At 43.1% G+C, this 72,089-nt stretch overlaps 1 protein-coding gene across 1 annotated transcript; it reads left to right on the top strand.

Moving 5' to 3' along the window:
• Window positions 1-11,624: 11,624 nt before the first annotated feature.
• LOC310770609 (semaphorin-7A-like) lies at window positions 11,625-44,132 on the top strand. Its single transcript, XM_083663359.1, has 13 exons — window positions 11,625-11,735; window positions 14,199-14,329; window positions 14,686-14,733; window positions 14,951-15,052; window positions 15,354-15,453; window positions 16,099-16,209; window positions 20,367-20,506; window positions 21,199-21,378; window positions 27,492-27,684; window positions 36,425-36,540; window positions 38,520-38,665; window positions 41,147-41,211; window positions 41,985-44,132. Exons 1-13 carry the CDS (start codon window positions 11,636-11,638, stop codon window positions 42,338-42,340), a joined length of 1,788 nt encoding a protein of 595 aa, XP_083519485.1. The 5' UTR covers window positions 11,625-11,635; the 3' UTR covers window positions 42,341-44,132.
• Window positions 44,133-72,089: the final 27,957 nt, after the last annotated feature.

The following is a 72,089-nucleotide window of genomic DNA, read 5'->3' on the forward strand; positions in this document are numbered from 1 at the left end:
AGAGAGCCCCGGTTTCAATGAAAAAGAAGCGCCCTGAATGTCCGCAAGACCTGATGTTCATCAGGTGGAGGTTCACGCGGGGGGCTTCAGAGTTCAACTTAAGGAGGTGGATGGTTTTACTAGAGAGGCACAGCCGGTAAACACCTGTGAGCTTTTTAGTGTGACCCAGTCCCTTCCGTTTCACATTCACCTGCCACACCTCCTTAATCACAGTACGGGGGGTGAGCGTACGTGTACCATAGCCATCATCTAAATCATCAGAATCCAGGTGGCCTTTTTTCCCCTCACGTATCAACTGACCGACAGCTACGTACCAGTCCTCTTGCTCCTGCTGGTTTTCAGCCCCAATAGCAAAGGATTGGTCCTTAGTAAAGAGGGCAATGAGGTGTTTGTTTTTACAATCCTCCCTTTTGTTGACCATGAAGCACTGGTGGAGGTAAATAACCCGTTTCCGGGGAGGCGGGGCAGCAGAGCTCCTGAACTTCTTCTCGCTGTCGTAGTACTCCAGACGGCTCGGGCCGAGGTGGCTGGCCGCGCGCAGCACGAAGAACCTCTTGCGTTTCTGCTTTCTCAGATAGCCACATTTGCGAATATCGTCCATGACGTCTGAGGTGCTGTTGACAGAGGCGTATACATGGCTGCTGTTGGCGGCGGGGGAAGCGTCAGGGTCCTCCTCGGCATGCGTTACCTATAAGATATAAATATAGCACATGAGATTATCAATGAGCCCAGACATGTCCTTTGTGACTGCTTTAACCTAATGCCATCAGGAATGTGTTTTTAAACTGCCTGCATGTCAAACAAACAGAAGCAACTTTGCTTTGATTCCAGGAAACATTAGACTTGTGAACAGCCACAGTACAAGAGGAAATGTTCACTTTGTGTTCAGTGTTCAGTGTGTGAACACATCAATTCATGCAGTTGCACTTTGACTCTTGTGCCTTTGAGCTGTTGGATATTGTTGGCCAACTATAGACGGCCCGGTGCCATTAATCCTTGTTATGATATTACCATATTTAAATGTGTTATAAATGTGTATGAATGAACTGTCACAGGCTTGAGCGGTATCTATTTTTTCATACCTTCCTGACATTAGACTTTGAAAACTGAGATGTGCTACCCTTTCATCTTGTTTGCAGTATATATACATGGCTGTTCTATGTATGTGTGTATGACATGTACTGTATGTGAACTTTGGTCTATGAAATTAATGCTATTTTCATGTTAGAGACTCAGCTTACCTGATTGGATCGTAGCCCAATTTTGACAGAGGTGCCACCCATGTTGAGGATGGACCGGGCAGCAGTACTCTGGGTGCTTCAGACCTGATCCTCTTCCCACAGAACTCTGGCTTAATGACCTTAGGGAGAAACAACACAGCACTTTTAGTAAATAGATAGTGCGCCGAAAGCGGGAAACACACAGTGTTCAGCGAAACCTGGGGAACACACTGAGCAGTGGCGTAGGTTTAGACATATGGATTCGCAATCTATAACAAAATTCAACATAAAATCAACATTAAACATGTCAGTGGTCATTTCAGAACCACAGTGAAATATACAGCTCCTCTGCTCTCAGGTGCTGCTTCAATACTTTGACTGTGACTGTTACCAGGAGTCAGAGCGCTGTCCATGGTTCTGATACTGTAGCTTTTTCTTACAGGGGGAGACTCGCAGAGCAATGCTCAGAACTCTTTTCGGGAGTGCCCAGTTCACATTCACACACACATTCATACCTGGAAGCTGACCAGTACAACCAGTCTGATCTGCTGGCCACTGATCAGCTCCACTGGAGCAGTTTGCAGCTTGCTCTATGACCTTTCTATTTCCCCCCCATACAACAGCCTAAGTAGCTCACCTGTCAAATCCAACACATTGTTGCATAATTTATATATAGCCTAGTATGACGTGTGTGTGTGTGTGTGTGTGTGTGTGTGTGTGTGTGTGTGTGTGAGAGAGAGTGTGTGAGATTGTCGCAAAATTCAGCATCATGTTATGGTCATTGACTTGTAATTTTTCTCAGATCATGATCACCATTTAAAAAATGTAATTACATTGATCATAGTAATGTTGAATCGCTGCATGAGTGACACTGCAGCCCCCAATATACTACAATACTACTAGAGATGATTACTTTTAAAAATGAAGACAAACCAATGTTAATATCTGTTTTAATACTTAAATAATGTCATATTATGCATAATAAAGTGATTATATACCCCTATAATGTCTCATATTATGCTTAAACACACACACAGACAGGGACACACGGTGTGGACGTTTCATAGACCCTTCTCACGGGGGCCATTTTGTGTCGAAAAGGCAGAATAAACAGGTGCGAGCAAAACGCTAATGAGGGTTTCCACATTCCAATCATGGACGTTTGAAACCATCATTAGTGTTTTGCTCGCACCTGTGTTTATTCTGCCTTTTCGACACAAATGACCCCGTTAAAAGGGTTTATTGATGGGGCTCAAACCATGCCCTGTGCCAAGCAAGATTAACATTGTGTGTCCAAAGCATAGGTCTAAAGTCTGCATTGATTTAGCTAAATGACAGTTCCAAACGGGGCTAGATGTAACATTAATGTTAAAATCTGAGTCTCAGACCTGAAACAAATCCTAAATTCATGTTGCATCATATGATTTAACTGTTAGCTCGAATTAATTACGGTTTAGCTAACGTTAGTTTAGCTAAGGGTCGTTGTTTTTTTTTTTTTTTTTTTTTTTTTTTTAGTTATCATAATTCATAACGTTAGCTTAACGGTAGCTAGCTTACTAAGCTAACGTTTTAAGCTAAGCTAACGTTAGCTAAGAACACAAACAAAACAAAAAAGTTAATGTAGCTAATTCAAGTTTTAACGTACCTTCTTTGATGTAAGAGAGGGTGTTGCTTGGAATTTGTCGTCTTGTCGATTGCTTGACGTCTGTTCAAATTCGGCGGCCTGCATTCGAGACTTCCGGGAGAGACTTTAGACGCCCAGGAACACAGCGCCCCCGGGCGGTGAAGTAAAATTGTGGCCAAGCTCGGTATTGCAAGTCACTTGACGTGAAGTCACGGCTACTACTGCATGCTGTATGCATTTGAATGAAAGCTGCATCTGTATTTGTTTTTATTTAGCCGGAGCTGGGCACAGACCATCAGTGTGCAGTGCACTGTGCAAGAACATGACCATCACAAAGCCCAAACAGACGGGGTTGACTCCGGTGAGAAACAGCTTTCTGTGTTGACACTACTAGCTACTGTAACTTCACTTGGTTTGTCGTATTCAGTGTTTTCAGGATATTTGATATTGTTCGTAAACTAGTCTGAGGCTAACGTTAGCTATTGGGCTAGCTAATGGGGCAACGGGGTCAGTCTCCATTCATAGCTCAATCTGAACACTTAATGCGGCTTGTAAAACGTGATTTTGTGCTTTTCTGAAGTAACGTTATATAGCCTATCTAACTGATCTGAAACAGCTGTGATGTGTGATGCACTGTCTGTAGCTCTCCTAGCTCAAACAAACAGGAATGACAGCTATCCTTTTCCTGGTGCAATCATACCAGCGTGCTATGCTCTGCTTGGGCCCAGACTTTGATGGAGATATGCCTCCACCAGATCAGATGAAAATACACATTTCAGACTGAAATAGGCTACTGACAGATTTTCCCTAATGTGTGCATGTGTTTATTTGCTGTTATAGTGCTGCACAATAATACATCGTATTTTAATCATCATTGTGACCATGTGCAATGAACAGAACACATCGCAAAGACAGCCTGAAATGAATGAATAACCAAAACCATTTTATTTACATGTGCTATGCCTTCACACTCATTCACACACCTTTCCCTTGCAGCGGTGCACTGACTCCGCCAAAGCCCAAACACACTGTGCATAGTTTAATCTAAGAGTCGCTACCAGAGAGTCATGCTTGTGCATAGGCTATTCAATGTTTGGGGTCTATGTTAGCAGTATTAAAGCAGAAAGACATAGGAACTGTATAGCTAATATGCATACTTTAATATTTGTTTATTGCAGGCCTATAACCTGATGCTGCCAGATGGGGGCAGTCTTACCCAGCAGCCAATTTGGCAGCTACCCATGAGCCATTATGGAAGACATGCTCAGATGTGGTCAGCTTCTCTCTCCCACTGTGTCCAGCTGTTCCTTCTTGGCTCTCATCCCTGATAATGTCTGTGTTCCCCACAGTCCATTCCCTTTGCTGGGACCATCCTGGGCGCTCAGCAGCCGGGGGAGATGGTTCTGATCCAGGGCTCCGTCCTGAGTGACGCTGACAGGTACAGGGTCCGAGCGGACAGGACAGGCCAAGGGGGCTTATAACACTAAACTTGTGAGTTACAGTCTGCTTTATATATACAGTATATATATATATATATATATATATATATATATATATATATATATATATATATATATATATATATATATATATATATATATATATATGCTTTAAGGCTATAATATTGATTTCTTGATGTGTGTTTTTTGAGGGGCTCCTTTCCAAATGTACCTGTTACAGGCATTGAGGGATTTGTAGGTGAGGAGCAGGATTTTGTACATGTAGGTGATGCAGGACTTGACCGGGAGCCAGTGGAGATGGATGAGGGTGGGGGTGATGTGCTGCCAGGGCTTAGTGGCAGGATCTTGTTACCCTGTAGTTACAGGCTAAATTCACTTCTTGTACCCTGTAATTACCCTGTAAGTACAGGTGTGGTACCCCGTAATTACCCTGTAAGTACAGGTGGGGTACCCCGTAATTACCCTGTAAGTACACATCTTGTTACCCTGGAGTTACAGGGTTATTTGCAGGCTGTATTCTAAAGCGTTACCGAGGAGGTAAAAGTAATCAATCCGGGATCAGAATCAGAATCAGAATCAGAATCACTTTTATTGCCACAGTATGCAAGTTACATAAGAGGAATTTGTCTTAGTGTCTGTATGCAGCGTAGCGGTCACATCAATATACAGAGATAAGAATAGGAGTGGGCTATACAGAGGTCAAAAACACTTTTTTGGTCATTTCTATTAGGTCTCAGTTTTTTTTTATTCCATTCGACCTATCTCAACATGAAATGACAAAAATTTTGGCCTGGGGTCCAAGAAAAAAGTGTGCAGGGCACAAATCCTAGACGACCACCGTTTTCCCTGAAAAATCACATTTTTAGCCATAACTTTGTCATTTTTGGGTCTTTTTACTTGGTTTTGGTGTCTAACCCTATGTTTTTGGGGTCAAGCAATCTATTTATGCATCTAGAAATAGTTACAAACCATCAGATATTGAGTTAATACCTTTTTTGACCAAATTTACCTATTTTTTCACCTTAATTAGCATATTTCACTAAACATATGTTCAATTTCAGGGGCATTGCTTAAAACATAACAGTTTTCTCCTATAAAGTCCCAGGCTCTTGAAACTGCCACAGGCACAATCTGCTGCCCGATAGTGTCCTGGATGTCATCAGTGCCAGGTGGTCGCTGCCAAATTTAATCTCCGGTACCAACGCGCATCAGGTGATCCACACGGAAGGTTCCATCCCCATTATCATCCAGGTAAAACCCAATATACCCTCATCCCAAATGACAGCAAGTAATTGGTTGGGCTGGAGCATAGGTTCTTCCTGAGAGATCCCCTCTGCCTTTCTGGCTCCTCCTCCTCACAAGGAAAACCACCTCAGCTTGGTAATCATCCCCGAGGAGCACAATTAGGTTCTCAATCATCTCTTTCTCTGATAACTCTCTGGTATTGGATCTCTTGCCTCAAGTAAGCCTTCAGCTCAGGTGACTAAATAAGGACAAGTGCCTTCACTTCATTGAGTAGTGACAGATGTAATAGGGCCTATTACATCTATTAAATAGGCCCTCCATGTTCTTTGCACTTCACAAGAAGTTTTCAACAAAATCATTGGCCCTCACTTTCTTTTGCAGGTTCTCTCTCAACCTGTTTCTTCTTCTCTTTCTGTTTGTTACTCCATGTCACCTCCATTGCATCTAGGTGTTTAAGGACAGCTGTGGTTGACTGCTCAACTTCACTGCCATGTCTATCTGTTAGCATAAAGGTCATCTTTGATCCCCTTTGCCTTGAACATCCTATTTGAGTGTTGGGCTGACTGGGCAGCAAGATATCCACACTTGGCCAAGTACCTCTCTGCATTCAGGTTGTTTGTGGGCAGGTTTTTCCATTGGTCTGCAGTCAGTGTATAGAGAGGAGTTGCTCATGCAGCATCAGGATCAACATCCTAATACTCATGTTTGCGCTGCAATTCTACTCCTTTCGCGGCCTGGACACACATCTCTCCAAGAAGAAGGTGATCGAGATCACTTTGTGGAGCATTATCTTCCATTTTTACATTTTTAGGCTCTCAGCTGTCAGCAAGCTCACTGCAGAGCTTGGGAAGCATGTCAACCAGCAAATCCTGGCTTGCTATCTCAACGCAGTTGTGGAAGGGCATTGTCACCCTGTACGTAAAATTAGCAAGTGCTTTGAATCCTGCTATTATGAAGTCATTCTCAAGGTAAATGTTGCATGCTCGAACAAGAAGATTATTTAGCAGTGTCTCAAGTAGCTGTTTGATGTAGGGAATGCAATCATAGACTGCACCTGCCTGGTATCCAAGTCTAGTAAAGCATCTCTCTTTGTAGAGGCTAAATGACTTCTGTACCCCAGCTTCCTCTAGAATCAAGTCAAACTGTTGTGCTAGGGTTGTGCTGTTGTCTTCCCATCTCCCTCATGTGATTACAGTAATGTTGACTTATGACAGCGGATGGCCTATTTCACAATAAAATTCACCATACAGTATTTTGTAGTGAAATAAGTTAAATGTTGTGAAATGTTGGTAATAATTAGCAGTGTAGGGTTGCTATTAATATTATTATGGTATGTCAAATTTAATCTGTTTTTTCTATAATTTACCAATAAATATTAGGTCTACGGGCATGGTTCAAAATTGAGGTAAAGAAGGGTAAATTTGGTCAAAAGTATGTATTAACTCAATATATGATGGTTTGTGACTACTTCTAGATGCATAAATAGATTGCTTGACCCCCAAAACATAGGGTTAGACACCAAAACCAAGTAAAAAGACCCAAAAATGACAAAGTTATGGCTAGAAATGTGATTTTTCAGGGAAAACGGTGGTCATCTTGGATTTGTGCTCTGCACACTTTTTTCTTGGACCTGAAGCCAAAAATTTTGTCATTTCATGTTGAGATAGGGCAAATGGAATACAAAAAAACTGAGACCTAAGCAAAACAAAAAATGACCCATTTATAGCCCACTCCTAATAAGAAGTAGGAAGATAACTAAAGACCATCACAAAGTTGCAAGTGCAATCAAATCGAGTAAATATATACAATATGTACATGAGTGGTGAAGTGTTCTCTGGATCATAAATATGAATTTATGTTGAATTTACATGAGATTTACAGAATGAGTTAAATAGGCAGTGGATTTACATGAATTTACAGTCAGAGTTAAATAGAGTTTACATTGAATGTACATGAAATGTACAGGCTAAGTTAAATAGGCATTCAATGTGCAGGGAATTTACATGAATTTACAGTCCCAGTTAAACAGGCATTCAATTAGATATGATTTACAGTTTTATGGGGGGGGGGGGTTCAGTTGAGTTTTGGAGGAGGTACAGTAGTGAGTTTGTGATGTAGGCGTGGATGAGGACTTCAGTGCTGTGTTGGGACGGGTGGGATGGGCGGAGTCTGGAGATGTTGCGGATGTGGAAGAAAGCAGACCGGGTGATGTTTTTTTATGTGGGGTTCAAAGGAAAGGGTGCTGTCCAGAATGACACAGAGGCTCTTGCTTGGGTGGAGATGGGAACAGGGAAGCCGTCGTCGATGATGATGTTTGGGGCAGTGATGTTTTGTGCTTTGGAGAGGCTGTTTTTGGAGCTGATGAGCTGGTCTTACTGCCATTTAACTTCATTACCAGGACCTGCCTTAATGCAAGTGAAAAGCAGGAGGCCATGGTGTTTATAACTAGCCAGGACATGTGTGCACCTGATCAACAACATGTGACTCCCCATCACAAGCTACTGTGAGTTTCCTGCATCATTGTTCACTAGATTATGTAGATGCATGTAGCTGGACAGCATTTGTGGGGCTGCAGGACCTACACTCTGTTTTATTTTGGGCATGCAGGCTTAATGTCTGCTTCCACCAAATCACCATTAAGTTAAAGGCACTCTGTTATGAAATCTGGACTTTTAAATCTGATGAGAAATATTGCATGGTCTGGTCTAGCTTGCGTGCCTTGCGTGCACTAAGCGTAACCCATTATTAGGAGATAAGAGATGAACCTAGCTTCATCAACAAACTAGGTTCTAGCTAGATTTAATATGTTTACTAGCTCACTAGTAGTACTAACTAGCTACTAGCTCTCCATAACCACGTTTTTACCCTGTAGTAGAATTGTGTCCTGTTACATGTCTGTATTGTGATGTAGTGTGGTGTGTTGCTGAGTTAGCTTCTTACCTTGTTTTTGGGAGGTTGAATACCCAGCAAAATACACAGTTGGCATCAGTGAAGGGGTTGAACTTTGGACTGAGGTATTTAGTACATGAACAAAAAACTCATATTTTATAATGGCAGCAGTGCTGCCACTAATTTGCATAGTAGCATGCCACAGATACATGTGGCCACTTCAGGAATAGTTTTATTATGATCCTTGACCCTCAAAACATGGGTCTAGACACCTTATTTGTTCAGTTATCTGCAATATTGGCTGAGATATAGTGAAAATATACTTTTTGGTGATGGCGGCACTAATTTGCATAAAAATGATATGTGGGACATTTTCACAACTTTTTAACATAGCTCATCATATTTTACACAATTTTTCCAATCTAGAAATGCTGATTAGAAGTATATTTCCGGGGGGTGCATGATACCCCCTCCTTCCTACTAGACTAGATGTATTGTATTTCTTAGCAAGAGCTCAGTGCCAAACCAAAAGGAGTTCATGATGAGGTTTGGAAACTCATGGAAAATGAGGACATCATGGAATTAAGGAACTCATACACAGATTACAGGAGTTGTATTTTTATTTTTGTAGAATTTTAAATGAAAAATGTTGTAACAATTGGAAGGTGTGTTTGTTTAACTTTACCTAATAAACATACTGTAAAGTTTGGAAAACATATTGTATTCTCTTTGCTGTGGTCAAAATGAAAATTTGGTTACTGTCTGTTACTAACTGAAGAGTTACCGTAACTGTCAGCACTGATGCACTGTCTCTAGCTCTCCTAGCTCCTCCTAGCTCCTCCTAGCTCAAACAAACAGGAATGACAGCTATCCTTTTCCTGGTGCAATCATACCAGCGTTCTATGCTCTGCTTGGGGCCAGACTTTGAGGGAGATATGCCTCCTCCACCAGATCAGATGAAAATACACATTTCAGACTGAAATAGGCTACTGACAGATTTTTCCTAATGTGTGCATGTGTTTATTTGCTGTTATAGGGCTGCACAATAATAAATCGTATTATGTGCATAGGCTATTCAATGTTTGGGGTCTATGTTACCAGTATTAAAGCAGAAAGACATAGGAACTGTATAGCTAATATGCATACTTTAATATTTGTTTATTGCAGGCCTATAACCTGATGCTGCCAGATGGGGGCAGTCTTACCTAGCAGCCACTTTGGCAGCTACCCATGAGCCATTATGGAAGACATGCTCAGGTGTGGTGGTCTGAGTCAGCTTCTCTCTCCCACTGTGTCCAGCTGTTCCTTCTTGGCTCTCATCCCTGATAATGTCTGTGTTCCCCACAGTCCATTCCCTTTGCTGGGACCATCCTGGGCGCTCAGCAGCCGGGGGAGATGGTTCTGATCCAGGGCTCCGTCCTGAGTGACGCTGACAGGTACAGGGTCCGAGCGGAGGGCGGGACAGGACAGGACAGGACAGGACAGGACAGGACAGGACAGGACAGGACAGGACAGGACAGGACAGGACAAGGGGGCTTATAACACTAAACTTGTGAGTTACAGTCTGCTTTAAGGTGATGACACAGCAAGACATCCTCATCACGAGAAACTGGTCCATTACAGTGTTGGTGGAAGTTACTTTTAGAGGACTTTTAAGTATATTAGAGGGGTATATTTTCTATCATGTAAGGGGTCCTTGGCTGAAAAACATTTGAGAACCTCTGCCTTAATGCATGTAAAAAGCAGTAGGCCATGGTGTTAACTAGCCAGCACACGCGCCTGATCAACATGTGACTCCAGATCACAAGCTACAGTGGGTTATGTTCCAGCAACATTGTTTACTTGATGTTACTGCATTTCTTAGCAAGACTTCATTGACAAACTGATATATCAATTCAAGAGAGAAAAATCATCACCGTTCATCATTCAATATCTCTAAAATTGAGGATCCAAAAATGTTCTCATTTTGTCAGGCAGGGACTTAAGTTACTTACACTGCTAACACTATGCTTTAAAAAAAAACATTTCATTGTTTGCTATCAATAATGTCTCAAATAATGTTGTTAGAATAGATGTCACATATTTCAAATGGAAATATCTTGTTTTGAAATAGTTCAGTTGCAGGGTGAGGATAGTGACACACTGGGAAACTGTTGAAACAATGTACAGAGTAGATGAGCACTGAAACACACAGCCAACATCTATTCAAATGATCTCTCTGCAACAAGCTGTTTGCATGTGATTCACCACAGTCAACCAGACAGGCACAAGACTACTTTCAACCTAGCCTACACAAGAACCTCTTATCATAGAGGCATGTTGAATTTTGGATTTCTTACAAGGACAATTTTAAGGCTACAAGTAGCCTATGTATTAATAACCTACAAGTATAAGCCAAGTTAGGGTTTCATGTCTCTACATCCACATTGTTTCGTTGTTTCCGTTTCTGTTTTTAAAAATGCAAAAAAAAGAAGAAAAAGAATGACGTCATAGGCTGTGTATCTGATCACGTCTTGCAGCAGGATGACTCACAAGAAATACGTAGACTGACTTTTGAAATGCTTTTGAAATAGGATGTTGCTTTAGACATGAGTCAGTGCATCACTGGTGTTTTGTTCACACTCAATCTTATTTAAACAGTCTATTTGGCTTTGGAGGAATGATCTATTAACAGGCTAAACTGGTTGACATTCATTATAATTAAAACTGCTGTAGGCTATTAAGCAATATTTGATGTTAAAATAAGTAGCCTATATTCTGAGTGATGAGCATGGGCACGGGCACCCCTCAACAAAAAGATGTTCCTGTGTGACTGACTAAATTCTACCCACTGGTCTCTCATGATTGGTCTCGACCTAGTTTCAAGATGAAGAAGAGAGAGGTCAGTGAAGAGACAGGGCCAGAGAGTGTTCCTGGGGAAGAGAGGTATAGAGTGTGAAGAGATTCAGAGGTGGGGAGGGGGCAGAGGGAGAGAGAGAGAGAGAGAGGGGGGGGGTGTTTGTTTTTTAACAGGAGCAGCAGGATGCCAACAGAGCTGTGATGAAACAACTGCCCAACCCCCCACACACACACACACACATGTGCGACGCCCCCATTCACAGCGGAGGAACTGAGCCTGAGGAACTCGCTATAAGAGTTGGAATTTGTTGAGAGATGACATGATGAGTGTGCTATCGGATCTGACAACATACAGGAGAATGTTATATTTATTAATACACATGTATTTCTTATTGTCATGCCTCGTCAATTTGTCAGGGGCGAACTCGCATTTACCAAGGATGACATTTACAGACAGAGGTAAGATACCCGCCTCCCTATCTCTCTCTCTCTCTCTCTCTCTCTCTCTCTCTCCTCTCTCTCTCTCTCTCTCTCTCTCTCGTCTCAGACAAATAAATTGAAACATTAAATAGCCTACAATTAACATGTCATGTAGCCTAGAGAAGCGATCATTTTTAAATGTTTTCTGATGTTTGAGGAAAGTTCAGCGTTTTGGTAAACAAACCGCGTTTATGGAGCCAGCCTTGATCTGTCTCACTCTAGCCTTGTTTATAATGTTTACATCATTAAAAAAAACGTGACAGTTCACACAACTTTAATAGGACATACATAGAGGCCTACATCAGACTCTTGAGCTATCTGCTCTCACTCAGAATGTCAAAAAACCGATGTCATGTAGGCTATAGTTTTTGAACGTTTGTTTGGCACACGACTCATAGGCTACTAGTTAACTGCCTGCTTTTGCTGTGTCCAACCGACATCACTGATAAAAAAAAATAGAAAGAAATTGGCTCGAGCCAGAGAAACTCTGGCATAACAGTTAATTTATTATATTGAAGTCTGTAGTGATGCCATATCAGAATCAGAAAAAACGTTATTGATCCCTGAGGGGAAATTGGGACATGCTACAGTTGCTCGTAGGCCTACTCATGCAGGCATGGAAAAATATCAACATAAGCATCAAACATAAGAGACATAGGACTGTTCCATAACAATAAAATGGAATAAAATAGAATAGCCTACAATAGAAGTTACGTAGCCTATGTACAGTAAAGTGTCACAAAAATGTGCCTTCTCCATCAGTCATTATAATGACTGATGGAGAAGGCACATTTTTACTAAATGGTAGCCTACTATAGTAGGCTACCATTTAGTAAAGTGAAATATCGAGGTAGGCTACCTACTATTTCCTTATACATATCGCAGAGGGGTATAGTAATAATAATAACAATAATACAACAGTGATAATATAATAATAATAAACTAAAATAACGATAATAACGAGGAAGGTGCATCCAGTCAGTAAGTGAACAGTATCAGTGTGGCTTTTTGATTATTGCACAATTTGTTGTAATTTGCAGTTATTGCACATTGAGTGTTATTGCACATCAGGTATAGCCTACATTATCCAAGGAGGTTTGAGTTGTGGACGGGTGGAGTGAGTCTGACTCAGAGTGACTGGTGCTCTGAGGGAGGAGTTAAAGAGTTTGATGACTCAGAGTGACTGGTGCTCTGAGGGAGGAGTTAAAGAGTTTGATGACTCAGAGTGACTGGTGCTCTGAGGGAGGAGTTAAAGAGTTTGATGGCCACAGCGCACTGATGAACATGAACGTGCTCCTGTGTTCGACCAGCACGTCATGGAGTGGGTGGGAGACGTTGACCATGATGGAACTATAACTTGGATAGAGAGCCTGGCCTTGCGGATCAGTTTGTTGAGTCTGTTGGCGTGATTCACTGTATCAGTTAATTAGCCTATTCACCTTATTTGGTCTCTTAAAACAAACTGTCTCATCTACATCCGGCGAATGCAGCTATACACAATGTATGGCGGAAGCATTTGAAAATTGCGGAAGCCAACTCGTCTAGTGGTTCTTAACTATCTATGGTTCTTAAGAGACTACCTATTCCTGGAACTACGTTTCCCATGATTCTCAGCCGTTGCCGGTTGTCGACTTCCTGTTTACATTTTTTTCACTAGCAAGGACGTGCACGCCGCTGTCAGAGTGGGAACGTTTGGCTTATTTATCCGAAATGGCTAAAAATAGTAACGTTGTGTGGTTGCATAGCGGCGATATTTTATAAAAACGAGGTGAATGTCAATTCACTCGTACTTCACGCGTCCGCTTTTGTTTTAAAGGGTAAACGTCCAAACCGGAACTCTTATTATTTGGTCATTGAAGGTAGCTTTAGCGGACTCTCTCTTTCAAGATTCAAGATATTGTCACTCCGTTGTACAAATATATGCGTGTGAAATTATTATGCAGGGGGGCTCCATTACAAGACATAGGTAGGTACAAAGCCACAACAATTATTATGATTGTTTTCAGTCTCTTTCGCTATGAACGGTGCTGGGCGGAAACAGGCGTGAATACATTGTTGAGATCACTAAACTAACTATAGAGCGCCACAGACACATTCAAGATCCCTAAAGACTATGAATATCAGTGTGTGTTTTCTTGTTATGGAGGGGTCAGAGCAGAAGCAGACCTGGGGTCAGCTGTAAGATCTCCCTTATAATCAGTAAAAATCATTTAGTTATAGCTTTCACTATTCACGTCTCAGTATTTGTATCACCTGCTTGTTTTACTTAAACATACCCCCTTAAGGTTCAGGATATAGTGCAGATCTCAAGGTTGAACTTGCCATCCCTTGAAATAAAATTGGTCAAAAACCATCGCCTTTGTTTTGTAGTGTCCCACCAACAGTTTTGTATTTGTGTCTTGCACAGGCAAAATGTATCATTCACATGTCTTTCTATTTCAGATAAAGTGTTCAAAAGGTTAGCTTTACCAGGAGATGGAACACCCATGCAGATTCTCCAAGACGCACACCCGGACACTGTCATAGCTGCAGCACAAAGAAACCTGCACTCAGTCAACTTTCAAAAGCACAAGGTATGTTCATACTGTATGTACTCAGGGATGTTGTGTTATTGAATGCTGAAGCTAAGTACATTTTGTAGATTGCACTGTATGTGAGGTGTTCTGTGTACTATGTACTACTGTGTAACTTGCAATATGTGTCTGCACACATTCCTGTTGTACTCTGAGAAAAAAGTGTTTGCTATTCTGATCCATATGCCGGATATGGAAGTTCCAATTTGCTGAACAATAATTCTAACAGTTTTTGGAAATCATTAGGAGTTGATTAGTTCATTGCTGGGAGGCAAACGTGTTTTCAATCAAACTACACGTTGTTAATCCATAATTAAATGGAGAAAAGTGACAGACTTTAATTTTTTTGTTTACAGCCTGTTGAGGAAAGGACTGTGCTGTGGAAGGAATGCACCAGTGACCAAGTGAGTATCTCACAAGGTGATGTAATAGAGACGAGCATAGCACAGTAGGATCTGTCTGTGAGTGATGGTTATTCTCCTGTTCCACTCACTGTGACGTGGAACCCTGGATCTATTCTCCTGTTCCACTCACTGACGTGGAACCCTGGATCTGAGCTTCAGCTCAATACATAACATCATGTCACTCACCTCAATGTTTGCTTATGCTCGTGTCCGTCAGGCTAGTTGCCATGACAACATCACTGTGCTTCACAAGAGGAGCGAGACCAACCAGCTGTTCCTGTGTGCAACTGATGGCAAGGGAACCATCTGCTGTGATATGGTAACTTAAGAGACAGCAGAACCACAACTATTTCTCTTTTGATTAGAAATAATGGATCTCATTGTACTCTGCTCTAGAATTACATCTAGCAACAGCAGTGAATACAAATTGTAATGACCTGTCAATCCAACAGTGTGTCCAGTAGCTATGAGTGTGTCCAGTATATGGACTTTCTATTGATGTAGTTTGTTCTAAATGTTGTATAGGGCAGGCTAAATAATAATTAGAGGACTTGTGTGCTCTGTCAATACAATGTTGGCTGTTGCTGGTCATTTGTATTAACAGACTTATTCCCTTGCAGAATATAACAGAGCTGTCATCTCCTGAGCAGCCATCTTGCACTCCACACATGAGAAAAATAATGACAAGGGTGAAGGAAGGTGAACCATCTGTCCTTATTGGTGAGTGCCTCTACATATATATACATATATATATATATACACACGTATATATATCTATATCTATATACTGTATGTTTCTTTTGTGTTTCACCAGAGTACTGCCATCCTGTCTAGAAGGCAGCTTATATCTGCATTTAAAGGGATAGTTGTGGTTTTTTCATGTGGGGTTGTAGGAGGTCCTTGCCGACACGACAGTCAGTGCTATGAGGTAGGATGCAGCCGTCGCGGTCCCAGTTTGGAGAAATGGAGAGCGGCCGCGTCACGTCACGTAGAGCTGTCTGCCAGTGGCGTGGAGGACAGACATTTTGGAGGGCAGGTGCTCAAGTGGAAAAAAGGGCACCCCTCTCATAATACAGATGGATTAATACAGAGTGTGGTGCCTCTGGGTGAGCACACTTAAAGTGCCCACCTCCTTCCAATTTACATGTCAACAAAAAACAAAAAAAACTATGGCACTTAAAGACCACAGGTTTGCATGAACTTATTGAGTCAGTCACATCATCAAACCCACTAACGGGTGCTCCTTCAGAGAAAATGTGACATGTCTCTGACTGAACACTCTGAACCTCAGTTTGTTGACTGAACTGCTCTTGTCTGCAAACAAAAGCAAACGATCACAGCTAATTGTTAGTCTTGTCTTTCCAGAGAGCGCAGGACGTGCAGACCTCTACATCACTCACTCGAGTCCCTCTACAGACTTGGTTGGCATCTACAAGTTTGGAGAGAAAGGAGTCGGACCAGCGAACCACGGAAAGGGTATTCATACTGTGATACATATATGTTCTCTGTAAAAGCTGCTAGGGGTTACTTGGAATTACAATTAGCCCGTCACATGGTGGGTTAGCCCACATTTACCTGAAGGTATTCCCCGGCTTGTATTTGCAAGTGGTGCATAATCATCCTGAAAAAACAAGGCTGAAGTTTCATTGCTCCCAAAATGTCTTAAAATATTTACTCTCAAAGGCCTCACAAAGTATGACAGTACACGGTCTTCAACACAGTTATTGTCATTTTCTTCGCACTGCTGTGACAGGTTTCTTTACACTGTTCCATTGATACATAACAGGGTTAGAGTGTGCATACTGCAGTTTTCCATCATACATGTATCTGCTTCATGTCAACAATTAATACCCTGGCCTGTTCTTTCTTATACAGTGGAATGCGCTTAAGTTAAGTTAAGTTATCCTTTATTTATCCCCTTGGGGAAATTCATCCTCTGCATTTGACCCATCCTCTACTAGGAACCTTCCTAGAACTAGGAGCAGTGGGCAGCCACTGTGCAGCGCCCGGGGACCAACTCCAGTTATTTTTGCCAGTACCTTGGCCAGGGGCAGTGACAGGAGTATTAACCCTAAACATACATGTCTTTCTTTGATGGTGGGAGGAAACCGGAGCACCCGGAGAAAACCCACACGGACACGGGGAGAACATGAAACTCCACACAGAAAGGACCTGGGACGGACCGGGGTTCAAACCCGGGACCTTCTTGCTGTGAGGCAACAGTGTTAACCACTGAGCCACCGTGCCGTCCAATTATAGTAATCATAGTTAAAGTGATCAACCGCTTATAGTAATCATGGTTATAGTGATCAACCACTTATAGTGATCAAAAAGCTTGGTCCTGAATCATTCCTATACACAAGCTGTTTAAATAATCTGCTTATAGTGATCAATACTCCGCGTACAGTGATCATTTTGGGCCTTGACCCACCTGAGAACAATGGAAAAATGTTTAAAACTGCAGTAATTTTATAATTTTTTTACTTAACACATTCACTGCCAGACGTTTTTTTTTTTACTGTAGTTAGCTTCTGCCAGAGGGGTTTTTTGAGGATTCTGGCTCATCTTTCAAGACCCGAGGATTCTTTTCTGCTAAGATTTTGTGAACACACAATATCTCAAAAGAACTAATAGAATGTGTGCTTTCTCTGTCTAAAAGAGTTAGTTTGTAGAGTTAGTAGTTATGTAAGCATTAGCAGTTGAATACAGCATGGTTTCAGCGTCAGAAAAAATATTCAGAGATAAACGGCTTTTTGTGAAATTCGATAGAACAGTCACTTTAACCATTCATTTTTGGCTCTCTCTCTCTCTCTCTCCCTCCCCCTCTCGCTCTCTCTCTCTCTCTCCCTCCCTCTCGCTCTCCCTCCCTCTCTCTCTCTCTCTCTCTCTCCCTCCCTCTCGCTCTCCCTCCCTCTCTCTCTCTCTCCCTCCCTCTCGGGAGGGAGACGCACTAGGTTTAATCCTAGTGAGAGGGGGAGAGGGAGAGAGAGAGAGAGAGAGAGGGAGGGAGGGAGGGAGAGAGAGAGAGGGAGAGAGCGAGAGGGAGAGTTGCTTCCAACTCCGCCCTCCGTGGGCGTTCTTCTTGGCTGCAGCGGCCGTCACAAGCTTGTCACCAGTCTCACTGCTTTGCTGCTGTCCTGTGCCTGTCTGCGCGGCCGCTGTTTGAGGAAGTCTGGATGGACTCGCTCGCTTCTTGGAGTTTTGGTTGAGAGAAGCTTTTGCGATTCTGGTCATATTTATGCTGCGTGTTTCAAAGTGTGTTCCACCTGTAATCTATTATGCAAATTTGCAATCAGCGCGAAAACGAAAGCGTTTTCCCCCATCCATTTTCATGAGAATGGCTGGGGTGAGAATGGCGTGACAAGTTAAAAAAATGCTTGCCTTCCTCTAGTCAGGAGAGCACTGTTGCCACTTAGTGGGTCGGTGGAATGGGTTGTAAACGTTCGGTGGCTCCAATAATTATATAAGAGATGTAAAAGGGTTAGATGCACATCCCACGGTCAAAAAAAAAAAAATCTTTTTTTGACGTATTAATACGTCAGTGGCAGTCAACCGTTGGATTATTTTTGACGTATTAATACGTCAATGGCAGTGAACGTGTTAAAAACTGCCAAGATTGAGCAAACGAGATACAGCAGTGATACTCAGTGCAGGTCTGTCTATTCTGTATATGGAGAGATCGCGGCATCTCTGTCTGTGGAGATATGATCGCATGTCTGTCTACGCGAGACCGCTGTGTTTGAAACAGCTGGAAGCCTAACTTACTGTATGGATTTTTAAAGTCAACTTTACTTTATATGTGCTGTATTCATGTAATACATATACAAATGTCAATTAGATGGTAATCTGCATGAGAAATAAAGAAAAAGAAAATAAATTGTTATAATGATAATCCGCTTATAGTGACTCGTCCAAAGGTGATCACTAAAAGAGGAGTGCACTGTACTGCCTATTTATACAGTAGTTTCTATAGTTCTATTAGTTGTGTTCAATCAGAAATAGACCAACTTTGCTTCTTTATTTTGGTTTTTAATGGTCTTTAAATTCAATTTCAGGCAGTGTTAAAAAGCTCTTCAAAGTCTTACGTTTTTTTTTAATTAAACCTACAGATACCCTGCCTCATAAGACAGATTTATTGTTGCCACAACCTTGCCAGTGTTATGGCACCAGATTTTTTTTTTTTACCTTTATTTATACAGGGCGAGTCTAGATTTCACTGAGAGCAATGCTCTCTTTTTCAGGAGCGCCCTGTTCACATTCACACACACATTCACACCTGGAAGCTGACCAGTACAACCACAGTCTGATCTGCTGGCCACTGATCAGCTCCACTGGAGTAGTTGGGGTTAAGGGCCTTGCTCAAGGGCACCTCAGTGGTGGTAATGAGGGAAGGGCAAGCGCTGCCTTTTCACTTTCCCCACCCAGATTTATCCTGCCGGTCCCGGGGATTGAACCCGAAGACCTTCCGGTCACAAGCTCGCTTCTCTAACTTTTAGGCCACCACTGCCCATGCTTGATTAATGACAATAACCATCAAAGAGTTGCCTCTGTTTTGCAGTTGTGTTGAATGTGTCTACCTCCTCAGGCTATAGAAACAAATAGTCCCTGTGTTGTCCCTGTGTGTGTCTACCTCCTCAGGCTATAGAAACAAATAGTCCCTGTGTTGTCCCTGTGTGTATCTACCTCCTCAGGCTATAGAAACAAATAGTCCCTGTGTTGTCCCTGTGTGTATCTACCTCCTCAGGCTATAGAAACAAATAGTCCCTGTGTTGTCCCTGTGTGTATCTACCTCCTCAGGCTATAGAAACAAATAGTCCCTGTGTTGTGCCTGTGTGTGTCTACCTCCTCAGGCTATAGAAACAAATAGTCCCTGTGTTGTGCCTGTGTGTGTCTACCTCCTCAGGCTATAGAAACAAATAGTCCCTGTGTTGTCCCTGTGTGTGTCTACCTCCTCAGGCTATAGAAACAAATAGTCCCTGTGTTGTCCCTGTGTGTATCTACCTCCTCAGGCTATAGAAACAAATAGTCCCTGTGTTGTCCCTGTGTGTATCTACCTCCTCAGGCTATAGAAACAAATAGTCCCTGTGTTGTGCCTGTGTGTGTCTACCTCCTCAGGCTATAGAAACAAATAGTCCCTGTGTTGTGCCTGTGTGTGTCTACCTCCTCAGGCTATAGAAACAAATAGTCCCTGTGTTGTCCCTGTGTGTGTCTACCTCCTCAGGCTATAGAAACAAATAGTCCCTGTGTTGTCCCTGTGTGTATCTACCTCCTCAGGCTATAGAAACAAATAGTCCCTGTGTTGTCCCTGTGTGTATCTACCTCCTCAGGCTATAGAAACAAATAGTCCCTGTGTTGTGCCTGTGTGTGTCTACCTCCTCAGGCTATAGAAACAAATAGTCCCTGTGTTGTGCCTGTGTGTGTCTACCTCCTCAGGCTATAGAAACAAATAGTCCCTGTGTTGTCCCTGTGTGTGTCTACCTCCTCAGGCTATAGAAACAAATAGTCCCTGTGTTGTCCCTGTGTGTATCTACCTCCTCAGGCTATAGAAACAAATAGTCCCTGTGTTGTGCCTGTGTGTGTCTACCTCCTCAGGCTATAGAAACAAATAGTCCCTGTGTTGTGCCTGTGTGCAGAGCAGCAGTATGTGGGTCTGGTGGTCAGCAGCAGAGAGGATACACTGCAGGACAAAGTGTTTGCCTTCTATAAGGAGAAAAACACTGATTCAGCCAGGGACAGTACTAGGTGGCTGCCTTTTGTTGCCCAGGTTTGCATGGTAAGTGCCATACAAACAATCACTGATTATTCCACTGTATATTTCTACCCTGTAGCCGCGACGCACAACTATAACGGACGTTTATGTCCTTTATATAAAGGGGAAACAATCTATAACTGCCGTAACCGGTTTATTCTCGCCTATCAGCCCATCTGATTTAACATCACGTCTGAGTTTTGAGCAAAGATAAGATGAAAGTTTACTGATCTCTGTGGGGGAATTGAGTTGTTGCATCAGAAAAAAAAGAAAGAAAAAAAAGAAAATGGACATAGAAACCCTAAAAAACCTAGAAACAAGAATATAGCAATGTGGATTATTCAAATATGCACCAACAATTGCCACACGAGACCATTTTAGAATGTATGAATGATCATCCAAAGACTCTTGCAGACCTGAGAAGTCTTGTGGAAGGTGCGTAGGTGCAGTAGATGCACTTAGAAGAGGAAGGGACACCCGCACACTGTCTTCACTTGCTCAAACAGGAATTTATTATACGTTTCGGTACAAGGCCTTTTTCAAGTATATGCTGACAGGAGGAATAGTAAACTATATAAAGGCTGGGTTCACAGTGACCAATCATTACAGACAAAAAGTATGAATGTATGAATGAAAGTGATGGATAGTGTACGCAGTATAACAGCTGTAGACAGAATGAAGCCAACTCTAACCTGCCGATGTTCCTCGGCTTCCAGGCAGATCATGGTGGGCCTAAGAACTACCTGCAGGACGTGTGGACGTCCCGGCTGAACGCCAGGCTCTTCTGTGGAGACCATGACAGCAGACAGCACTACTGCACTACTGGTGGATGTGGCTGCCGTACACGCACACCACTGGCAGGACACCAGGGTCTACGCACTCTTCAGAAACGAATGGTAGGATTCCATTATCAATGTCTTATGTTTTACTCAGGTACAAAGCGTTTTTTGGAAGTTCTTGGAAATGATTTGATGAGCAGAATTATCAGCCAAAGGTTTTGGGATGCTCCCTTTTGACCAGGTGAGTCAGACTAGTTTGAGCAGGTAGAACAGCCGGTGTTTTTAACAGGAAGTCGAGACACAGTGCGTCAAGTGGGCGGGGCTACATAAGGTGAGTGGGCATGTGGTACGGAGGTGGGGGTGTGTTAAGGTGCGTTCACACCGACCTATTAAAGTTTTTCACTGGCATCGAGTTTACATACAAAGTCAATGCAAACGAGCGATTGAGCGTATATTCGCCTGGGAGAAAAATCGCTGGGCGTCCGAGCGGCAGAGACAGAGCGATAGGGAGAAAATACGCTCGTCGCTCGAGATGAAATATCCCAAGTCGAGCGAAAATACGCTGGCATCAGTCGCTCGCCGCTCAACGCTGATTGGCTGCCGTGTGAGAGCGAGTCAAGGTTCACACTGGCTTGGAACAAATCGCTGGTTTATTGTGTGGCAACAAACCACATTGACAGCCTGACAGCTTGACATGAAGTGAAGTCTGTCCTACCGGTATGGAGCTCGCATTAGGAGCACGCTGATAGGCTTTAGCTTGTAAACAATGACGGTGGCTCGTAGTGGACAAACAGCATGACATTGCGTAACGTTATATCCCCCACATGTCCGTCATTTTGTGTGCCTGTTGATGAGCGATTTAAACAGAGCGACAGAGCGATTCCAAAGGGTTGACTTGAGCGACAGAGCGAAAAATAAATATCTCTGTGTGAACGCACCTTTAACACATTCACTGCTAGCCGTTTTTTTTTTACTGTAGGTAGGTTCTGCCAGAGGGTTTTTTTGAGGATTCTGGCTCATCTTTCAAGACCCGAGGATTCTTTTCTGCTAAGATTTTGTGAACACACAATATCTCAAAAGAACTAATAGAATGTGTGCTTTCTCTGTCTAAAAGAGTTAGTTTGTAGAGTTAGTAGTTATGTAAGCATTAGCAGTTGAATACAGCATGGTTTCAGCGTCTGAAAAATTATTCAGAGATAAACGGCTTTTTGTGAAATTCGATAGAACAGTCACTTTAACCATTCATTTTTGGCATCAGTAAGACATCAGACATCTAAACAATAGTTTTGAACAGTAATTTCCTCCATAACAGCAGGAAACCCCCCTCTGCTTCCAACTCCTCCCTCCGTGTGTGTCTTCTTGGCTGCAGCGGCCGTGTCACCAGTCTCACTGCTTTGCTGCTGCTGTGCCTGTCTGCGCGGCCGCTCTTTGAGGAAGTCTGGATGGACTCGCTCGTTTCTTGGAGTTTTGGTTGAGAGCTTTGATGAAGCTTTTGCGATTCTGGTCATATTTATGCGGCGTGTTTCAAAGTGTGTTCCACCCGTAATCTATTATGCAAATTTGCAATCCCGCACCGCCAGCAATCAGCGCGAAAACGAAAGCGTTTTCGCCAATCCATTTTCATGAGAATGGCTTCGAGGAAGCCATTCTCATGAAAATGCTTGCCTTCCTCTAGTCAGGAGAGCACTGTCGCCACTTAGTGGGTCGGTGGAATGGGTTGTAAACGTTCGGTGGTTCCAATAATTATATAAGAGATGTAAAAGGGTTAGATGCACATCCCACGGTCAAAAAAAAAAAAATCATTTTTTTGACGGAGTAATACGTCATTGGCAGTGAACCGTTGGATTTTTTTTGACGGAGTAATACGTCGTTGGCAGTGAACGTGTTAAGGAGGTGGGGGGGTGGTAGGGAGGAGGGGTGTGCTAGGGAGGTGTGGGTGTGGTATAGCTAATTAGCTAATTACACGAAAAGCACAAAATCAAGCAGGTTATCCAAAAGGGTGAACAAAAACTGTGGTAGGCAAAAGGCAAAAACAGAACAGAATGGCAGTTTAAACTAAAAGCAAAAACAAACAAACAGGCTTGTAAATAAATACAAAACAGGACCAAACCAAACCTGCGGACAAAATCTCAACATCTCATTTTTAATAGTAGATTAGCAGGAAAAGTACAAACTCAGTCATCGTTGATGATTGATTGTATTTTGGACATTTCCTTTCACTTCAACTCTTTAGGGTGTCTTGTTTGAACAGATGAGTGTTTTGAGGCTGTAGAGTCGGCAGCTTCTGCTTCCTCTCGTCAACCTCAGTTCCACTTTCTCAGCTCTCAGAGAGTGGTTCTGCTATCTTTCTGCCAACATGGCCACAATCTTTGCTGGGTTTCCTGCTGTCTCTGCTGCAGACGGCTACAAGAAGTTGTGAAACAGCACTGTATATATATAGAGTAGCTGAGCCTAAAGCCGTTTTCCCACATGCGTACCGGAAAATTACCTGTAAGTCAATATCGGACATTTCCCTTCACACTTCGGCTCGCGCATGTGGGAATCTATCAGCGAATTTGCCTGTATGTTGGGGGGCGGGGCGGCACTGCAGAGCGGGTGGGGAGTGACGTGTCGGCAAAACTCCGAATGGTGAAATAAGTTTGCTTGTTTATCCGTTCACCTACATCGCGTTGAAGCACTTTTTACAGACTGGCTTCGTTTGATGTGTCCGGGCTTGCCTTCGCTGTCGGCAACGTAAGCAAAATACTTCCACATTTCGCTTCGTGCATCTGCTTCGTCTGTGTCCCTGTCGGGCTGTGCCTGTGAGGCTGTGACTGAAGGAGGAGGACTGTGGCCACAGAGAGCGAGCAGGCAGGAGAGAGGGGAAAATCAGCACGCCCACACATTATTATCACAAGATCATTTCGCCAGTTTGCTTTAATGTGCGCGAATGATTAGATTATGCCCGCTGGAACATTAAGCAACGTGTGTAGGCTACACTTCGCCCATGATTGAAGGACCGCTGTCGCGGAAAATGACTGGACCCGTTTCCACTTGCGTCCCCTTAAGAGCATACCGCTCTTCTGACTGGCTCGAAACTGGTGAAATGTCGGGGACGACGGGGTCGCGCTTATAACGGCACAACGACCTCCCCACATGCAGGCATTACACCACGTTCCGGTCATTTTGCGGTACAAAGCGCATGTGGGAAAAGGGCTTAAGTGTCTCTACAGGGGGATGAGTGCTGTGTGCATCTATACAATAAAGGATATTGACAACATCTTCACGCAATCCATGTTCAAGGGGCTCAGCACGAGCATCCCAAATAACCCAAGGCCTGGGACGGTACGTGTCATAGTAATGAGTCCAAAACTATATATATATATATACAGTGAATATTACTGGGATTATTGTCTATCAAATCAACATTTTAGAGGAAGTAAGACTTAATACAGTTCTCAAATGACAGCATTTTCATGACCCTCAGCTGTTTTAAAGACATGGCTGCTGTCATGAAAACACCACATTACCACAATTATTGGACTTATTTGAATGGCAATGTCATGTGCTGATAGCCTGCTAAAACCATCCTGATCACATGACCTTACATTCTGTGTCATGTGCTGATAGCCTGCTAAAACCATCCTGATCACATGACCTTACATTCTGTGTCATGTGCTGATAGCCTGCTAAAACCATCCTGATCACATGACCTTACATTCTGTGTCATGTGCTGATAGCCTGCTAAAACCACCCTGATCACATGACCTCACATTCTGTTTGGCTCCATGGAGCAGTCTGGACTTCCACTCTATCCGAGCCATTTACACAAGTTACGGCAAAATTGCCACCAATCAGGGCCCTGCCCAGAGTTGAGGACATAACCGACCAATCAAGGCTGCTGGCAAAACAGTAAGAGCATCTCTCAAAGCAACGAGCGGTAATGTTCATGCTAATGAGCAGTAAGTAAACACAGCCATAAGTGCAGTTATCAGTATATAAATGGGAGCTGGGGCTCTGTTTGTTTCTCTGTCCCACTGTGATGTCATAAATGTCATAAATGGGGGGTACGGTGGTGCAGTGGGAAGCGCTGTCGCCTCACAGCTCGAAGGTCCTGGGTTCAATTCCCACCTGGGACGCTGTGAACGCTGAAGGAATGCGTGCCCGTCCGCATGTCCTCGAGTGCCCACCGCCCTGGTGGGGTCGTCAAAAGGGCCTTTCTGTGTGGAGTTTGCATGTTCTCCCCGTGCCTCCTGGGGGCTTCCTTCATATAGGAACCCCCTTCACCAAAACATGCAATATCTTGGCTGCTGATGTGGTTCCTCCTCTGGTCGTTAAGGGCGCCTGTTCAGAGGGAGGGGAACTGGTTGGAATAGCGTGAACCTCCCACGTGCTATGTCCTACCGGTGAAGCTTTCCCTGTCAGGTGAAAAGAAGTGGCTGGCTAACTGCCCATGTCTCGGAGGAAGCATGGAGCCAGTTTTCGGCTCTCCCCAGATCGGCAGAGGGTGGAGCAGCAACCAGGATAAATAAATTAAAATGAGCACTAATGGGGGATAAAAATGGGATAAAAAATCGATAAAAAAATAAAAATAAATGTCATAAATCCCACTGTGACATCATCAGTGATGTCATACATCCTACTGTGACATCATCCGAGATGTCATAAATCCCACTGTGACATCATCAGTGATGTCATAAATCCCACTGATGACATCATCAGTGATGTCATAAATCTGACATCATCAGTGGTCTCATTGGCCACACAGCAGCCGAGTTGCGGGCAAGGCTGCGCAGCGGCCGAGCTGTGAATGCGAGCTGCAGGGCCAGCTTAGCGAGCTGCAGGGGCAGCTCAGCGAGCTGCAGGATGGGCGAGCAGGACGGGTGAGCATTCCTAGTTGTAGAAATAGACACAATCACAACAATTAAATTAAATTCAATGACAAAGGAGGAGCGCGGCCGGGAGAAACCCACAGGGCCTGAGCCTCCATGCACCGAAGGGTCTTTCAATACTGCGGTGTAGCACTAGCTCTATTGCAGCGGATTGGGCGTGATCAACCCTTCCGCGGGCAACGTTGCAGACAGAGTAGGAAGGCTGATCCGTGAGCGGCTGCTTCTGGGACGCGGGTCGGGGTCTTAATCGGCCTCGGCTGGGTCTACTGGGCGAGGGTGTATGATGTTGACAGACCCGAAACACCTTACGACCCCAGTTAACATCACTGATGACGCGTCCCAGCGCATGCTGTAGTATGTATTTTGAACGTAGAATCCTGGCTCCCCCTGGCCAGTGACACTTAGGAATAGACTAGGTGACAACCAAGTATAGTTTGGTGACAAGCTGGAGAGACAGTTGACGGTCGGAGAGACGGCACCCGGTACGGGATGGGTTTAGCACTCCAGCCTGGCTCTCTCGTGAGGGAGAAATCCACAAACGCTATGGATTAGCCTCCTGAAAATCTGTGTAAAGATCGGCGCGGCCTGGGGTCCTTCAGGCTAGAGCGAGGTGCTCGGCGCAGGCGAATGACGTGCAGCGCACAGGCCTTCTTGAGGGATCCTCTCTGCCCATGGTACGCCATTATGGTACGGCATGGTAGGATTGCCTTTTCCCCAGGGAGGGTCTGGTGAGACGAAGGAGGAGCGCGGCCGGGAGAAACCCACAGAGCCTGAGCCTCCATGCACCGAAGGGTCTTTCAATGCTGCGGTGTAGCACTGGCTCTATTGCAGCGGATAGGGCGTGATCAGCCCTTCCGCGGGCAACGTTGCAGACAGAATAGGAAGGCTGATCTGTGAGCGGCTGCTTCCGGGACGCGGGTCGGGGTCTTAATCAGCCTCGGCTGGGTCTACTGGGCGAGGGTGTATGATGTTGAGAGACACGAAACACCTTACGACCCCAGCTAACATCACTGATGACGCGTCCCAGCGCATGCTGTAGTATGTATTTTGAACAATCAATCAAACAATCAATCAGTCAATCAACCTACATTTATTTAATTCTCGGAACACACACTGAGGGTTGGGACCCTCTTTTCCAGTGGTGCTGAGATTAAGTTAAGAAAATCACAAACATGAAAGTGGAAATGAAATGCCTAAATAAACAAAAAGGATACAATTCAAAAGAGGATCACACCGAATAGTTGATCATCCACACAATTACATCATTTAAAACAGGTGCAATTAAAGTTGATTTTTCTTTTTCTTTTTTTTTGGGGGGGGGGGGGTACTGGTGTGTCTGACCTTCCCTTCTTTCTTCAGTGTGTGGTGGACAGCACAAAGCTTCCTCATGAAGTCCTGAAGATAGTAAACAAGAACTCAGAGATGGAGGACAGAGTCCTGCCTCTGGACGACTCCGGTCCACTCCTCGTTAATCACCACCACTACACTCACATCTGCACGGAGCGTTTCCAGAACAAGACGAATGGGCACACAGTGCTGTTTCTCTCCTTAGGTGAGTTAGTCTGCTGAAACAATATGACTCAAGCAAGGTGAAACACACTTACTGTTTCTCTCCCCGACCCCCCTTTTTTGTGAAACAAAAAAGTGAGCATCATGGAAAATAACAGGTTTGAGTCAAGACCTGAGGGCTATACCGCACAAATGTAGGATAAGCAGATCCAGGATCTGTCCCTTGATCTGGTTTGGCTTAAAGTCGAGGTGAACCCGTTCGTCACGTGCATCTGAGTCCGTTTCAGACTGAAAACAAATTGAGAGGCGGACCATATACGTATCGATGATTTGATTTGACAATTCTGAGGACTGGCTTTGGCATTGGCCAATCCTGGCGTGTTCCACCCCCAAATCGGGTGGGATTCAGCGTGTTGTCGTGCTACGCCAGTGGGATCCGCGGAGCACCAGACAGCCACCGGCTTCGTGCGGAGCGAGGGGACAATCCGATGCATAGGTGCTGCCTGCTCGCCTGGAATCTCCGAGAGACGACCCCTGACAGCCAGGGAGGCTGTCAGGCTCGGAGGCGCGCACCATTATCGTTATAAATGTAAATAATATTCCTGGAATGTGCGTTTTAACGAGCCAGTTACATTTCTTTGCATTCTTAGAGATTATAGTATTTGTTTTTTGTTCATGTTTCTAACAATTGGCCAAGTTAGTAGTTAGTTTATGGGATAGAAATTCTGCCAGATGACAGGCACTAGGCACCATTTTCTACTTAATTTGGAAGAGAAAATTATCCTGAAATGAAGATTTGATGTTGTGATATGATTGGTTGATATGGGGAAGAAATTTGATAGTACTAGGTGACGTCAGCAAACTGTACATTACTGTTATCAATGAAATCTTGAAAAATGAACTTTTGATGTGAAAAAGTGTGAAAAACTAAAGAAATTAGATTGTTGTGATTTGTTTGGCATACATTATTAAATAGGTGCACTGCATACTAGGGATGCACCGATCGATCGGCACGTGACCGGAAATGGCCGATTTTCACGTGATCGGCCTCGATCGGTGATCTGTTCCGGTCACTCTAAATAGCCGATTCTGTGAGCCGATTTTCACATGACGTGCGCGCACCCCAAAGCACCGAGACAGGCACCCAGCCACCACACCACACACGCCAGCATACCTTCCTCGTTGTGGATTTTTTTCACTGTCAGTGAAGTAGACAAAGCTCGCAGTTTGTCACACATGCAAGTCGAAAATAAGCCGTGGAGACAGAGATGCGGCCGAGTCCCGCTCGGCTGGAGTCCAGTCAGAGCGGCTCGCTTCACCTCACTGGCCCCTCTCTCTCTGCTCTCTCTCCCCGGGAAGCGGTGCTCCAGCAACCCGCCACTGCGCACAGCCGGCTTGGCGAGGTGAACGCGAGCATTGTGTCCAGTATGATAACCATTCCCCGACCTGCTTTTCCATTCCACATCAGCGCTGCTGCCTCAGCCTGTCAAGTCATGTTGTAACGTGACGTGGATACAGGAGAGACTATTTGTTTCGTAATGCAAATAGAACCAGGCCCGCTCCAACCCATTGGAATTTTTTTTTTTTTTTTTGGTGCCCTCAGTCAGGCCACTCACTGAACAGCAGGCCAGGCGCCGCCTACTGGTTTACTAGTGGTTTTATTACTTTATTCAGGGTGCATCTCATTGTAAAATTGGACTCGGCCCAAATTGGGCTTCAAACGGCCCAAATTGGGCTTCAAGCGGCCCAAATCTGGCTTCAACCGGCCCAAATCTGGCTTCAACTGGCCCAAATCGGGCTTCAGACGGTCCAAATCTGGCTTCAAACAGCCCAAATCTGGCTTCAAACGGCCCAAATTGGGCTTCAAACAGCCCAAATTTTTCGCCGCCGCCCTTCGGACGCCGGCACGCACGTCGGCCTGTATCGGCCTGGCCTGCTTGGTATCTAATGCCCGGCCTGAATTATGATCCCAGTCCGCCCCTGCTTGCATGTACAGTTTAACAATCACTTGTTTGCTGACATGTACAGTAATTCTAACAATTGTTTGTTTCCCACATGTAATGAAATGTGAGATACACTAGTATCGTTCATAATTAATGATTTTGCAGTCTTTCGTTTGACAGTTATTGAAAGTTTTACGGGGGGGGGGGGGTAGAGATGCTGCGATCCGATCATGTGATCGGATATCGGCGCGATATCAGCCAAAAAACATGGATCGGATCGGATCGGATTCCAGCGAAAATGACCGATCCAAGGCTCCGATATAAGCACTCCATTCCATGACTCCGCTCCAGGATTTCTATCCAGCATGCAGCAGCAGCAGCAAAGAGGCCGCGTTGAGCCTAGGATGGCCAGGGCCAAAACGTCAGACACACCCGTCCTTAACCTATGTGCGATTCGAAATCACGCGTCCGCACCAGTTTGACAGTTTCAAATTATAACAAAACAACCACTATTGCAATTTGCAATACATGTCCCGCAAGGTTTCTGAGATTAGGGGAAAGTCTGAGCTGCCGTTACTCTAAACCAAACGTGGGGATGAGGCAGCGGATTTGTTTTGGCGTTAACGTAACGTTAGCTGTTGTGATGATGGCTAACGTTAGCTAGCTGGTTAGGCTATCTAGTTGCAAGGCAGCGCTCCACAAGCTTGTTGTGACCAAAACCCCCGCATTTAAAGCATTTCATACTCCCAGAGCTGGCGTAAACCATAGAGAACCTCATGCATTAGCCTACTCAAAATGAAACGTCCAGGGTTTGTGTCTCCAAAATCAACTAACGCTAAACGTTACATGCAAGCTAACGTAGCTAGCTGCGGAGCACTCATGATCTATAAGGAAAACGAATGCGCACATAGCCTACATAATTGTCAACATCACATACATGTATTTTCTTTAATCTAGACTACAGGCATCATTTTTCAGTCAAAAGTGAAACGACACAGATATGATGGCGTATAGTGAGGCTTTCCATGCCTCACTATAGAACTGGCCCCATGCAAAATTCAGACCGCTTATATGTTGCCGTCATGACAATAAGAGTCTAAATGTAATTTTTTATGTTTTATCTGCAGACTAAGCAGCTAGGCTTTCGGTTCTATAAAAGCCATTATTTTTTGTATTGACTTGAGTGATACACTTTACTAAAAAAAATATTATATCACAATAGTGATGTCAGATTTGCTTAGGTCAGAGCTATGGAATATTAAATCATCCATCTCGCCCAGCCCTAATTTGATTGTTATGTTTTAGTTTTACATCAAATGAATTAGATGAACTAAATCGTTTACATACTATATTACCAAAGCACACACATACATACCTAACCCTAAAAATGTGTGTTGCCTGCTAGCTATCAGACAGCATAGAGAGACTTAAATATGTGCTGTATCGGTATCGGATCGAAATCGGTATTGAATCGGGTATCGAAATTTGATCGGAATCGGATCGGTTTTGAGCTAAAATATCGAAATCGGATCGGAATTGAAAAATCTCGATCGCAGCATCTCTAGGGGGGGGGGGCACCACAGAACAATTACGCTTAGGGCACCCAAATGGCCAGGATCGGCCCTGAATAGAACGACATGAGAACGACGGACATAATAATAAAAATGCATCGGACTCACAAGTGTGCAACGTTTTCTGTGCGTGGCGATATTTTTTCGGATGGCAGATAAAAATACGCATACCAAACTTCGGACTGTGTGTAAACTCCGCCTGATATTCAGACTGAAGATCGTTACTGTAACTCATAAACTCATTTCCCCTCTACTCAAGAGGACTGGTCTGGAGCCAGTCTATAAACTCCTTGTCCATGGATCATTTTGATGTTCTGTTGCACCTGTTTTCTTTTGGAAAAGTAAATGCATGATAGCTGTGGGATATAGGCTATTGGATTTAATTTAATTTTTGTATTCATTGTATTTGCACAAAAAAGCTCTGTCCAGTAGCCTAACCTGGAACACTTTTATTTTGAGTGTTTGAGTGAGAAGGTCCTACTTCATGCAAATGATAAGAATTGTTTATTTGTTTATTTGGATCCCCATTAGATGTAAGAATTGTTCTATGAATCTTAATTTTTAAACAAAGTTACAAAAACGTTTGTGTAAGCTGTCAATTGTTGTTTTTAGAAAAAAAAATCAGAATCGGCAAAAATCGGTATCGGCAAGTCAGACTATTCAAAAATCGGAAATCGGAATCGGCCAAGAAAATGGCAATCGGTGCATCCCTACTGCATACCCAGGTACTGTATTTGAACTAAAAGAAAATAAAAGTAATTTTTGGGTTCAGCTCGACTTTAACCAGATACTTTCATCTAGCTAGATTCTAGTTAAGTTATATCACGAATGTAGTTCTCAACTCGGTAATTGGATCCAGGTTTTTCTAATCAAGTTGAGAGTGCATGCACATAAAAATACTTGTGCACCGAGCTCGTGCCCGCAAAAGAGGCGTGGTTTTTAACAACTAGCCAATCACAATGCAATATGGACTGCCCCAGCTTTTACAGCGCCAGACACGCCTATTTCCTCATTCATTCAAAGCACAAATCGTGAAGCTTTACTACTGTATGTCAGAATCAAAATCCGTGTTGGATATTATTAGTCTGTTTCCGAATGACTGTCTAAAGTTACCGCTTTTATTCACATCAGTAATTTCTTTGAAGAGCGGTTTCTGCCTCCATGTATCTACAGCAGCTCAATTCACCCTCTCAATAATCTAAATAAAACTTGCATGTCTTTTTTGCGAGTGGAAATAATGTGTAATCTATCTCAATCTAAATTTCCAAAATCCGTAGGCATTTTTAGACCATTTAGGCTCAATGAATAATAATGATCTCATGATGTGTTGTTTGGTCGCACTGATGGAATAATTCCTATAGGCTAATAGGCTATCAATAAAAAATAAATAAAAATAAAATAAAAAAAGGCTGCTGAACTGAATCGACACGGTACTGCAGGCATAGATTTCATTCATAAAAAATAGCCTATTTTGTGGTCACATATAGGCCATTGGCAGTAGAGTCGCATATCTCCATATTTCATACAATGACTATGCTGGAAATAATATGAAGTTCAATCACAGACAGGTTAAAAGCAACACAGTTGCAGCTGCAAAATGCAGGAGTAGCCTATATATGAATAATCTCTGTGTGCAGGCGATCCCCTATTAAATTGATTAGATGTAGTAGGCTATTCTGACATGTATGACCATGTCCAACCCAACATCAGCCTCAGCTCCGTTGCTCCGTGCGCTTTAGAGACGTTTATGTAACCTTTTTACACCGGTGTTCTGTCGATTTCTACTACCCGTCGAGAACTGCTACTTTGTGATTCTGCGCGTGCGCAAAGCCGATTTTCCAAGTTTCATCGCCACGCCCATAATTTCTTGAAACCCTTCAGTCCACGCTGTTGTTAACGGTGAGTAACATCCTCACGGGAGCATTATTTGATAGGATGTTACTGGACTATCAAATTATGCTACCCCTGAAATATTGATTAAAAATTGATAAATTCAGGGGTCTAAGTAGGCTGACATTCATCCTACAGTGGCAGTGAGTTGATTAGTAGTCAACATGGATGCATTAAGTGACGGGAGCATTATTTGATAGGATGTTACTGGACTATCAAATTATGCTACCCCTGAAATATTGATTTAAAATTGATAAAATGGGATGTTGAGTATTTGATCCATCAAAATACACTACCCATGACATAAATTTCATTACACTTTTTGAACATTATACAAGAAAGAGAAGAAAACACTTACTTTACGGCTTTATTTGATATAGCCTACAAAGGTAGAAAACCATTAAGTAGCATTTTTTGATAGGGTAGCGCGAATCGATAGACAGACCCTATCGGTTTATGCGGCGGTAGCATTTTTCGACAAAGCAGCAAAAATCGACGTTACACCGGTTTAGTGATATTTCTCCACTCACCATTCAGCTGCAATCGATCGGCGGGGTCAAACGTATCTAGCCTACTTGAGAGCACAAAAATGAATATATAAAAACATATTCCAAAGTGTGTATGGCTTAATTTAATTATGTAGCCTGCAACAAGTGCAAGGCTTCAGTCCTCGATTAATTCAGCAGGAGCCATATGTTTTTTTTCTTTGTTCTTTTTCTTTTCTTTTGAATGCAATGTATTTTTCATATGGGGACCATATGAATGGTGACTCACTGTTTCCACAGAGAGCTGATTGGTAGGCAGGTATGGGGCAGCGTAAGGGACAAATTTAAGACTACTGAGAAGCCGTCGGAGGCTATATCTTTGCCAAAGCCAGCTATGGATCTGGCCAATGATATGCCGGCACCGGCAACTGAGAGACCGTCGGTGAGAAATGAGAAGCCGACTATTCATTTGTCTTACCAAGCAATCCACTGGATCGGCTATTGGATCGGCTGGTCATTAGCTTGGAGAGGCTAGCAACCCATTGGATCGGCTGGTCATTAGCATTTCTAATCCCACATAGGATAAGCAATAACCACGCCCTGTGGCGCCCGGATTGGCCAGGAGCAACACTGGAGGGCACGCAGCCCAGCAATTTCATGAACCAACTGAATAGCTCTTGAGAACGGACAGCGATTTCGAGAGCGGACATTGAAATGAATTATGGTCACCTACCTTCCTTAGCATAGTAATAATAATAAGCATAATAATTGTAATCTACACAATGTGTACACAATCTACAAAAACATGCAATAATATAAACGGTGTTGTGTTCACGTTCATAGCTCATATAATATAATGTATCATATTAATAATGTTAATTTCAAGCTCAATTCTTACCCAGAGAAAAGGTACAGCACTGAAAATGTAACAAGCAATAGTTTTTTAAACATCTTTATTTTAAAAGATGAAAAACCCCAGGTGCTTTAGTCCCAAGCTTCAATGCTCCTGGCCAATCCCGGCGCCACAGGGCGTGGTTATTGCTTATCCTATGTGGGTTTAGAAATGCTAATGACTAGCCGATCCAATGGGCTGCTAGCCTCTCCAAGCTAGTAGCTAGCCTAGACAAGCTAATGACCAGCCGATCCAATAGCCGATCCAGTGGATTGCTTGGTAAGACAAATGAATAGTCGGCTTCTCATTTCTCACCGACGGTCTCTCAGTTGCCGGTGCCGGTGCCGGCATATCATTGGCCAGATCCATAGCTGGCTTTGGCAAAGATATAGCCTCCGACGGCTTCTCAGTAGTCTTAATTTTGTCCCTTATGCTGCCCCATAGGCAGGTGGGTCTTTCATGGGTTTTGATCTTATCCTCTGAACTTAACCTGCTACAAAGCAGGTTAGCCGTAGAGCATAAGTTGCTATGGTGATCTATCTCGGTAAGAAGTTAACTAGCGTTGTGGTACGGCAAACCTAGGGTTAAACCTGAAGTTACCTCGTTACCTTATCAAGGTTTATGAAAAAGGGATAATGTTTTTTCTTATGGAGCAATGGAGAACGTCTACACCAGGGATACTCAACTTGCTTTGCCCGGGGGCCACTTTCGTGAAATGATAGGAGGCCAAGGGCCAGTTAATAAACAATCAATATACATTTTTCTGTAGCGGATTGTAGGTTTTTGGGGTGTCAGTCGGAGTTTAGTCTGACAATGTTGTGCACACCGGATAGTTAGTTAGGTTAAGTTAGTTAGGTTAAGTACATACATAAGTGCCTGGGTAGTGAGCAGACGGTGGTATTTGACAATTTAGCAGCTAAATCATAGATTATTGAAAGATATTCCATATTCCAGACTGAAATGCTATAACAGAAGTGTGAGTATTGGCCAGAATGACATGAACATTTGGACACTTATTCAGCGGGTATCTTGCATGTTGCGTTCAGGTGCACTGTAAAAAAAAAAGAGAAAAAAAAAATCCATCGCGGCCCGCAAGTTGAGTATCACTGGTCTACACACACTGGATGCCAGTTCCCTTGACTTGATCACACCCAAGATCATATAAAAGCAATAACGATGTGCTTGCCTGACCTTGTTAGTAAAATGTTTACTGCACTTTGACTTTGTAATTTGACAAGAAGTCATATCAAACTCACTGTGTTAAACAACAATCACTTATCACTGTCCCCGCATCATGCTTGCAGCAGCCACTGTACAATACTGTCATGGAACTGAATTGGAATCACGCACAGAGCAAATCATTTAAAATCGTTTATTAGACAATAGACAATCACAACAGAACACAAAGTTAATTCACAACGGGGTACCTTACAAACCAAGGCTAATAGCTAACAGTGTTAGCTTGTTGTCTCTATCTCCATGTCATAACAGCACAGAAAAAATAATGCCAAACCTCCGTTTTCGGTGATCAGTTCTTATCTGTACACATTCCCTGTGGGCTACTCGTGTAAAATAACGTTACTTCATATCTTAATAAAAGGCAAAATTGACTGTATAGTACACAGCTAAAGCTCGGATTAGGATTAGGATTAGGTTAAGGTTAGGTTCAGGTTAGAATTAGGATGAGGTTATGGTTAGGTTCAGGAGAGAGGGAACGCATGTACTCATTATGGTCCCCATGAGGATAGAAGTACAAGTTTAAAGGATGTGTGTGGCTGGCTGGCTGGGTGGGTGTGTGGCCTGGTGGGTAGGACGCTTACTCATTCAAGATTCAAGATTCAAAAAATTTTATTGTCACTCCATGGTACAAGTATCACGTGTGAAATTCTTGTGCTGTGGACTCCGTTTACAACATAGTACAAATATAACAGGGCATATGAGTGCAAAAATCCTCCTCTGTCAGTGCTATATTACATCATATTACCGGTATGCTTCCCCACAGAGAATGGAAGAGTTCACAAGGCTGTGGAGACGAACACCAAGGCGTTTTTCATCACTGAGTATCAACCCTTCAGCCAGCCTGACCACATCCTCACCATGATGCTTCAGCCCACCACTGTGAGTCAGACATGCTTACACACACACACACCACTCCCTACTACACACGTATATGTTAAGGAGTCTCGTGGCCTGCGAGAAGAAACTGTCCCTCAAGCGATTTGTGCGTGCTCTTGGGACCATGTATCTCCTCCCTGAGGGTAGCAGGGAGAGCAGACTGTTGTGGGGGTGGTTTGTGTCTTTGATGATCTTCAGGGACCTCCTGAGGCACCGCTGGTTGTACAGATCTTGCAGTTCTGGCAGCTCACATCCTGTTACGTGCTGGGCCGCGCGCCTCACCCTTCTTAGCGCCCTGCGGTCCATGGTGGTGCAGTTCCCGTACCAGGTGGTGAAGCAGCCAGTCAGCAGGCTTTCAATGGTGCCTCTGTAGAAGTCCCTGAGGATTTTTGGCCTTAGCCCGAATTTCTTCAGGCGTCTGAGTCCGTGTAGTCGCTGTTGGGCCTTTTTGACAACAGTGGCGGTGTGGTTGGCCCATGTCAGGTCCTGGTGGATATTGACTCCCAGGTACTTGAAGCTGTCCACCCTTTCCACCACTGTGCCGTTGATGGTGATTGGGGGGTGTGCGCCCCCCCCCCTTCTGTAGTCTACAATGATTTGTAAGACTTTAATGCATACGAAATAAGTCTAAAATATGAGCAAGTGTCTGTCTGTGATTTTGGTCGCACATTGTGAGATTTGTGATGATTCTGGTCAGTAATGATGTCACTGATGATGTCACAGTGTCTATGACATCATCTGTCAATGTGCGGACTCTACTTTTCTTTCACACACTGACATCATCAGTGATGCGAAGTTGGGCAAATGTGAGTGATGTCACTTGAGCACTCCATGATGTGATCAGTGATGGTCACTCGAGCAATTGTGATGTCATCAGTGATGCGAAGTTAAAGTTGAGCTGAACCCAAAAATGAGTTTTCTTTTCTTTTAGTTGAAAATACCTGGGTATTCAGTGCACCTATTTAATAATGTATGCCAAAAAAATCTCAAAAATTGAATTTCTTTAGTTTTTTACACTTATTCACATCAAAAGTTAATTTTTCAAGATTTCATTCATAACAGTAATCTACAGTTTGCTGACGTCACCTAGTACTATCAGATTTCTACCCCATTTCAACCAATCATATCACGACATGGCAGCTGTCAATCAAATCTTCATTTCAGGATCATTTTCTCTTCCAAATGAAGGAGAAAATGGTGCCTAGTGGCTGTCATCTGGCAGAATTTCTAGCCCATAAACTAACTACTAACTTGGCCAATTGTATGGAACATACTAAATAAATCAAACGGTAATGTCTGAGAATGCAAAGAAATGTAACTGGCTCGTTAAAACTCGCATTCCAGGAATATTGTATTTACTGCAATAGCGATAATGGCGCGCGCCTGAGAGCCTGGTTGTCAGGGGTCGCCCCTCGGAGATTCCAGGGCGGCGGGCAGCACTCATGCATCGGATTGTCCGCTCGTTCCACACAGAAGTAGCTGGCTCCCTGGTACTCGGCGGATCCCACTCGCGTAGCACGACAACACGCTGAATCCCACTCGATTTGGGGGTGGAACACGCCAGGATTGGCCAATGCCAAAGCCAGTCCCCAGAATTGTCAAATCAAATCATCGACATGCTACTATGACCCGCCTCTCAACCTGTCATCTCAGACAAGTTATGTTTTCAGTCTGAAACGGAGTCCGACCCACGCGCCACTACGGGTTCAGTTTGACTTTAAGCACTTGTGCCAATAGAGCAGGTGAGGCCACACAGCAACCGAGCTGCGTATGAGAGCTGCATATGAGAGCCCACGTAGCGGGTGAGCTGCAGGGAATTGAGCGTGGCTAAAACTGATTAAAAAAAGAATTCACACTGTTTTTGTGTATCTATGATCAGGGAGGAACCCCTGGACAATATTGACTGTCCAATATCCAGTTTTGATTAAAAAGCCAATATGGGTGCCATGTATCTGCTAAGCTGTATCCGTCTAACCCTGCAGAGGAAGCTCTATGTGAGAAGCAGCAGTGAACTGGTCCAGCTGGACGTGGGGAGCTGTGGCCACTATGGAGACAGCTGTGAGGAATGCATCCTGGCCAGAGATCCCTACTGCGGGTGGAACAGCACCCACTGTACCCCTCATACACCGTAAGACATTTGGAGATCTTCATTCTTAGCCTGCTTAAAACCATCAGGATCGGTGAACTCACATAGTTTCCTTCTGTGGATCCGTCTTTATTGAGTCTATTTCTGCAATAACTGCACTTATGGTTTTGTGAACTCGACAAACGTTGATGCTACTGCTCCAGCCGGAGAGCCACGGAGGCAGCAACTACTGTTTTGCCAGTGGCGTTCCTGATTGGTCGATTATGGTGTCAACTACGAGGCAGGTCCCTGATTGGCCCGTACACTTTGTTGTTTCTGAAAACACCCGGCCCGGGCTGGAGGCCAGACATATCCACAGAACCAAACAGAATGGTTTTAACCAGAGCCGTGTAGATAGAAGAGTCGCGACATCTCCATTCACTCCAATTGGACCCGTTTTTTTACTCTCAAGAGTTCCCGGAAGTAAGGTTCTGGATTAAGCAGCGCTGTCGAGTTGCAGTTTGTGATGTACTTTGAAAAAGTCTGACGTTTAAAGAATCAAATTGTATATTGTCAGCTTTATTTTAGCATTCAAACGTAGCGCGAGACCCATTCCTGGCTGTTCATTGGCTACTGAGTCACGCATTTTGGACCTCCGCTGACGCCACTCTCTTACTAGATTGCTCTGGTGTTAACCAGGCTACTTCATTCTACCTCTCGACCAAAAAACCAACAAAAAAACACACATCTTAGAAAATTATTTCTGCCATAAAGGTACAATCATAACTCATGTTCATGTCATGTCAAGTTGAGAGCCAACCAAAATGTTAACCTGCTAATTAGTAAGACTTAATGAATTTCAGGTGGCAATATTTCAATTTGGAGATAGAGCGTTTTGGAGTGAAATTCTTTATTTCCACTTAGATGTAGAATTTTATTTATTATTTGCCATATTTATTTAAAGTATAATTTCTGTAAACAAACAAAGCCATCGGGACCACATGGTTGGCAGCATACAGTGCCTTTTACATGATGTGCCACCAGGTCCAATTTGGCAGGAGATTTGCTGGATGGCTCAATGAGGCCATTTACACCTGGCGCTAACATGCATTTTCTGTGATCAGATTGCAATCAGATTGTGTTTTATCACTTGAAATGCCAGGTGTAAACACCCCCAAAACACATTGAAGAAGGATTGCAATCTGATCGGCCAAACCACCTCCGGAGGTGGTCAGGGATGCATTGTGTACACATTGAACACAAGTGTAAACGCAATGTGTCCTCTCAATCTGGATACAGCAACTTTATGCGGATTGAGAGGACACCCATTTCTGCAATCTGATTGCAATCAGATTGCAGAAAATGCATGTTAACGCCAGGTGTAAATTGAATCAGGCTGAAGTGATCAAATACAATCTGATTGCAATCTGATCACAGGAAACGCATGTTAGCGCCAGGTGTAAATGGCCTCATTGATACAAAGGGAGATGACTTTATGGCACAAAGCAGGAAGATGCCACACTGTTTGTGACAAAAGAGAAGTAGCAACATCCCCTTCTGACAGGAACCAAGAGAGTTGGTGTGAAATGTTGTCTTAGTTTTGAGAAACATGACCACATGCAATAGCACTGGTATGTTATAGTTGTGGTTAGTGGATGGTGTCTTTAAACGGTAAGCGAGACCACTCTGTCACCACCCTTCTTTCCTGTTGTCGTTCAGTTGGTGGAAATTCTGATACACACAATATAGATCCTGCACAATTTTGCTGACGTTGTCTTCCTGTTTTTTGTCGGTTGTCTTTTAACCATAGTAACCTTAGTGTTATCTCAAAGATTCATATTATGATGACATGTACTGAAGTGAAATGAGGAACTCAGAAGTGGCACAGAGGATGTCACATTTGAAAAGATCAGATTCTGTGTGATTTGTACTGTTCACACGGTCATGGAAAAAACAGACCTGAGTCACTTACGGGGAGAGAGGGGTGGGGGGGGGTTGGGGAATTCAGATTTGGGCCACTTTTGCCTGCAGTGTGAGGAGGGGCTCTCGAGATCCCTCACACTCAAGACCGGACTCGAGTACTTCACAGTAGAGATGTGACGGTATGAAAATTTCACATCACGATTATCGTGACCAAAATGATCACGGTTATCGTATTATCACGGTATTCGTAAAAAATTGCTAAAAATTTTCAAAAGTAGAGAGAAACTCACTGAAATCATTTTACAACATTTTATATTGAAAACCCAGACCCAAAAAGGATTGATACACTCACTGAAATCATGTCTCCAAGGCTGCACGTTTGCATCTGGGAGACTGTTGACAACTTTGGTTGATGATGGACAGTATTTACCATGTTTTTCAAAGCACTGTAACCATGGTAACACGGTAATCACGGTACCACGGTTTGAATTATAATTAAAATTTTAAACGCTACGGTTATCGTAAGGAATTTTATCACGGTTATCATTAAAACTGGTTATGGTTACATCCCTACTTCACATGTAGATCTTGCTCAACTCAAATGCACTTTTCATTTCACAGTGGAACACTGCAGGATGTAGAGAATGGGAATTGCATGGTGTGCCAGAAGCAAAGAGGTGGGAAAGGTGAGATGTCAAAGCAGACAACACATAGCTTTGACTCTGATGGCAGCACGGTTTTAAAAGGGATGAGAGGAATTTGATTGGCTCCTACCACACCTATACAATTTATTCCTCCTCATACAATGCTTTTTACAACAGGTGTGCCACTGGCTGCTGTGAGCCTGCGCTACCGTCTCTGGTCACAATATTACCAAAAATCTGTTGGTTACACCCAAGTGTGATAGAACTGGCACAGATGGAAAAAGATCTGCTGGCACCCAATGAAATTGCTACTTGGCTGGTCACTGCACCTGATTGGCAGGGAAATATCACCATTAATATTAACACAGCACTGACTCCGCCCATGAGAACTACCTGCCAAATGGCAATATTGCTGTTGAGCATTTTGTTTCACACATCTGCCTCTGAAATCCTTCCACTGTAAAACCTTATATCTATATAAGTATATATATATATCTATATATATATAGATATATATATATATATCTATATAAGTACAAGTATATCGTTTTGAAATTAGTAAATTATGATTTGAGGAAAGGGGGTGGGATTAAATAAGTGTATACTTCTTCCCACTCCTTTTCAAATATTATGTAATGACAAAATTGAGTTTGATCTTTGTGTTTCTTTCATACATTTATATATTTTAATGGCTTAAGGCTATCTGTACTTATTGTTTGTTGTTGTTGCATATTTGAAATAAACTTCAATCAATCAATCAATCTAAACACTAATCTAGCAAACAACAACCAGACCTCCTTGTGTTGTGTTTTCAGTGCTTACCAGCTCTTCTGATAGGATTGGAGGAGATGCAGAAGGTGTCACACTTCTCTTGGGGTCAAAGTATTTCCTTCGGTGCCCGGTGTCGTCCCACCATGCTACGTACACCTGGCATCATGATGGAACTGCAATAATACCCTGCAGCCCAAAGGAGCAGCAGTGTCTCCTTCTGATTGACAGCATGGGTCTGGAGCAGGAGGGCACCTACAGCTGTGTGATGGAGGAGATGGGCTACAGAAGAACCCTGGCAGAGTACCGCCTAGACCTGGACCACAGCGGAGCAGGCCAGGCATCCAGCCCACTGGCCTGGGTTTATCTGCTGGCTGCGGTGATCATGAGTCTGTGTTGTTAGCTCCAGGTATCTGTACAATAACAATACAGTAGCTATAGGGCTGCACAGTTATGATGACTGACATGATCATCCAGATTATTTTGCTAGAAATTGTGATCACGATTGATTTTATGGCACTATATCAGCATCTTGACATCGACTGCAATAGCGTAAAATATTTTCAACGGCGAGTGCAACATTTTATCAATGCTCCTATATTGCCACTATGCCAACCTTCTACTAGTGATTGTGGAAATGAAAATGGCCATCTATGATCATACATGTACGTGATGAATTGTGCAGCCCATCATCCAAGTCTTGTATTACAATACATTCTTTTGAACGTGTATTGCATCATGTGGGACGACTGTGGCTCAGGAGGTAGAGCGGGTCGTCCACTAATCAGAAGGTCGGTGGGTCGATCCCCGGCTCCTCCAGTCCACATGTCGAAGTGTACTTGGGCAAGACACTGAACCCCAAATTGCTCCCGATGGCTGTGCCAGCACCCTGCGTGGCAGCTGGCCGCCCTCGGTGTGTGAATGGGTGAATGTAGGCACATTGTAAAGCGCTTTGGATAAAAGCGCTATATAAATGCAGTCAATTTTACCCTTTAGTATTTTACCATCATGTTAACTTCCTACCTTGCATACTACCTCAAACTTGCTTGGCAAGCTTTATTACTGCAGCTATTTTAAGCCATTTCCTGTATTCCTGTCGAAATCCATTGCTCAATTGAAAAAAGAACAGAGTGCACTTTGTACAGTACAATAGATACAGTTTCAAATACAGATTCTTCCAATGCAGCAGAGTTAGCATTTAGCTGCTAGCCCAGCCCAGGCAGACAGGATCAGGGATTCAACGTAACATCTGAACAGACGTCTATGTACCTGCTCTAGACTCCCCAATCCTAGAGCCGCAGCACCGTCCCTTGGTGAGTCAGCCCATAGAGATTATATGGGCTGACTCATGCTGAAGAAGTTGAAATATGAGGTTCAGCCATCTTATTTAAGCCATCCTTATTTTTCAGTCAAACAATGTAGTGAGACTCAGCAGAGAGAATGATGTGTTTTGATCTTATTGAGCGTGAAGTATGATTCCTCTGGGAGTTCATTTGTATGTAGATATGAATCGCTTCCTAACTTTGAACTTTGTTTGACTGGTTGCACTGTATTAAGGACATAATTTGTATGTAGATATGAATCGCTTTCTTTCCCCCCCCGATTTTTTATCCCATTTTTATCCCCCATTAGTACTAATTTTAATTTATTTAACCTGGTTGCTGCTCCACCCTCTGCCGATCTGGGTAGAGCCGAAAACTGGCTCCATGCTTCCTCCGAGACATGGGCAGTTAGCCAGCCGCTTCTTTTCACCTGACAGGGAAAGCTTCACTGGTAGGACATAGCACGTGGTAGGTTCACGCTATTCCAACCAGTTCCCCTCCCTCTGAACAGGCGCCCTTAACGACCAGAGGAGGAACCACATCAGCGACCAGGATCTTGCATGTTTTGGTGAAGGGGGTTCCTATTATGAAGGAAACCCCCAGGAGGCACGGGGAGAACATGCAAACTCCACACAGAAAGGCCCGTTTGACGACCCCACCCGGGCGGTGGGCACTCGAGGACATGCGGATGGGCACGCATTCCTTCAGCGTTCACAGCGTCCCAGGTGGGAATCGAACCCAGGACCTTCGAGCTGTGAGGCGACAGCGCTCACCACTGTACCACCGTACCACCAATCGAATCGCTTCCTAACTTTGAACTTTGTTTGACTGGTTGCACTGTATTAAGGAATCTTTAGCACTTTATTTTGGGTATTTGACAGTGTTTCATGTGATGTAATTTGCACTATATTTAAGTGCCTTCCAAGCTGATTATCTAACAAACAATAAAAGCCTGTTTGACCACTTGCAGTCTGCTTATATTTAACTAGACATCTCACACGCTTAATGCCTAGGCTCGCCCACCCTGCAGCTCGCTGAGCTGACCCTTGCATACGCAGCTCAGCCGCCGCGTGGCCTCGCGCGTGCAATGTCTCGCTCTCTCTATCTCCCTCAGTCTCTCCTGTGTGTCACTGATGACATCATCAGTGATGTCACAATGCCTATGTATGACATCACCACTGAACTATATAGCCTTGGGGCAATTAATCTGCCCTAATTAAAAAATCTGGCCCCATAGGTCACCCGCATAGGTGACCTTTACACACCCAAAAGGTTTCAGCCCGATCGCACGTAAAACGGCATAGCTGAACACAGAACTTGAAACAGCCCACATTCTCAATTGTATATATAGTCAGACCTCTAACTCAGTCTCTCTTGCTCTCTTTCGCTCACACATTTGACTGTTTATCTCTCTGTCTGAAAGAGTGGCATATTCATAAAAATGATGAACACTTTCAAATTCTTCCAGAACAGTTTTATGTATTTTTATGATGCATTTATGGCCTTGTGGTGAAAGATTTGTGACGGGGCTGAGGTGTCAACATCACACAGTGAAACTGCAATTGTGAAATGTTTGCTTGGACAGGTGATCTGAAATCTGGGGGAGGAGAGTGATTATTACAAATTATTTCAATGCTAGTGAGCAAGACATAAAAAAAGGTGTGAAGCCGCCCAGTGGCCAGAAGACTGGCTGCACCTGACAGCGAGGAGATAACATGTTGAACTTTTAGTATGAAGCAAGGCACTGCTGATTTAAAAAGAAGCCGTCTTCTCTGGTTAGAGACATTTAGAAACTAGATACCACACTGATGCAGTGGAACGTTCCCCAAACAAAGGGGTCTGTCCCCATTTGGTTGCAATGCAATCTTTCCAAAGAGCAGGTAGGTACTGTATGAGAGTTCCTGAGGGTCTTCACAAAGCCCCCTCCTTTTGACTCATGTGTTTGACTCATGTGGTGGATGTTTAAGCACTCCTCAAAACCAGGATGCATCATATAACCGGGGGTGGAATAACCATACTCATATGTCAAGAGACAAGCCTTTAGGGGGATGTGACTAACTTGATGACAGAAACAGGCTGGTCTGTGGTCTACATTCACTGGGTGTTAGTAAGAGGAAGTGAGTGGTGAGTTGCGCAATGCACATGTATTTGATAGGCTCTTTGAAAAGATGATAGCAGCTACATGTAGGAGCAGAGCTGTAGCAGCTGTCTGTGTGTTTCACTGGCCGGTGTTATCTTGGTTTTGCAGCAACCCACCAACTGTTTCCAGATAACGGGCCACACGCCTGTGAATGTGTTCAGTTAACAACTGTGACGATCATGGAGCTCAAATGCAAATTTGAAGAAAAAAAAGAACAAAATACACACAAATAAGATATAAAGTAAAACTTTATCATGACATACAAGTTTAAAGCCCTGAGAACCATATCTTTATATTACTAATGTGAACAAAACTGAATGTGTGAAAACCACTTTGGAAAAGTGCTCCTCAATCAGCACAAACCAGTTTTTACAAGCATTCATGTGTTTTGTCCTATTTTTGTTTGTTTTAATCAAAGAGAAAACTATAAGTAATATCATTATCATGTCCATAATAACAGTACAAAAATATGCACAAACCCGACAGATGAATTAATATACGGAGCATTGTACAAGCCAAAAACAACATAAAATTGATAAATGAGGTATTCAATAACCACTTGCATATGCGCCTGTTTTTACACAGATCAGGTTAGTCTTTTAAACAATTTAAAACTGAATTAACTCCAAAATCATCCGAGAGACAAAGGTTCTGCAGACTTCCAACTTCACAGCTTCCTGAGTGATGAGACCTTGCCTGCAGTTACTGAAGACAAAAATCAAAAAAAATGCAACACCAAAACCAAAGTCAGTCTAAAGTAGCATTCATGTGTGTGTCTGAACACACCACAGCATCTGTGTGTCTGAACGCACCCCTCAGCCACAGCATCTGTGTGTCTGAACGCACCACAGCATCTGTGTGTCTGAACGCACCCCTCAGCCACAGCATCTGTGTGTCTGAACGCACCCCTCAGTATAGCTTCAACATCGAATGCAACAGTGACCGCAAGCCCAATGCCCTGAGGTATCGTGGTGAGACGAGGTAGGGGGGTCTTTAACACACACACACACACACACAACACACACACACACACACACAGACACACGCGCGCACACACACGCACACACACGCGCACACACACAAACACACACACACACACACACACACAAAAAATGAAATAAAAATATAAGTAATAATAAAAATAAAAATAAATTAAGCCCTCCGCTGCGCGTCGGGCTCAATCATCACCTGTCGGTCATTATTTCCCCCGTAATCACCGCCTCAATATACATTATCCCTTACCTATACCATACCATACTATACTATACTTTACTATACTATACGATACGATACGAAAAAGATAAAAAAAAAAAAAAAAAGGTGGACTGTAAGTAGACTGTAACAAACAGCTCAGTTTGTCAGGTGCATGCAACTATGACATGACTTTATGAAAGTTGTTGGTCTGTCTACTTGACAATGTTGCTGCAATAAAATGGTTGAAGTCAGATGTACAGACTGAGAAAGTTTTCCTTTGGGGACATCATTTGCAGTTGAAAAAGTAAGAAATCGCAAAATATATCGAAATATCGCAATATTCAATATATCGCAATACTATCGTATCGTGACTCAAGTATCATTTTAGTATCGTATTGTGGGCATCTGGGGCAGTGGTGGCCCAATGGTTAGAGAAGCGAGCTTGTGACCGGAAGGTCGTCGGTTCAATCCCCCGGACCGGCAGGATAAATCTGGGTGGGGAAAGTGAAAAGGCAGCGCTTGCCCCGCCCTTGAGCAAGGCCCTTAACCCCAACTGCTCCAGTGGAGCTGATCAGTGGCCAGCAGATCAGACTGTGGTTGTACTGGGCAGCTTCCAGGTATGAATGTGTGTGTGATTGTGAACAGGGTGCTCCTGAAAAAGAGAGCGTTGCTCTCAGTGACACTCCCCCTGTATAAATAAAGGTTAAAAAAAAATCTGGTGATATATAGTGATGTTAGTGAGACAATTATCCGAAAGTTGACCTCACTGTATAAAATGACCTATTGTGACCTCTAGGATATTCACAGCCTCATGAAACTTTAGAATCACATATGGCTTTCCTATGTATATTGGCAATAAGGGGGTTTCTGAGCAATTTCCAGAAGAGAAGTGCTTGATAACAATCGCTGAAAAATGAAATTCTTACAGAAATCTCCAAATGTCATTCTTTTTAATACCAAATCACTGCATGCATTTTTATATTGTGTTTCTCGAGGTCTTGTGTCTTAAAGTGGTATTTTGGAGAGATTTTGCAAAAAAAAAAAAAAAAAAAAACCACCCACCATTTTCTTTTATCAATTCTTGAGTTGTCAAAAATGCTTAAATCTTGCAGCAAATCTGTGTAACAACAAAAGGTATCAACTCAAACATCGCTGCAAAAAGTGATGAGACAATTGATCATGGGGATGACATAAGTTCTATCACAATGTTCTAAGCTCAAAACACTGGAAACGTTCAACATTTGAATAGACGCCAAACCAACACAATGTTTATTACACATTTATGACTTTGCAACTCAAATGAGGTCTTCAGGTTCCCAGCTTTCAGATGAAGTGTACCACTTCCATGTGGCATAAAGTGTTGAGCTGCTATCTGACCCTAAACATCTCCTGCCCCCCTCAAAGAGACAAACAGTCTGGTAGGCAGGGGATAAAGAGAGGGAGGGGGAGGTGGTGGCGCCAAATCAAATCTCGCCTATAGGCCATCAAACTGGCTAGAGCCATTTGCCAATACTGCCAATACTGTTGACTATTACTGTTTCAGTGCACTGATGTCATTTTGGACAATAAAGTTTGTTGTTAAACTGTAAAATATCCTGCCTACATTACATATCTCAAGTCACGTCAAATCATATCTTTGTGTTTGATTTGAGGGATAATTGAAAAAAAAAAGAAAATGTGTATATGAGAATATCGCTGATATATCGATATCACATATCAGTCTTTTTTTGCTCCCTAATATTGGTATCGGCATCGGGCTCAAAAATCCAGTAAGCACTGTGGTGCATCGGCAAGAATGCAGGGAGGCGGGGATATCTCCAATAGTGTTTATTACACAACAGAGGCCTGTACTACGAATGTTGTATTAGAAGATCCAGGATCTGTCCCTTGATCTGGTTTGTCTAAACCAGATCAGCTCGATTGTAGTTAACTTGTACTACGAACGTCGATTGGCACTCGTTAACTCGAACCAGGTTTTTCTAATCAAGCTGACAGCGCGTGCACATGAAAATGCCCGTGCACTGGAGCTCGTGCCCGCAAAAGAGGCGTGGTTTTTAACAACTGCCAATCACAGTGCAATATGGACTGCTCCAACTCCTACAGAGCCAGACACGCCTATTTCCTCATTCTATGAAACCGCAAATAAAAATCTGCGTTGGATATTATTACTGTTCCCGAATGACTGTCTAAAGTGACCACTTTTATCCACACAAGTAATTTATTTGAAGAGCGGTTTCGTAGGCTATCTACAGCTCTCTATCTACAGTCTTTTGTGGAAGCAATGTGTAATCTATCTCAGTCCAAAATCCGTATAGACCATTTAGGCTCAATGACTGATTGAATAATTCCTATAGGCGCAGTGATCAGAGTTTTAGCAGATATTTAATGTAGCCTGTCAGAATGAAAATCCGCGTTGGATAGTCTGCTGAAAGACTGTCTAAAGCTGACGCTTGTATTCACATCAGTCATTTGATTTACTTTGATCAGCGATTTCTATTTCCTACAGCAGCTTTTTGCGAGTGTAAAAATGTAAATGTGTAATCTCAGTCTATAAATTTCCACAATCTGTAAGCCTAGACCATAGATTTAGAAACGCATGCTCAATGAATAACATAATGATATCCTAATAGCCTATAAAAGAGAAAACTGCTGAACTGAATTGAGACGATGCAGGCTTAGTTTTCATTGATAAAAACTAGCCTATTTTGTGGTCACATGGCTATTGTAGCCTAATGTCAGCAGAGTCGCATATCTCCATATTTCATATAATGATGCTGGAAATATGAAGTTCAATCACATCATACAGGCCAAAAGCAACACAGTTGCAGCTGCAAAATGCAGGAGTCGCCTAGATATGAATCATCTTAATATGGGATCGCCTGTGTGCAGGTGATCCCATATTAAATTGCTTAGATGTAGTAGGCTATTCCAGCATGTAGGCTATCTATGACCATTTCAATTCCAACCCAACGTCAGCCTCAGCTCCGTTGCGCACACGGCACCGTGCGCTTTGGAGACGTTTATGTAACCTTTTTATGCCGGTTTAGTGATATTTCTCCACTCACTATTCAGCTGCAATCGATCAGCGGGATCAAACAACGTATCTAGGCTACTTGAGAGCACAAAAATGAATATATAAAAACATATTCCAAAGTGGTAAGTAGGGCTTAATTAAAATAGCCAACAAGTGCAAGGCTTTAGTCCTTGATTAACATTAACATTGATTAACATTACTCATTCAACATTACAATTCGTGCTCCTTCCTAGATGGGAAACTCGTCCAGAAAGGGGTTGGCCATTTTTCCAAACTGCTGATTCGATTGGTTCATGGGCAGTGTATTTAAGGTCTAATCTTATCCTTGCAACTTAACCTGCTGTGGACCAGGTTAAGTGTGAAGCATAAGTTGCTATGGAAATATATGTCGGTAAGAAGTTAACTTGCTTTGTAGTACGGCCAAACCAGGTTTAAACCTGAAGTTACCTCGCTAAACCACTAATCTTGCTTTGTAGTACAGGCCCCAGGTGTACAGATCCTTTCCAAAAAATTTGAATATCATGGTAAGTTCGTTTTTTTCTATAATTCCTTTCAAAAAGTGAAACTTTCATAGATTATAGATTCATTCACAAAGCACCTTTTTTATAACTTTATTTTTTTCAAAATGTGAAACACCATAGTGACATAATAGTCAAAGATAATAATAATGACAATGATAATAATAATAATAACAACAGCAAAAACAACAACAATAATAGTACAGTAATTAAGACCTGACAAATATCAAAAAGAAAAGGATATCAACACTTGGGTAGGGAGAGAACACACACCCATGCATACTGTCACCCCTCCATCCCTCACACAACCTCACACATACACTCACTCGCTCAGCCTCCCTCCCTCCCACCCACCTCCCCACCCACCCAAAACACACACCCACCCACCCAAACACACACACACACACACACACACACACACACACACACACACACACACACACACACACACACACACACACACACACACACACACAACCCCCCCCCCCTGTTTCAAGAAAAGAAAAAGAAAAAAAACGTTAAAAAAATATACTAATCAAATAAGATTCCCACCCCCTCCCTTTCCTCCTTTAAGAAAACAAAGACTAAAACAAACAAACGAAAGTGCTCCCCTATTGGTTGTTGACTAATCTGTTTATCCAATAGCCATCCATTGACAATCTATTGAATTCTGAATGTTAGATATCTTTTATTAAATTTGGTTTCTAATTTATCATAGTATCAAGTAATTTTATACATTTTATATATTCTTGTGTATTTCTATTCCTATATATTTTATTTTTTCCCTGTCCCATTTCCATGGATAATCCTTTTTTTTTTTTCAACTCTATTGGGATGGGTCCCCTATACTGATCGATTCACATTTTTGTGTATTCAACCCTGATATGGTGCTATATTCTTTGATATTGTTAATTAATAATTAATTAATAATTCCTTTCAAAAAGTGACTTTCATAGATTATATTCATTACACACAAAGTGAAATATTTCTAGCCTTTATTTGTTTCATTTTTCATAAGTTTGGCCTACAGCTCCAGAAAACCCCCAAAACAGTATTTCAAGAATTTATTATAGTGTGAAGAAAATCAGCAGTTACCTCTCAGTTATGACTGACTCCAGCCTCAGTCCACTCCCTCTGAATCTCCGCCAAATTTTTGAATCGTCTTTGCTTGACAATCCACTGAAGCTGCACGGTCATCCATGGTATTTCCATGATATTTTTTTTGGAAAGGATCTGTATGTGTGTGTGGTTCTGTAAGCACAGAAAATAAAAGAATGAATATCGATAATATGGATGGAGTAGGCCTACCCTATATACATATAGCTATTTACACACCGCTACACAGCCTACAATATAATATAATATAGCGTTAATAGTAGCAGCACTACATACATACTTTCCACATATGAATGATATTACTAAATTTAGGTAGCCTACAGAATATCCTGCATCCCACCGTCTAGTCCAAATCACGCAGCAAAGTGATTTAAATCAACTTAAGATGTTCTAGCACAGTGGTTCTCAAATGGGGGTCCGGGGACCCCCAGGGGTCCGTGGCACTTTGCCAGGGGGTCCGCGAAAAGTTTTCAGGAAAAAAGATATATATATATATATATATATATATATATATATTTTACAAAAGCTTCATAGTTCAACAGGAATATTTTATGCTTTAAATCTAAAATGGTTCATGGATTACATTCTAATCTAACAAACCTATCAATTTAAAAGTCAAGCAGAATGAGGGGGTCCCCAGTATATTTTCTATCTTGTAAGCCTTACAATGTAAGGGGTCCTTGGCTGAAAAACATTTGAGAACCTCTGTTCTAGCAGACTCGACAGACTGTCTGCATGAAGCTCCCTGCAGCAACTGATGCCTGCACGGATTGACAGTCTAGACTCTAGAGAACATTCTTAACCAATAGAAAACCAGAGGAGGCGGGACTTAGCATTAGACGTGCAAATGAATAGAACTAAAATAAATAGATACTCAACCAATATAAAACTGAGGTAGAGGATATGATCTTTATATCGCCACAAGCATAGCCTGCCAAGTCCTTCATCACAGTAGCAGTATTGATGAACGGAAGTTGGCAGACAGCTAACATAATGAAAAAAATAATCAAGACAGTGATGACAAGGCACGGATGTAATTATGGCATATAACTTGTTTTTATTTCAAACGTGGGTGTCAAGTCTTTGTGGATTGGGCATTACTGTGACATCTAAACAAACTTGTATGTAGGTTTACCAAGTTATGGACCATAATGCGAAATGGTCTGTTATAGCACCACCGATATGGGTCATTTTTGTTTCTGAGTAGTGAGCTATTTATACAGTCTAAGGTAGTGAGACACATTTCCAACCTATGTGCCAAGTCTAGCTACTCACGCACCCACACCACTAAAATGACCATAACATGTATTTATGTATTTTAGTGGACCACTAAAATGACCATAACATGTATTTAAGTATTTTAGTGGACCACTAAAATGACCATAACATGTATTTATGTATTTTAGTGTATAGGCTACCACTAAAATTACCATAACATGTATTTATGTATTTTAGTGGACCACTAAAATGACCATAACATGTATTTAAGTATTTTAGTGGACCACTAAAATGACCATAACATGTATTCACCTATGGTTGACACGGTTATTGACTCTGGAACGGACTTGACTATGAGTAGGGAAAACATGTCAGTGGAAGCCACTAGTTCAGATGTAGATGGAAAGAAGCGTCAGGTTTGCTTGTGTGGCTGGCAGAAGGTAACAACTTTGAGGGGCCTTAGAATCCATCAAGGCAGGAAGAGGTGCTTGGTAGAGGGAACACAGGGACCCCGCATTGATAATTATTTCTTAAGAAGTTTATCAAGTCAGTCGGGTGAAGTCCAGCGACAGGAAGTAACCCACAGCTCGCAGGACATCAGCACCCCTGATGTTGAGGCAGGTCCTAGCACCGAGGAAAGCAGAGAGGCCAGCCAGCCAAAAAGGGAGAAGATTAGCGGTCAGAAGCCTAGAGTTAAGTGGCCAGGTGCAGCGGAAAGTAGGAAGTGGGAAGATATCAATAGTGATTTGGTTAGGATGTTAGAGAAGCTTAAAGGAACTGCTGAGAGTAAGTTGGAGAAAATGGGAGATTGTATTTATGATTATGGTAAGGAAAGGTTTGGCGTCTTTGAGAAAAGGAAGAAACTAGAGGGTGAGGTAGTTAAATCTAGGCGCCAACAAGAGATAGATAGACTTATCCAGGAGAGAAGACAGCTTAAGAGGCAGTGGAGGAAAGCTACAGAGGTTGAGAAGGAAGGCATTGATTGCTTGCAGTCAGATGTGAGGGATCGGTTGGCAGTTTTAAGAAGAGCAGAGAGCATTAGGAAAAATAGGAAAAAGAAAGAGCGAGCTAGAATAGCATTCTATAAGGATCCATTTAGATTTGTGAAGTCATTGTTTAGTAAGGAAAAGAATGGTAGCCTTATGGTACCTAAGCAGAAGCTTGAGGAATATTTGGAGGAGGTTCACAAAGATAGGGAAAGGTTTAGAGAGATGACAGTCCCAGCTGATATTCCACCTATTGGTGAAATAGAGAGCCAGTGTGATGATAGCCCACCAAGGTGGAAAGAAGTTCAAGAAGTAGTGAGACGTGCAAGGGCCTCTTCAGCCCCGGGTCCTAATGGAGTCCCCTACCGGCTGTATAAGAGTGCTCCAGATGTGTTGCAGTTTCTATGGAAGCTGATGAAGGTAGTCTGGAAGAAGCAGGTTATTCCTAAGGCATGGCGTAGAGCAGGGGGAATCTTCATTCCTAAAGAAAGGGACTCGTTAGAGATAAGTCAGTTTAGACCTATCAGTCTACTTAATGTTGAAGGGAAGGTTTTCTTTAGTGTTGTGGCACAGAGGCTGTCTAGTTATCTAGAAAAGAATAGGCTAATAGATACTTCGGTGCAAAAGGCTGGAATTCCCGGCTTCTCCGGGTGCTTAGAGCACACCAGCATGATCTGGCACCAAATCCAGTCAGCTAGGCGTGAGAAGAGAGACCTGCATGTAGTATTCTTGGACCTGGCTAATGCTTTCGGGTCAGTGCCGCATAGTCTGTTATGGGAGGCCTTTGATTTCTTTAGAGTGCCAGGTAGTATAAAGAGCTTAGTTAAAGCCTACTTCTTAGATATTCAACTCTGCTTTACCACAGCAGAGTACACTACAGCTTGGCAGCAGCTGGAGATAGGCATTATGGCAGGGTGTACAATTTCCCCATTAGCTTTTACCATGGCAATGGAGATCATTATTAGGGCTTCAAAATGGGTAGTGGGTGGAGAAAGGCTGCAGGGAGGGCTGCGGCTCCCTCCAATTAGGGCATACATGGATGACATGACGACTATGACGTCAACCGCTCCATGTACTAGCAGATTGTTGGATAAGTTAAATAGTAATCTGCAGTGGGCTAGAATGAAAGTGAAGCCAAGTAAGTCCAGGAGTATTTCAATCATTAAAGGGAGGGTAGTAGGTAAGAAGTTTGTTATAAATGATGAGGTGGTGCCTACAGTGTTAGAGAAACCAGTCAAGAGTTTGGGAAGATGGTATGATGCAAGTCTCAGTGATAAGGGACAGTTTGAGGAGGTGAGGCAGGAAATGATTCAAGGTATTTCAAGTATAGACAAGTCAGGGCTCCCAGGAAAGTTAAAGTTGTGGTGTTTGCAGTTTGGATTGTTGCCTCGGTTGATGTGGCCACTGACAGTGTATGAGGTTCCCCTTTCAAAGGTAGAAAAGCTAGAAAGGATGATTAACTCATTCATTAGAAAATGGCTCGGAGTCCCACGCTGCCTAAGCAGTGTAGCCTTATATGGGAAAGGCATATTGGAATTGCCATTATCTAGCCTGACAGAGGAGTTCAAGTGTGCTAAGGTTAGACTGGAAATGACTCTGACTCAGTCAAAGGATCCAGTGGTTAGGAGTGTAGCGCCCACAGTTAAAACAGGGAGGAAGTGGAACCCAAAGGAGGCAGTACAGCAAGCACAGTCAGCTCTTAGACACAGGGATATCATAGGTCAGGTGCAGCATGGGCGTGGAGGCTTAGGGTTGTGCATAGGGAAACCTGTGTGGAACAAGGCATCAGTAATAGAAAAGAGGAAGATGGTAGTTGAAGAAGTACATAGGCAAGAGGAGGCAGTAAGATGTACTAAGGCAGTGTCGCAGGCAAAGCAAGGACAGTGGGTGAACTGGGAGAGTGTAGAGAAGAGAAAGTTGAAGTGGAGAGAGTTGTGGAGCATGGAGGCCAGCAGAATTAGATTTATTCTAGGGGCTACTTATGATGTGCTGCCATCTCCCCAGAACTTAAATCAGTGGTTGGGCGAGGATGGTGCCTGCCCGTTGTGTTCTAGTGTATGTACATTGAGGCATATACTGTCAGGGTGTAAGGTCAGTCTCTCCCAGGGGCGATACACCTGGCGTCACAACCAGGTGTTGAAATGTTTGGCAGCTGCAGTTGAGGAAAAGCGGCTAGAAGTAAATTCTCTAGTTGCTAGCAAAGAGAATAGACAGATCAAATTTGTACGTGAGGGAGAAAAGATTAGACCAATTAAGGTCAGGCACAAGTTAGGGCAGCTAAGTGTAGGTGGAGCCTGGGAAATGAGGGTTGACTTGAATGAACAGCTAGTCATCCCAGCATATATAGTTAGCACCCGGCTACGTCCGGACTTGTTACTGTGGTCTGAGGTAGAGAAGAGAGTTTATTTTATCGAACTCACAGTCCCGTGGGAAGATCGAGTTGAGGAGGCTTATGAGCGCAAGAAAGCTAGGTATGCTGAAATGGCAGCAGAGGCAGAGCAGCGAGGTTGGAGGGCTCGAGTGCGGCCTGTAGAGGTGGGCTGCCGTGGTTTTGTGGCAAAGTCCGTTATTGCCTTACTAACTGAGTTGGGCATTCGGGGACGGAGCCTGAAACTTGCGGTTAGCAACATGTCTCAGGCAGCAGAACGAGCAAGTGAATGGCTGTGGATAAGGAGGAAACATGCTAGCTGGGGAGCTCGCTAAGGTCAGATTGATTGTTTGTTGTTGGTCATGATTAACGGTCCGCATCAACAGGGCTGAATCATTGACAGTGGTGGTGTAGTTAGGGATTGTTTGTTGTTGGTCATGATTAACGGTCCGCATCAACAGGGCTGAATCATTGACGGTGGTGGTGTAGTTAGGGATTGTTTGTTGGTCATGATTAACGGTCCGCATCAACAGGGCTGAATCATTGACAGTGGTGGTGTAGTTAGGGATTGTTTGTTGGTGGTCATGATTAACGGTCCGCATCAACAGGGCTGAATCATTGACAGTGGTGGTGTAGTCAGGAATGTCATACCGAATCGACCTGGATAGCTAGGCTTAGATAGTGAGGTAATATGCAGTTGTGCGGTGGTAGCATGGAGGGGGGTGTTTCCAGGACGCTGGATTACACCGTTAAGCCTTCTTGAGGTGTCGTGGGCCTAACTTAACGAAACGTCGGTGAAGGAAGGTGCCCACTTGAAAACCCCAATGACATGCTTCATACTGCTGTTGGCTAGGGTAGGTAACTGGTGATTTGTGTCTTGTTTATTAGTTTGTTAGCCTGTTAGCTTGTTTTATTCTGGATTGGGCTTCTAAATGTGTTTTTCCTCGGATTTTGGCACAAGGGATAGTAACATCTTGTCCTGTGTATTAATTAATAATATGTATTTTAGTGTATAGGCTACCACTAAAATTACCATAACATGTATTTATGTATTTTAGTGGACCACTAAAATGACCATAACATGTATTTAAGTATTTTAGTGGACCACTAAAATGACCATAACATGTATTTATGTATTTTAGTGGTACTAAAATGACCATAACATGTATTTATGTATTTTAGTGTATAGGCTACCACTAAAATGACAATAACATGTATTTATGTATTTTAGTGTATAGGCTACCACTAAAATGACCATAACATGTATTTATGTATTTTAGTGTATAGGCTACCACTAAAATGACCATAACATGTATTTATGTATTTTAGTGTATAGGCTACCACTAAAATGACCATAACATGTATTTATGTATTTTAATGTATAGGCTACCACTAAAATTACCATAACATGTATTTATGTATTTTAGTGTATAGGCTACCACTAAAATGACCATAACATGTATTTATGTATTTTAGTGGTAGGCTACCACTAAAATGCAGGCAGCTGAGGCAGGCAGCACGTGAGCCAGCAAGCAACAGGTTATGGTTTTGTTCATTTTAAATTAGATTCAATTCGATTTTGGGCCTTGATTATGCCATATAGGCCCGCATATCAATTGATGAAACGTGATGAAACGTATGCACGTGAGTCTAATTTATTATAGAGTTAATATAATGTAGGCTATAACTAGTCTACTTAACTTTTCAATCAAAATAAAAATAAATAGCTTAAACCTATTCCTTGTGTTATTTAGCCTATTTAGGCTATAGCTGTTTTCAGGGGAGCTGTGTGGACAAAGGGAAGGATTAGTGTAGATAGAACACTTCAATTAACATATTCTGCCCGTTTTCTGGAAAACGACGACTAACCCCGGACTCTATAGCTCAAAGACGTCAGACTTGACTTGGACTTGCAAAAAATGACTTGTGAGCATCTCTGGTATAGGTCTTGACTCTTGAGACACTTACAATTAGGGGAGGAACAACATCCCTCAAAGTGTTACACAAGTCAAGTGCCTCTAAGCCACTTGTTGGAAACCTCAAACCTCTCTCTTCCATTATGATCGAACATAAATCAAAAACATCAGTGTCAATTAGATTTAGGAAGTCACAGCCTTCTTTGCAGGTAGACAAGTCAGCCTCATTCACAGGAACAAGCAGGTCTTCAGATCCCCACAAGTGAGGTGCCACATAGGCCTATAAGTATTCCGGTACATTTGTGTTCGGGGCGAATGCGATGGGCGTTCCAGGTATTGCTGATATCATTTAAATCCTCCTAAAAAGGGGATATATTGGAGAAAAAAGGACACAGAAAAGAAAGGAAATATTAATAGTCACCATGCCTAAAGTAGTCCATTGCATTTGCTAAGTACATTGTGACAGTTGTCATGTATAACAGTAGGCTACAGTAGCACTAAAATATATTAAAAAGTATTTTCATCGTTATGGCTTGGGCTCAGCCCAGAAAATAAATAAATAGTTTATTTTGCTTTTTGCCTATACTGTTTTTATTAAAAAAATAAAAATAAAAATAAAGTTGATATTATCTTGTTTCTCAACATTGGTTTGCGTTTGTTTCTTATTGTGCACATGAACCTTTTGCTTGGAGCAGGTGTGTTTCTCATGTCGGACAGCTGAAGCCAATAGCTATATAGGCGGCCTAGCCTATAGGCTATATGAATTAGTTCACATTTGAGCATTTTTTATGACATAAGTGGACTTTTCCTTCATTTTATTTGTTAAGTTAATTTAGCCAAGTGTTTGGACCATTTGAGTTTTATAGGCTACATTGTTTTGTTGAAAGAGAAAAAAGACGCACTGTTTTCAGCTTGTTGAGCCAGTGGTTTGAGCATGAATTAACAGGTCTGTCTGAACACAATTTTGTAATGGACCTATTATTTATTACGAACTTAGTTTGCATATTGTTTAGATTTTAGTGGAGCTTGAGGCAATGAATGAATGAATGAATGAATGAATGAATGAATGAATGAATGAATGAGAGTGTATTTCGGACATTAAAAAAAGGAAATATACATGTATACACGTTAGCCTATAGCATAATTGCCTAAGTCATTTTTTAAGGTTTTCGGGAAACAAGAAAAAACACATTATTTCAGCAAGCACATAAAAACTTTTTATTTTTACTGTAACAATAACTTAACACAGATGTGTGAACACGTATTCCACAAAAAGAAAGACAAAAAACGATTGCATCATAACCAAAAGTGACAGGCAAATATTGCATTGACTTAGGCAATTTATGCCTTACATATATAACCAAAGTTGTTTTACTTGCCTAAAAATAACCAAGTTATTTTACTTGCCTAAACATAACCAAAGTTGTTTTATTTGCCTGAACATAACCAAGTTATTTTCCCTATTTCTTTAGAGATAAATCGGGTTTTATTATAGAAAATATAGGCTGTATGATGCCCGCCCTAGCCCGCTGTGTATCAGGCAGTCTGAGAGAAAATTTTGCCTGTTATTCTTAATAAAAAACTAGCTGATCTAATCAATAAATTAGGCGGTCAATTAGGCTACAGAAAAAGCCAATAGCCTATACATGTATAGCATATTTATTAACAAATGAAATATATTGTGTTAAGGATATTAAAGTTATAATATATTAGCTTAATTATTAGAAGAGAGAAAAGAGCACTTGATATATGGGAGAGCACATGAACATAAAAAACCCCCCATCAGATTAAAAGATTATCGTCGAGAATATGTAGTTTCTAAATAAAACAAGTCGCAGCAAAGTAAGAGACGCTGCTCTGCGAAAACTTTAGATGGGAGAGATGACTCAAAACAGATAACATAACCTCGGAACCTACTGTAAGCCGCGTAGAGGCCTACATGGCAGACAGGCCGTTTTTTATGCTAAACTAAGAGGAAGGCAGTCGAATAGCGCACCGATAGAGTAAAATACGCAGGATTGTGAGAGCTATAACAGGACTGTCTTGTGTTTGAGGCCATTTAGGCTATATATTTTTAAATGTCCTTGTTTGTTATTGTAGTGTATAAAGTAGACTGACTTGTCAAATTGACAGGTAATCACTGCAAATCTTCCAAAGTCTCTTGCACAAACTTTAAATAAAGTAGCCTATATTTTCAAAACCCATTTCCACTCTCATGCACAAACTTTCTCATTTTACAAACAGACCCACTTACTGTATAATGTAAATCAAGTGACCAACGAAAATCACATAGGCTATATATGTTCATCGACTCATCTCTCATGTCTATGTTTGTGTTGCATAGCGAGTTAGTGACCTTATATCGCACTTTATCACTGTGGTATAGCTAGCATACTCTAATAGGAACTTGTAGGGATTGTGATAATTGGATATTCTAAAACTTATTTCAGGATCAACCGCCGCCCCCCCCACCCCCGCACACACACACACACACAGACACACACACCCCAGGTTGAAAATGAGTGATTTTGTAACAACTTGACTTATAAGGGAGACCAAAAGGTTGTCATTAGATTTCACATGCAGTTTATGTCCAACTTGTTTTGTATAGTGGTGGAATCTGAGCTTGTATTTCTTCCCTCAGATGTGAGACCCCAGATGTTGGGGTCACTCTGGACATTGGAGTTCAGTACAGATTGCTGTTTGGGGACTTCCTTGTGTTTACAGATGCATATTTAGCTCTTCAGTTGTTGACTCTGGCATGAAAGCTCATTCTCACATATAAAACAGTACGGCTGTGGCGATTCACTTATCTCCCGATTCGATACTATCACGATTCTTGGGTGCCGATTCGATTTATATTGCGATTCTTAAGTATTGCGATTCTACGATTATTGCGATTCGATATTACGATTTATTGCGATTTTTGTTTATTTTTTTCTTTTATTTTTTCAGTTTGTTTGCTTTTTTACACTAGATTATAACATGGGAAAAGTTGAATCATACACTAGAGACTGTATATTATATCATGAGTAGGGCTGGGCGATATAGTTAAAAACAGGGGCGGACTGGGATCATAATTCAGGCCGGGCATTAGATACCAAGCAGGCCAGGCCGTTTGAAGCCCAATTTGGGCCGTTTGAAGTCCAACTTTACAATGAGATGCACCCACTTTAACCCTGAAGTGCAATTATTACTTCAGACTAACTAATAAAGTAATAAAACCACTAGTAAACCAGTAGGCGGCGCCTGGCCTGCTGTTCAGTGAGTGGCCTGACTGCAAGCACCCAAAAAAAAAAATTTTTTTTTTTTTTTTTTTCGATTATCGATTCTGGAATAAAAGATCGATTCAAAAAATCGTGACATTAAATATCGCGATACTTAGGTGAATCGATTTTTCCCCCACCCCTATAAAACAGGCAAAGTGAATGATTTAATGACTGATGTCATTGCATGCAATGGGAAAGAAAGAAGGCCCTCATATTTTTTATGCATGCAAAGTAATTAAATAAGGGACCACTCACTCATGAAATATTGTTAGTTTATGACATAATACTATGACTTTTTGAAGCTTTTACCCTATAAGGGTCAAAGTCATCAATCTTTAGTATAAAAGCTCTAATGATTTAATTGTCAGCAGCTCTATCACCTTTGGTGTTCAATACAATCTATCACAGGATCCTGACGTCTCCCTGGATGGAATTATTGCTGCATTTACTTTTAAAATGTCTGGAGGAAAACATCTTTTAAAATGATAGTTGTGTGATTTTCTGGACATATCCTAATCCGAGAATAGCCTGTCAGTATAACATCCTCACACAGGGAATTTCATGGCAAAAATACAAATCGTTTTCAAAGCAGGACTTTACCTTTCAGCAGGACAGCAGGTGACGAGACCTTCAGTCTCTCTAGGTCAAGACCAAATGATACAAGCAACAGGTTAATGCTGACCTAGGCCAGATAATGATGCATCTAATATAACAAATACACTAATAGTATTCATATGCTCAGTCTTCAGCCAGGCCCGTATCCAGGGTTTTCGAAATTGGGGAGGTCCAGACATGGCAAGGGGAGGTGGATTCGGCGGTGCCCGCTAAAAAAATTGAGTCCCCCCCCCCCCTTTTTAGCCATATTTAGAGTAATATATCATTTCAAATGAAAGAAAATGTATTTTTTTAACCTTTTTTAGCCATATTTAGAGGAATATCTCATTTTTAATTAACATTAGGATACTGTTGTGATGTAATTATTCAGTATTTTCTCCTTTTCTCACTCATTCAGAGCAAAGAGGGAGATATCATGATGATAATGCTCTATATCTCCCTATTTGCTCTGAATACACCAGTTAACATGACACAGACTTAACATGATAGAAATATTATCAGCAAACTTAATGACTAGACTAATTATTCTGATCTGAATGGCATATATCAAGAAACATTGACTCCTCTCTTTGCTGTATAGTGGGAGGTGCATTTTTGAGTAGGCTATTAAAATAGCATGTCAAGTTCACATTTCTTTATTGCCAGATTAAACAATTCGTATTGGTTGTTGGTTGGTTCAACACAACATGTGCGTGCATGCGTGCTTCTTCTTCTTCTCTAGCCTACAAGCATGTAACTTCCTTGATTGTTATTGTTGATAATTCTATTTAAATAGGCTACATTTTCATTTCCCGAAACATTCTTAATATTGTCTTGTTTTGGTGCAGATGAACCGTGTTGAATTAAAGCATTAAGCAAATGAAGGAAATGCATCAGTGTTTGCAGAGTAGCAAAATACAATGAGGCCTGTTAGCGACAGATACAGTCAAGTAACGTGGATCACGGGAAAACCAAGCAATGTTATACAATCCTTACAGATATTCAGTGTGCAGTGCCTGATCTGCCTTTGAATGAGTTAATATTTGTTTTATTTTCATAAACCGACTGATAAACTCTGAATCAACATAACTATCTTTCCATTACATAACATCTTAAGGTCCATTGGATGTCCTGTTCTTCAGTTCATTCTGCATTTACACAATGCATCAGGTTTGCTTGTAGATTGTGGCCCCTGTGCAGATTCATATAGCAGCAATTTACACTGTACAACATTATTTAACATCGGTCATGTACAACATGGACAGGGACTAGTGGGCACCAATATAAATAAATATAGAATAATGTACACACACTGAAATCAATGCAACCTGATGTAACTCAGGGATTTAATAATTCAGTGTGTTTTCGCTAATGAACTATTTTCAGCAAAGCTCATTCCAACTCTGATCTGCAGTGAGCACCATAGGTTCAACTAAAACACACTCGTACACAGGTCAAATAACGTGTCCATCTCCCACCCTGCAACCACCATACCAGTGGTCGGGGGAGACACTGAAGGAATATCTCCATTAACATGAGGGTGGGTGTGTCTGGAGGTCTCATAGGTGTTGGAGGCATCTTCTGAAAGCAGTTAGCTGTGCAGAGTGAGGGGCGGGGAGGCAACAGGCAGAGGCGGGGCATCCTGGTCCTTGCGGCTCTTCTTGCAGGTGAGCATGAGGAGCAGCAGCATGGGCAGGTGCCAGAGGCTGCAGAAGAAGAGCTTGCGGGCACTGCTGCGGTCTCCCTTGCGGTAGAAGCGGAGGGCCAGGTAGCTGATGTACAAGTTGATGGGGAGGCAGACCACGGGGAAGGTCCAGGTGGTGACATCCAACACGGGCCCCAGGGCCGACAGCCCGATCAGGCCCACGCTGTGCCGCAGAGCCACCCTCTTGCACATGGCGGGGTGCGTGACGGACATCATGCGGTAGCCGCCCCGGGAATAGTCCTCGCTCAGGTTCCAGCTTAGGGCGTTGAAGTGGGGGAACTGCCAACTGTACAGGAAAGCCCCCAGCAACAAAGCACCTAGAGGGAGAGGAGAGAGAAAAGAATGGAGATGGCTCACGATTTGGAGAAGACAAAACCGTCGCTGAACATCTCAGACATTTCCGCTCCATCTACAATTTCACAGAAGCATCATGTCATTAGGTAAACCAGTAAAAATGCCTAATTTGATAGTCCTGAGGAGTCCAGAGAAGGAACAAGTATATCAAGTGACAGGAAGCAGTGACAGTGTGCCTGCGTTTCACATCCTGTATGGGTGCAACAAACAGGTCTGTGGGGGTGAGCCAGCAGCAGCTGTTAACAGCAGAGCATCACATACAGGTTCTCTCTTGTCTCACCGTGCTTGTTGTGCATTTAGTAAACATGTGCATCAAATCCCTGAGGAAAACAGCCATGTGGCAAAAGGCTTTGGCAGGACGCTGCGACGGGAAACCTCAGCATAACCACAACGCTCTGCTCCAAGGAGCTTGGGGAGTGACATTTTGAGAGGCTATTGAGAAGACAGTCTGCTGGTTTAAGAGGGCTTGTATGGATGCATTCACTGTATTCATCTGGGCTAAATCTTTTGATCACCCCCAGTTCATTCAGAGGGCATGCTCCTCTGTCCCAAGACAGAGGCACAGTATAGGCCAGATTTTTTACACAGTGCTCTGAATAGCCTGAGTTGCTATGGATTCAGCAGCCCTCTAAAATTAAGTGCAAGTTCAATGGCTATGGAACTGCTTTCACACATGAAAAGCCCATAGATTCATGATGAACTTTTTGTTGAAAACTCACAAAATATTGGCAGCATAAACGTAAACGTGTGTGCATTTCTCAGACACGCTGAAACACATTTCACAGTTGCCATAACAGAACACTGACATGTCGACCAAACAAGCTGGAGACCCCCCTCAGTCTTCTTTCTCCACTTGTGTCTCCTGGCTAACAGCACAGCAGGACACTGGGCCATATGTAAATACTAGGGATGGGCATTTCTAGCAACAACACTAGTCGAAATTCGCTGGGTTAAAGTCGACTTTTCATCGGAATTCGCCGCCCCCCCTTTTTTTGGGAGTCAAATTGAACATGGTCTCCCCTGTTTCTAAGTATAGTTGAATCGCTTGGTTTGGCCAAGTAAAACGTTAGGGTTGTGCTACAACCCGGGTTTTACGAGTGAGAACGAGAGCTCTCACTCTAGTGCAGGGGTGGGCAATTATTTTTCATGGGGGGGCCACATGAGAAACCCAGATTGTTGCCGGGGGCCGAACAAATATTGTCATGCCGTAACCCATGGATGGGTAACTTTGATGATAGAGAGAGCCACAAAATATGTCCTCGCTACCAGGTTTTGCTGAGGGCCGAACGGCGCCAGCGCGAAAAATTCGGTGCATTTGAAGCCAGGTTTAGAGGAATAACTCATTTTAAATCCTATGTCACCACCTGCTCTCAGGGATTGAAATTAACTTTTTTGACCACCTGCCAATATGGCTGCTAGATTTTAAAGTTACCAGCCAATTAGAATTTCCACTAGCTGAAATGTTTTTCTTGAAATAAATCAGAATATGAGTGGGTTAATTTAAGCATAAGTATCAGTAAGTGTCCCGGGATGATCAAAGCCTGTGTTGAGGGTCACACGAACAAAAATGCAGTCTTGAAGCTAAATAAATCCAAAACCACTGAGTTATTTGAGTTATTTAAATTTCTACTTCAATGTAGCCTTTTAGTCATAAAGATTATTGAAAGATATTCCATATTCCAGACTGAAATGCTATAACAGAAGTGGAATATTGGCGAGAATATTATATGACATGAACATTTGGACACTTATTCAGCGGGTATCTTGCATGTTGCGTTCAGGTGCACTGTGTGTGTAAAAATATATATATATATATATATTTTGCAATTCCGCATCTGGCCGCGGGCCGTATTTTGCCCATGTATGCTCTAGTGCCATATCCGCTGCGTACGCAGCCACTGGAAGAATGTTATTTTTGCTCCAAAAATGATCTTTATATATAAAACCGACCACCCACCAGCAGGTGGCGTGGTGCCCCCTGGGGCTGAGGCGGCCAATCCTCACCCACGTGACTACGTCAGGCACGCTCAGCCCAGGGATAGCCACTCCTTCTTCCAGCCCGCTGAGAATCGACGCAACCAACGATGCATCGACGCAGCAAGGCTGGGTAGTGAGAGCTCTCCTTCTCACTCGTAAAACCCGGGTTGTAGCACAACCCTAACGTTTTACTTCGTTTCGAACTCAAGCTCTCACTCTAGTGCCAAATTCAACCGCCCTTGCTGCGGGGAGCACTCCTCAGAGTGACCCGAGAGGCATCGGGGACCCACGGCCACATGGCGAAACGCCCATGCCCGACCGTATGACATTTAGAGCGGCAACGATACTAGCTTCTTGCCACTGACAGTACCGCATGCGCGAAACGCGAACCGGACACGTCGAGGCTGTAGTATCTAACAAACGTGTGATGAGAGGACCATGAGGCCGCAGCGCACATGTCCTCCACCGAAACACCACGCAACAACGCGGAAGATGTCGCAACGCCTCGCGTAGAATTCGCCTTGATCCCCTCCGGGGGTATCTTACCCACGGCAGAGTATGCCAACGCGATCGCCTCCACTATCCAGTGTGATAAGCGATCCTTGGAAAGGGGCCCACCCTGGGCCTTCTGCCCAAAACAGACCAACAACTGGTTTGTAGTGCGTAACGAACGGCCACATAGGCAGAGAGCGCCCTTACGGGGCACAGCATGTGCAAGCGCCTCTCCTCGCCCGAACTGAACGGCGGGGGACAGAATGCTGACAAGTCTATGACCATAGACCTAAAGCTGGCATTAATATTCTTAGGTTGGTAAGCCGGGTTAGGTCGCAACGTAACCCTGCGCCCATCATCCCCAAAAACCATACAGGACTGCTGCACCGAGAGGGCAATCAGGTCACCAACCCTCTTTCCTGATGACAAGGCCAGCAGCAGCAGCTCGGTCTTCAAAGACAGAAATTTCTGATCGGCGGAGTCCAAGGGCTCAAACGGATGACCCGTGAGCCCGTCCAGCACCGTAACCAAGTCCCATTTGGGAAAGACGCACCGCAACGGCGGGCGCAGCCTACGCGCTCCCTTCATGAAGCGCGAGACCAGAAGGCACGCCCCCACGGGGCTCCCCTCAATTCCCATGTGGCAAGCAGAAATCGCGGCTACGTACACCTTAAGCCAGTGGTTCTCAAATGGGGGTCCGCGGACCCCCAGGGGTCCGTGGCACTTTGTCAGGGGGTCCGCGAAAAGTTTGCAAGTAAAAAATATATATATATATATATATTTTTAAAAAAAATGCTACATGTTACTTATTCCTTCTCAAACTACTTCCTACATGGTCTATCAAAATATCTTGGCTGTCATTGATTGTGTTGCATAGTGGTTTTCTGTACTGTTGACAAATTGTGATATTGTAAGTCACTTTGGACAAAACAAGTGTCTGCTAAATGACGTAATGTAAATGTAATGTAATAAAAAAATATATATATATTTTTTTTTTGCAAAATCTTCATAGTTCAACGAAAATAGTTTATGCTTTAAATCTGAAATGGTTCATGGATTACATTCTAATAACAAACCTATCAAATTAAAAGTCAAGCACGTTACCGTGGAAACAATTAAGCTTAGCCCAAAATCACAAATCAGAATGAGGGGGTCCCCGGTATATTTTCTATCTTGTAAGGGGTCCTTGGCTGAAAAACATTTGAGAACCTCTGCCTTAAGCGACTGCGGGGACTGGCCCGCGTCAAGCAGGCTTTGAAGGAAACAGAGAACTGGTCGCACACCACAGTTCACTGGATCCACGCCCTTATTCGTGCACCAACGCGAAAAGACCCGCCACTTGTACGTGTACTGAGAGCTGGTTGAAGCAGCCCTAGCACTCTGAATAGTGCACACCACATTATCGGGCAAGCCCTGGGCTAGCAAATGGTCCCGTTCAGGAGCCAGACTGCTAGCTTCCACCTGCTTGGGGAGGGGTGGAGCACCTCCCCTTCCGCCTGGGATAGAAGATCCACCCATACTGGCAGCACCCAGGGCGGACGTTGCGCCAAGGAGATCAGGTCCGCAAACCATATCTGCTTGGGCCAAAAGGGGGCCACTAAAATGAGCTGAAGGCGCTGTTCCCTCACCCTGTCCAACACCTGAGGGATCAGGAGGATCGGAGGAAACGCATAGAGCCTGTCCTGTGGCCACGCGTGCGCCAGCGCGTCGTGACCCAACGGGGGGGGGTGTCCTCCTGGATCGAGAACCACAGTGGGCAGTGCGTCGCGCGCCGCGATGCGAAGAGATCGACGCGGGCGCGGCCGAACCTGGCCCAAATCTGTTCCACCACCTGAAGGTGGAGGCATCACTCTGTCTGACGGGGATTGCCTCGAGACAGCAGGTCGGCCCCGAAATTCAGCCGTCCCGGCAGATGAACCGCTGACAATGAAAGGAGACGGGGATACGCCCACAGGTGAATCTCCACCGCTAACCGGTTCAGCGCCTTCGACCGCACACCGCCCTGTTTGTTCAGGTGGGCGATCGCCGCCGTATTGTCCGAGCGGATCAGAACATGGCGTCCATGTATGAGCCGCTGGAAGTGAAGTAGAGCCAGGCGAATCGCCTCCAGCTCTAGCACGTTTATGTGGCGAAGCTCCTGAGCCTCCCACCGGCCGTTCGCCGAAAAACGCCCGCAAACCGCACCCCATCCCCAGAGGGAGGCGTCGGTGCGAATCACCAACCTGAGCGGGACAGGGCCCAACCGAGTGCCTCTCGAGAGGTAACGGGGGTCCGCCCATATGGCCAGCGCCTGCCGGGCCGGACACGTCAGAGGAACCCTGCGATGACGGTCCCTGGCTGGCAGGTCTCCGCCCTGCCGAAGTGTCCTTGGGCAAGAGGCAGATTCCCTACCGGCTCACGAGTGCTGTTCTATATCTGAGCCTGTAACCTGTGACCTCCCTGTAGAGAAAGCAGCTGTAAACCCAGTAGTGTGTGTCCTTACCAAACACTAAGTTGTCGGGTCTGAAGATTTGTCCGAAGGGCCCGGAGCGGCCTGAGTCCATGGTGCCTGGCTCCAGGTCCACCAGGATGTCTCTGGGCACGTACTTCCCACCTACACACATGACACACACATGACACACACACACACACACACACACATACACACACACACACACACACACACACACACACACACAGAGTTAAGCTTAGCCCAAAATCACAAATCACAAATCAGAATGAGGGGGTCCCCGGTATATTTTGAGCTAAGCTTAATTGTTTCCATGGTAAAGTGATTGACTTTGAAATTGATAGGTTTGTTAGATTAGAATGTAATCCATGAACCATTTTAGATTTAAAGTATAACATATTTTTGTTGAACTATGAAGCTTTTGCCACAACAAATATTTTCCTGAAAACTTTTCATGGACCCCCTGGCAAAGTGCCACGGACCCCAATTTGAGAACCACTGCAATAAAGGAATCCCAGCGTTGTCCCCTTTAGCATAGCATTGACTCAGTTTTGCCCCTTATACAGGCAAAGTCTTAGCCTACAACGGAGATGAAGAAACCCCTACAGGTCAGACTCCTTTTTCCTCACAGGAAAAGAGCAAGCTTGTTCTGAGCAAACCAACATGCTGACACACACACACACCCTCCAGGTTAGGTGATGCAGACAGGCCCGCTGGTGGGTAGGAGATGTGGGGAAAATGTTCACATGCGAGGTGCAGGACAGATAGAGAAGGAGGAGTATGAAAGAGATAGTTATAAACAAGAGCAAGAGTTCCTGAGGGGGGGGTTGGCTCGTCAGTGTCACAGGCACCACTCACCCAAGGCCAGACAGAAGAGCATGAACCCCCCAGGCCTGGTCCTTCAACAGTCTCACCTCCGCCTCCCGGCCCTCCACAGCGCGGGGCCCAGAGGACGAGGTGGTGGCAGTGGAAGAGGAGGAAGAGGAGGAGGAAGTGTCTGCAGGAGAGGAGGCTGTGAGGGAGGGAGCGATGGAGAGAGAGAGAGCATTGAGGAAGGCAGCTACACTCCGGGTGGCATGCAAATCAGACAGAAGGGAGAATACTAAAAGACGACTAGGATCTAAAAAACAAACCAGAGGAAATAAACCCATATCAACAAAGAAGATCGCAACTACTCATCCTATGAATAAAATTATAAAATTACCACAGATGTGACTGATCTTAAATAACAATTCTCTGAAAATATTCTAAACCTTAAAGCTAAAAAAAGAAAAAGAAAACATATTCTAAGAAAAGAACAATTGATGTTATTTTATCAAGCATCATGTCATACTGTCCATATTTACGGTTATTAACAGACCATGTAAGAGGTGATGACTAGTAGAGGTTAATATGGCACAGGATCGTGACGCTGGGCAGAGTTGACCTTGTAGAAAAAGGAATGCAGACTTCGCAGGGCAAAAAAAGAATATAGAAACACAACAGTGTATCACTCAGTGTACATTTGGGCAGGAAGATGTTTTGAAAGCAGCGTGCTGATTGGCTGGGAAATGTGTGCGAAGGATGTGAGGTCTTTGTAGAGCAGGCAGCAGCGCTTCACCAGGTCCAGACAGGCGGACAGACACGTCAACCTGCGTGGGCAGAGATACATGTATTTAAACATTAGAATTCCAAACATTTATTTCCTGGTGGTCTGGAAATCATCTTTGTGCATGTATGCAATGCATTCAATTTTATCTAAAAAATCCATCTACATTTCGTAAAATGCTTATAAAATTGTTTTGCTTGGGCAAGCGATTCAGCTAGGCTATATTTGGAATCAAGAGAGACCATAGAACATTTCACCAGGGAAAAAAACGGATTAAAACAATCTACCATGCGCATGGTGAAGCATGAAGTGACGTCGACTTTGGCTCTCTATATTCCTCTAAGGTTCTTGGATGTACTGTACAGCTGCTCACTATCCATCCATATTCCAATTGAAACTGTCCATCGTTCCAGGCTAGCAGAGAGGGTTTTAATAGGCCAGAATAAGATGTGAATTATCTTCATATTTATTTAATCTTTGGCTAGATAGATGGAGTCCTTATCCATGATGGATGTAATAATTATAACGGTTATAAGGATGACTCAATAGCTCAGACAGCTTGAAGTCCCATGATAAAAATGACTTTATTAAACAAAATGTTTTGACAAAAAATACTGATGTCATGAATGTAGGCTATTATCAGCTCTATAGCTGGTCCATTACATCATAATGTGTTGATTAAAAAAGTAATTATGTTATATTTCTCTGTCCAGTTTATACTTTGAGCAGCATATAGACTTAAACTTTTCTTACTCTGAGACAAACATTTATGATTCAAACTCATATACAGTATAATCCTTTATGACACCTTTACAGTATCAGGAGCTAAATCAACACATATGAATGGAAGAGACAAAACTCCACAGAATAAACAAAACTGTATAAACAAACAAATATTATCATGAAAGTAATCAATGAAAGATTCAAATATATAACACGCACACTATTACATCAATATACTGTATGGAGCTTAGACTAGACTTATTACAAATGGGATGTGGTCCAGTCAGTGTGCTCCACCTCTGATATGATTATATGATGCACTTTGATTGATTACATCAGGGCTTTTCAAAGTGGGAGGCGGGCCTCCTCCCCACGGGGCTCCAAGCAGTTTCAGGGGGACTCAGTGAATGGCAGTGAAAAATATATGACATTATACATAACTTATCAAAGGTCACATAGAATAGCCTCAATGTGTGTGATTTGGTTCAAGAGATAGTTCAAAGATACAGTAGTTTTGGGGAACAAATATATGCCTTCAGACAGACTTTTCTTTTATGTATTGGGTGTATCTGAAGTATATCAACAGCAATACCAGGCTATCTTGACTCAATTGCTGAGTGGCCAACTGGCCATGGGATCAAATAACAGTTGTGGACTTTGAAAACCCCTGGAATACAGATTCCACATGTAGAATTGATCAATACTACACTGGTTGTCTATGGGAAGACATGAACCTGAACCGATTCAGATCCCACACAAGTATGCAACAACATGGTTTATTTCAGAGGCCTTTTCCCCTTGCCAAGAATATAATGATTGGCCAAACACTGCATATGTTGAAGGTTTTGGACTTTTTTGGAGGGGGGGGGGGGGGGGGTGGCCGGCTTTGAAAAAAGGATAATAATAAAAAACAATCAGCAGCTTCAATACAAAAATATTGATGTTGTGTCAGCTTTCAGAAGCTCCTATTGGTTGAACCCTAATAATACCTATCTCCACAATACATGGCAGTTTTTTTATGAGTTAAACAATTCTGCAAAGAAAAATCAGAACAACCAGGTAGTAAATCGTTCGTGCCATCGGCAATCAGAGCGCCAAACAAGAAATAATTGATCCAACTGTGTACATTGTTCGGACTGTATATACTGTATTGGATATTGTATGCCGCTGTGTGTAATCTCTAAAAGTC

This window comes from Poromitra crassiceps, assembly GCF_964638095.1.
Source record: "Poromitra crassiceps genome assembly, contig: HAP1_SCAFFOLD_135, whole genome shotgun sequence".
Lineage (NCBI taxonomy): Eukaryota > Metazoa > Chordata > Actinopteri > Beryciformes > Melamphaidae > Poromitra > Poromitra crassiceps.

Coding starts and splice junctions, on each gene's coding strand:
- LOC310770609 (XM_083663359.1), top strand. CDS start 11,636: ATGTTATATTTATTAATACACATGTATTTCTTATTGTCATGCCTCGTC. Junction 14,734..14,950: donor AGGAATGCACCAGTGACCAA/GTGAGTATCTCA, acceptor CGTGTCCGTCAG/GCTAGTTGCCATGACAACAT. Junction 20,507..21,198: donor TTGTTGCCCAGGTTTGCATG/GTAAGTGCCATA, acceptor CTCGGCTTCCAG/GCAGATCATGGTGGGCCTAA.